The sequence below is a fragment of the Melospiza melodia genome, chromosome 2 (genome assembly GCF_035770615.1).
Source record: "Melospiza melodia melodia isolate bMelMel2 chromosome 2, bMelMel2.pri, whole genome shotgun sequence".
Taxonomy (NCBI): Eukaryota; Metazoa; Chordata; class Aves; order Passeriformes; family Passerellidae; genus Melospiza; species Melospiza melodia.
In genome coordinates, this window is record NC_086195.1 from 50768002 (window position 1) to 50840090 (window position 72089).

A 72089-nucleotide genomic window follows, 5' to 3' on the forward strand; every position below is an offset into this window, starting at 1 on the left:
CGCACTTGGTAGTATCAAACCAGCCCGACTTGGCACTGGTGCCACCTTCGGTCTGGGAACCATCCTGCGTATCGTGGGTTCAAAGGAGCCAGCCGGCCACTCCCAGCCACAGGCCCCCAAATACAAACAACGGCGCTTTTCCCTGGAAAACAAAACTCGCCTGACAACTTTTTGATGGCAGATTGCAGGAGCCACTTGGTACTATCAAACCAGCCCAACTTGGCACTGGTGCCACCATGGGTCTGGTCACCATCCTGCCTATCGTAGCTTTTCAGGAGCCAGCCAGCCACCCCCAGCCAGAGGCCCCTAGACAAATATTTCGGCCCGTTTCCCTGGCAAACAAAAGTAAGCTACCCGGCTTCTGGATGGCAGATTGCAGGAGCCACTTTGCACCATCAAACTAGCCCGACTTGGCACTGGTGCCACTTCAGCTCTGGGAACCATCCTGCGTATCGTTCATTGTAAGGAGCCAGCCGGCCACTCCAGCCACAGGCCCCCAGACACAAACAACGGCGCTTTTCCCTGGAAAACAAAACTCGCCTGCCAACTTTTTGATGGCAGATTGCAGGAGCCACTTGCTACTATCAAATCAGCCCAACTTGGGACTGGTGCCACCATGGGTCTGGTCACCATCCTGCCTATCGTAGCTTTTCAGGAGCCAGCCGGTCACTCGCAGCCATAGGCCCCCAGACACAAAACTCGGCCCGTTTCCCTGGCAAACAAAAGTAAGCTACCCCGCTTCTGGATGGCAGATTGCAGGAGCCACTTTGCACCATCAAACTAGCCCGACTTGGCACTGGTGCCACCTCTGGTCTGGGAACCATCCTGCGTATCGTGGATTCTAAGGAGCCAGCCGGCCACTCCCACCCACAGGCCCCCAAACACAAACAACGGCGCTTTTCCCTGGAAAACAAAACTCGCCTGCCAACATTTTGATGGCAGATTGCAGGAGCCACTTGGTACTATCAAATCAGCCCAACTTGGCACTGGTGCCACCATGCGTTTGGTCACCATCCTGCCTATCGTAGCTTTTCAGGAGCCAGCCGGTCACTCCCAGCTATAGGCCCCCAGACAAAAACCTCGGCCCGTTTCCCTGGCATACAAAAGTAAGCTGCCCCGCTTCTGGATGGCAGATTGCAGGAACCACTTGGTACTATAAAACCAGCCCGACTTGGCACTGGTGCCACCTCTGGTCTGGGAACCATCCTGCGTATCGTGGTTCTAAGGAGCCATCCGTCCACTCCCAGCCACAGGCCCCCAAACACAAACAACGGCGCTTTTCCCTGGATAACAAAACTCGCCTGCCAACTTTTTGATGGCAGATTGCAGGAGCCACTTGGTACTATCAAACCAGCCCTACTTGGCACTGGTGCCACCATGGGTCTGGTCACCATCCTGCCTATCGTAGCTTTTCAGGAGCCAGCCGGTCACTCGCAGCCATAGGCCCCCAGAAACAATACTCGGCCCGTTTCCCTGGCAAACAAAAGTAAGCTGCCCCGCTTCTGGATGGCAGATTGCAGGAGCCACTTTGCACCATCAAACTAGCCCGACTTGGCACTGGTGCCACCTCTGGTCTGGGAACCATGCTGTGTATCGTGGATTCTAAGGAGCCAGCCGGCCACTCCCACCCACAGGCCCCCAAACATAAACAACGGCGCTTTTCCCTGGAAAACAAAACTCGCCTGCCAATTTTTTGATGGCAGATTGCAGGAGCCACTTGGTACTATCAAACCAGCCCAACTTGGCACTGGTGCCACCATGGGTCTGGTCACCATCCTGCCTATCGTAGCTTTTCAGGAGCCAGCCGGTCACTCGCAGCCATAGGCCCCCAGACACAAACCTCGGCCCGTTTCCCTGGCAAACAAAAGTAAGCTACCCCGCTTCTGGATGGCAGATTGCAGGACGCACTTGGTAGTATCAAACCAGCCCGACTTGGCACTGGTGCCACCTCAGGTCTGGGAACCATGCTGCGTATCGTGGATTCTAATTAGCCATCTGGCCACTCCCACCCACAGGCCCCCAAACAAAAACAACGGCGCTTTTCCCTGGAAAACAAACCTCGCCTGCCAAATTTTGATGGCAGATTGCCGGAGCCACTTGGTACTATCAAACCAGCCCAACTTGACACTGGTGCCACCATGGGTCTGGTCACCATCCTGCCTATCGTAGCTTTTCAGGAGCCAGCCGGTCACTCCCAGCCATAGGCCCCCAGACAAAAACCTTGGCCCGTTTCCCTGGCAAACAAAAGTAAGTTATCCCGCTTCTGGATGGCAGATTGCAGGAGCCACTTTTCACCATCAAACCAGCCCGACTTGGCCCTGGTGCCACCTCAGGTCTGGGAACCATCCTGCGTATCGTGGATTCTAAGGAGCCAGCCGGCCACTCCCAGCCACAGGCCCCCAAACACAAACAACGGCGCTTTTCCCTGGAAAACAAAACTCGCCTGCCAACATTTGATGGCAGATTGCAGGAGCCACTTGGTACTATCAAACCAGCCCAACTTGGCACTGGTGCCACCATGGATCTGGTCACCATCCTGCCTATCGTAGCTTTTCAGGACCTAGCCGGTCACTCCAAGCCATAGGCCCCCAGAGAAAAACCTCGGCCCGTTTCCCTGGCAAACAAAAGTAAGCTGCCCCGCTTCTGGATGGCAGATTGCAGGAACCACTTGGTAGTATCAAACCAGCCCAACTTGGCACTGGTGCCACCTTGGGTCTGGGAACCATCCTGCGTATCGTGGATTCTTAGGAGCCAGCCGGTCACTCCCAGCCACAGGCCACCAAACACAAACAACGGCGCTTTTCCCTGGAAAACAAAACTCGCCTGCCAACATTTAGATGGCAGATTGCAGGAGCCACTTGCTACTATCAAATCAGCCCAACTTGGCACTGGTGCCACCATGGGTCTGGTCACCATCCTGCCTATCGTAGCTTTTCAGGAGCCAGCCGGTCACTCCCTGCCATAGGCCCCCAGAGAAAAACCTCGGCCCGTTTCCCTGGCAAACAAAAGTAAGCTACCCCGCTTCTGGATGGCAGATTGCAGGAGCCACTTTGCACCATCAAACTAGCCCGACTTGGCACTGGTGCCACCTCAGTTCTGGGAACCATCCTGCGTATCGTTCATTGTAAGGAGCCAGCCGGCCACTCCCAGCCACAGGCCCCCAGACACAAACAACGGCGCTTTTCCCTGGAAAACAAAACTCGCCTGCCAACATTTTGATGGCAGATTGCAGGAGCCACTTGCTACTATCAAATCAGCCCAACTTCGCACTGGTGCCACCATGGGTCTGGTCATCATCCTGCCTATCGTAGCTTTTCAGGAGCCAGCCGGTCACTCCCAGCCATAGGCCCCCAGACACAAACCTCGGCCCGTTTCCCTGGCATACAAAAGTAAGCTGCCCCGCTTCTGGATGGCAGATTGCAGGAACCACTTTGCACCATCAAACTAGCCCGACTTGGCACTGGTGCCACCTCTGGTCTGGGAACCATGCTGTGTATCGTGGATTCTAAGGAGCCATCCGTCCACTCCCAGCCACAGGCCCCCAAACACAAACAACGGCGCTTTTCCCTGGAAAACAAAACTCGCCTGCCAACATTTTGATGGCAGATTGCAGGAGCCACTTGGTACTATCAAACCAGCCCAACTTGGCACTGGTGCCACCATGGGTCTGGTCACCATCCTGCCTATCGTAGCTTTTCAGGAGCCAGCCGGTCACTCCCAGCCATAGGCCCCCAGACACAAACCTCGGCCCGTTTCCCTGGCAAACAAAAGTAAGCTGCCCCGCTTCTGGATGGCAGATTGCAGGACGCACTTGGTAGTATCAAACCAGCCCGACTTGGCACTGGTGCCACCTCTGGTCTGGGAACCATCCTGCGTATCGTGGATTCTAAGCAGCCAGCCGGCCACTCCCAGCCACAGGCCCCCAAACACAAACAACGGCGCTTTTCCCTGGAAAACAAAACTCGCCTGCCAACATTTTGATGGCAGATTGAAGGAGCCACTTGGTACTATCAAATCAGCCCAACTTGGCACTGGTGCCACCATGCGTTTGGTCACCATCCTGCCTATCGTAGCTTTTCAGGAGCCAGCCGGTCACTCCCAGCTATAGGCCCCCAGACAAAAACCTCGGCCCGTTTCCCTGGCATACAAAAGTAAGCTGCCCCGCTTCTGGATGGCAGATTGCAGGAACCACTTGGTTTATCAAATCAGCCCAACTTGGCACTGGTGCCACCATGGGTCTGGTCACCATCCTGCCTATCGTAGCTTTTCAGGAGCCAGCCGGTCACTCGCAGCCGTAGGCCCCCAGAAACAATACTCGGCCCGTTTCCCTGGCAAACAAAAGTAAGCTGCCCCGCTTCTGGATGGCAGATTGCAGGAGCCACTTTGCACCATCAAACTAGCCCGACTTGGCACTGGTGCCACCTCTGGTCTGGGAACCATCCTGCGTATCGTGGATTCTAAGGAGCCAGCCGGCCACTCCCAGCCACTGGCCCCCAAACACAAACAACGGCGCTTTTCCCTGGATAACAAACTCGCCTGCCAACATTTTGATGGCAGATTGCAGGAGCCACTTGGTACTATCAAACCAGCCCAACTTGGCACTGGTGCCACCATGGGTCTGGTCACCATCCTGCCTATCGTAGCTTTTCAGGAGCCAGCCGGTCACTCCCAGCCATAGGCCCCCAGACAAAAAGCTCGGCCCGTTTCCCTGGCAAACAAAAGTAAGTTATCCCGCTTCTGGATGGCAGATTGCAGGAGCCACTTTTCACCATCAAACCAGCCCGACTTGGCACTGGTGCCACCTCTGGTCTGGGAACCATCCTGCGTATCGTGGATTCTAAGGAGCCAGCCGGCCACTCCCAGCCACAGGCCCCCAAACACAAACAACGGCGCTTTTCCCTGGAAAACAAAACTCGCCTGCCAACTTTTTGATGGCTGATTGCAGGAGCCGCTTGGTACTATCAAATCAGCCCAACTTGGCACTGGTGCCACCATGGGTCTGGTCACCATCCTGCCTATCGTAGCTTTTCAGGCGCCAGGCGGTCACTCCCAGCCATAGGCCCCCAGACACAAACCTCGGCCCGTTTCCCTGGCAAACAAAAGTAAGCTGCCCCGCTTCTGGATGGCAGATTGCAGGAACCACTTGGTATTATCAAACCAGCCCGACTTGGCACTGGTGCCACCTCTGGTCTGGGAACCATCCTGCGTATCGTGGTTCTAAGGAGCCATCCGTCCACTCCCAGCCACAGGCCCCCAAACACAAACAACGGCGCTTTTCCCATGAAAACAAAACTCGCCTGCCAACTTTTTGATGGCAGATTGCAGGAGCCACTTGGTACTATCAAATCAGCCCAACTTGGCACTGGTGCCACCATGGGTCTGGTCACCATCCTGCCTATCGTAGCTTTTCAGGAGCCAGCCGGTCACTCGCAGCCATAGGCCCCCAGAAACAATACTCGGCCCGTTTCCCTGGCAAACAAAAGTAAGCTGCCCCGCTTCTGGATGGCAGATTGCAGGAGCCACTTTGCACCATCAAACTAGCCCGACTTGGCACTGGTGCCACCTCTGGTCTGGGAACCATCCTGCGTATCGTGGATTCTAAGGAGCCAGCCGGCCACTCCCACCCACAGGCCCCCAAACACAAACAACGGCGCTTTTCCCTGGAAAACAAAACTCGCCTGCCAATTTTTTGATGGCAGATTGCAGGAGCCACTTGGTACTATCAAACCAGCCCAACTTGGCACTGGTGCCACCATGGGTCTGGTCACCATCCTGCCTATCGTAGCTTTTCAGGAGCCACCTGGTCACTCCCAGCCATAGGCCCCCAGACACAAACCTCGGCCCGTTTCCCTGGCAAACAAAAGTAAGCTACCCCGCTTCTGGATGGCAGATTGCAGGACGCACTTGATAGTATCAAACCAGCCCGACTTGGCACTGGTGCCACCTCAGGTCTGGGAACCATGCTGCGTATCGTGGATTCTAATTAGCCATCTGGCCACTCCCACCCACAGGCCCCCAAACAAAAACAACGGCGCTTTTCCCTGGAAAACAAACCTCGCCTGCCAAATTTTGATGGCAGATTGCAGGAGCCACTTTTCACCATCAAACCAGCCCGACTTGGCACTGGTGCCACCTCTGTTCTGGGAACCATCCTGCGTATCGTGGATTCTAAGGAGCCAGCCGGTCACTCCCAGCCACAGGCCACCAAACACAAACAACGGCGCTTTTCCCTGGAAAACAAAACTCGCCTGCCAACATTTAGATGGCAGATTGCAGGAGCCACTTGGTACTATCAAATCAGCCCAACTTGGCACTGGTGCCACCATGGGTCTGGTCACCATCCTGCCTATCGTAGCTTTTCAGGAGCCAGCCGGTCCCTCCCTGCCATAGGCCCCCAGAGAAAAACCTCGGCCCGTTTCCCTGGCAAACAAAAGTAAGCTACCCCGCTTCTGGATGGCAGATTGCAGGAGCCACTTTGCACCATCAAACTAGCCCGACTTGGCACTGGTGCCACCTCTGGTCTGGGAACCATCCTGCGTATCGTTCATTGTAAGGAGCCAGCCGGCCACTCCCAGCCACAGGCCCCCAGACACAAACAACGGCGCTTTTCTCTGGAAAACAAAACTCGCCTGCCAACATTTTGATGGCAGATTGCAGGAGCCACTTGGTACTATCAAATCAGCCCAACTTGGCACTGGTACCACCATGGGTCTGGTCACCATCCTGCCTATCGTAGCTTTTCAGGAGCCAGCCGGTCACTCGCAGCCATAGGCCCCCAGACACAAAACTCGGCCCGTTTCCCTGGCAAACAAAAGTAAGCTACCCCGCTTCTGGATGGCAGATTGCAGGAGCCACTTTGCACCATCAAACTGGCCCGACTTGGCACTGGTGCGACCTCTGGTCTGGGAACCATCCTGCGTATCGTGGATTCTAAGGAGCCAGCCGGTCACTCCCACCCACAGGCCCCCAAACACAAACAACGGCACTTTTCCCTGGAAAACAAAACTCGCCTGCCAACATTTAGATGGCAGATTGCAGGAGCCACTTGGTACTATCAAACCAGCCCAACTTGGCACTGGTGCCACCATGGGTCTGGTCACCATCCTGCCTATCGTAGCTTTTCAGGAGCCAGCCGGTCACTCCCAGCCATAGGCCCCCAGACAAAAACCTCGGCCCGTTTCCCTGGCAAACAAAAGTAAGTTATCCCGCTTCTGGATGGCAGATTGCAGGAGCCACTTTTCACCATCAAACTAGCCCGACTTGGCACTGGTGCCACCTCTGGTCTGGGAACCATCCTGCGTATCGTGGATTCTAAGGAGCCAGCCGGCCACTCCCAGCCACAGGCCCCCAAACACAAACAACGGCGCTTTTCCCTGGATAACAAACTCGCCTGCCAACTTTTTGATGGCAGATTGCAGGAGCCACTTGGTACTATCAAACCAGCCCAACTTGGCACTGGTGCCACCATGGGTCTGGTCACCATCCTGCCTATCGTAGCTTTTCAGGAGCCAGCCGGTCACTCCCAGCCATAGGCCCTGAGACACAAACCTCGGCCCGTTTCCCTGGCAAACAAAAGTAAGCTGCCCCGCTTCTGGATGGCAGATTGCAGGACGCACTTGGTACTATCAAACCAGCCCAACTTGGCACTGGTGCCACCTCTGGTCTGGGAACCATGCCGCGTATCGTGGATTCTAAGGAGCCAGCCGGCCACTCCCAGCCACAGGCCCCCAAACACAAACAACGGCGCTTTTCCCTGGAAAACAAAACTCGCCTGCCAACTTTTTGATGGCAGATTGCAGGAGCCACTTGGTACTATCAAATCAGCCCAACTTGGCACTGGTGCCACCATGGGTCTGGTCACCATCCTGCCTATCGTAGCTTTTCAGGAGCCAGCCGGTCACTCCCAGCCATAGGCCCCCAGACACAAACCTCGGCCCGTTTCCCTGGCAAACAAAAGTAAGCTGCCCCGCTTCTGGATGGCAGATTGCAGGAGCCACTTGGTACTATCAAACCAGCCCAACTTGGCACTGGTGCCACCTCTGGTCTGGGAACCATGCTGCGTAACACAGATTCTAAGGCGCCAGTCGGCCACTCCCAGCCACAAGCCCCCAAACACAAACAACGGCGCTATTCTCTGGCAAACAAAACTCCACTGCCCCTCTTCTGGATGGCAAATTGCAGGACGCACTTGGTACTATAAAAACAGCCCGACTTGGCACTGGTGCCACCTTGGGTCTGGGAACCATCCTGCGTATCGATCTTTTTAATGAGACAGCCGGCCACTCCCAGCCATATGCCCCCAAACACAACCCACGGCCCTTTTCTCTGGCAAACAAAACTCAACTGCACCGCTTCTGGATGGCAGATTGCAGGAGCCACTTGGTACTATCAAACCAGCCCGACTTGGCACTGGTGCCACCTTGGGTCTGGGAACCATCCTGCGTATGGTGGATTCTAAGGAGCCAGCCGGCCACTCCCAGCCACAGGCCCCCAACAAAAACCACGGCCCTTTTTTCTGGCAAACAAAACTTAGCTGCCTCACTTCTGGATGGCAGATTGCAGGAGCCACTTGGTGTAATCAAACCAGCCCGACTTGGCACTGGTGCCACCTTGGGTCTGGGAACCATCCTGCGTATCGTGGATTCTAAGGAGCCAGCCGGCCACTCCCAGCCACAGGCCCCCAAACAAAATCAACGGCGCTGTTCCCTGGAAAACAAAACACGCCTGCCAACTTTTTGATGGAGTTTGCAGGAGCCACTTGGTACTATCAAACCAGCCCGACTTGGCACTGGTGCCACCTTGGGTCTGGGAAACATCCTGCGTATCGTGGATTCTTAGGAGCCAGCAGGCCACTCCTAGCCACAGGCCCCCAGACAAAAACCTAGGCCTATTTCTCTGGCAAACAAAAGTAAGCTGCCCCGCTTCTGGATGGCAGATTGCAGGAGACACTTGGTACTATCAAACCAGCCCAACTTGGCACTGGTGCCACCTTGGATCTGGGAACCATGCTGTGTATCGTGGATATTCAGGGGCCAGCCGGCCACTCTCAGCCATATGTCCCCAAACAGAAACCTCGGCCCGTTTCTCTGGCAAACAAAACTCAACTGCCCCTCTTCTGGATGGCAAATTGCAGGATGAACTTGATACTAAAACCGCAGGCCGACTTGGTAGTGGTGACACCTTGGACCTGGGAACCATCATGCGTATCGAGCATTTTAAGGAGCCAGCCGGCCACTCCCAGCAATATGCCCCCAAAAACAATCCACGGAATTTTTCTCTGGCAAACAAAAATCAGCTGCCCCGCTTCTGGATGGCAGATTGCAGGAGCCACTTTGCACCATCAAACCAGCCCGACTTGGCACTGGTGCCACCTTGCATCTGGGAACCATGCTGCCTAGCGTGGATTTTCAGGAGCCAGCCGGCCACTCTCAGCCATAGGCCCCCAAACAAAACCCACGGCCCGTTTCCCTGGCAAACAAAATTAAGCTGCCCCGCTTCTGGATGGCAGATTGCAGGACGCACTTGGTACTATCAAACCAGCCCGACTTGGCACTGGTGCCACCTTCGGTCTGGGAACCATCCTGCGTATCGTGGGTTCAAAGGAGCCAGCCGGCCACTCCCAGCCACAGGCCCCCAAATACAAACAACGGCGCTTTTCCCTGGAAAACAAAACTCGCCTGACAACTTTTTGATGGCAGATTGCAGGAGCCACTTGGTACTATCAAACCAGCCCAACTTGGCACTGGTGCCACCATGGGTCTGGTCACCATCCTGCCTATCGTAGCTTTTCAGGAGCCAGCCAGCCACCCCCAGCCAGAGGCCCCTAGACAAATATTTCGGCCCGTTTCCCTGGCAAACAAAAGTAAGCTACCCCGCTTCTGGATGGCAGATTGCAGGAGCCACTTTGCACCATCAAACTAGCCCGACTTGGCACTGGTGCCACTTCAGCTCTGGGAACCATCCTGCGTATCGTTCATTGTAAGGAGCCAGCCGGCCACTCCAGCCACAGGCCCCCACACACAAACAACGGCGCTTTTCCCTGGAAAACAAAACTCGCCTGCCAACTTTTTGATGGCAGATTGCAGGAGCCACTTGCTACTATCAAATCAGCCCAACTTGGGACTGGTGCCACCATGGGTCTGGTCACCATCCTGCCTATCGTAGCTTTTCAGGAGCCAGCCGGTCACTCGCAGCCATAGGCCCCCAGACACAAAACTCGGCCCGTTTCCCTGGCAAACAAAAGTAAGCTACCCCGCTTCTGGATGGCAGATTGCAGGAGCCACTTTGCACCATCAAACTAGCCCGACTTGGCACTGGTGCCACCTCTGGTCTGGGAACCATCCTGCGTATCGTGGATTCTAAGCAGCCAGCCGGCCACTCCCAGCCACAGGCCCCCAAACACAAACAACGGCGCTTTTCCCTGGAAAACAAAACTCGCCTGCCAACATTTTGATGGCAGATTGCAGGAGCCACTTGGTACTATCAAATCAGCCCAACTTGGCACTGGTGCCACCATGCGTTTGGTCACCATCCTGCCTATCGTAGCTTTTCAGGAGCCAGCCGGTCACTCCCAGCTATAGGCCCCCAGACAAAAACCTCGGCCCGTTTCCCTGGCATACAAAAGTAAGCTGCCCCGCTTCTGGATGGCAGATTGCAGGAACCACTTGGTACTATCAAACCAGCCCGACTTGGCACTGGTGCCACCTCTGGTCTGGGAACCATCCTGCGTATCGTGGTTCTAAGGAGCCATCCGTCCACTCCCAGCCACAGGCCCCCAAACACAAACAACGGCGCTTTTCCCTGGATAACAAAACTCGCCTGCCAACTTTTTGATGGCAGATTGCAGGAGCCACTTGGTACTATCAAACCAGCCCTACTTGGCACTGGTGCCACCATGGGTCTGGTCACCATCCTGCCTATCGTAGCTTTTCAGGAGCCAGCCGGTCACTCGCAGCCATAGGCCCCCAGAAACAATACTCGGCCCGTTTCCCTGGCAAACAAAAGTAAGCTGCCCCGCTTCTGGATGGCAGATTGCAGGAGCCACTTTGCACCATCAAACTAGCCCGACTTGGCACTGGTGCCACCTCTGGTCTGGGAACCATGCTGTGTATCGTGGATTCTAAGGAGCCAGCCGGCCACTCCCACCCACAGGCCCCCAAACATAAACAACGGCGCTTTTCCCTGGAAAACAAAACTCGCCTGCCAATTTTTTGATGGCAGATTGCAGGAGCCACTTGGTACTATCAAACCAGCCCAACTTGGCACTGGTGCCACCATGGGTCTGGTCACCATCCTGCCTATCGTAGCTTTTCAGGAGCCAGCCGGTCACTCGCAGCCATAGGCCCCCAGACACAAACCTCGGCCCGTTTCCCTGGCAAACAAAAGTAAGCTACCCCGCTTCTGGATGGCAGATTGCAGGACGCACTTGGTAGTATCAAACCAGCCCGACTTGGCACTGGTGCCACCTCAGGTCTGGGAACCATGCTGCGTATCGTGGATTCTAATTAGCCATCTGGCCACTCCCACCCACAGGCCCCCAAACAAAAACAACGGCGCTTTTCCCTGGAAAACAAACCTCGCCTGCCAAATTTTGATGGCAGATTGCCGGAGCCACTTGGTACTATCAAACCAGCCCAACTTGACACTGGTGCCACCATGGGTCTGGTCACCATCCTGCCTATCGTAGCTTTTCAGGAGCCAGCCGGTCACTCCCAGCCATAGGCCCCCAGACAAAAACCTTGGCCCGTTTCCCTGGCAAACAAAAGTAAGTTATCCCGCTTCTGGATGGCAGAGTGCAGGAGCCACTTTTCACCATCAAACCAGCCCGACTTGGCACTGGTGCCACCTCAGGTCTGGGAACCATCCTGCGTATCGTGGATTCTAAGGAGCCAGCCGGCCACTCCCAGCCACAGGCCCCCAAACACAAACAACGGCGCTTTTCCCTGGAAAACAAAACTCGCCTGCCAACATTTTGATGGCAGATTGCAGGAGCCACTTGGTACTATCAAACCAGCCCAACTTGGCACTGGTGCCACCATGGGTCTGGTCACCATCCTGCCTATCGTAGCTTTTCAGGACCTAGCCGGTCACTCCAAGCCATAGGCCCCCAGAGAAAAACCTCGGCCCGTTTCCCTGGCAAACAAAAGTAAGCTGCCCCGCTTCTGGATGGCAGATTGCAGGAACCACTTGGTAGTATCAAACCAGCCCAACTTGGCACTGGTGCCACCTTGGGTCTGGGAACCATCCTGCGTATCGTGGATTCTTAGGAGCCAGCCGGTCACTCCCAGCCACAGGCCACCAAACACAAACAACGGCGCTTTTCCCTGGAAAACAAAACTCGCCTGCCAACATTTAGATGGCAGATTGCAGGAGCCACTTGCTACTATCAAATCAGCCCAACTTGGCACTGGTGCCACCATGGGTCTGGTCACCATCCTGCCTATCGTAGCTTTTCAGGAGCCAGCCGGTCACTCCCTGCCATAGGCCCCCAGAGAAAAACCTCGGCCCGTTTCCCTGGCAAACAAAAGTAAGCTACCCCGCTTCTGGATGGCAGATTGCAGGAGCCACTTTGCACCATCAAACTAGCCCGACTTGGCACTGGTGCCACCTCAGTTCTGGGAACCATCCTGCGTATCGTTCATTGTAAGGAGCCAGCCGGCCACTCCCAGCCACAGGCCCCCAGACACAAACAACGGCGCTTTTCCCTGGAAAACAAAACTCGCCTGCCAACATTTTGATGGCAGATTGCAGGAGCCACTTGGTACTATCAAATCAGCCCAACTTGGCACTGGTGCCACCATGGGTCTGGTCACCATCCTGCCTATCGTAGCTTTTCAGGAGCCAGCCGGTCACTCCCAGCCATAGGCCCCCAGACACAAACCTCGGCCCGTTTCCCTGGCAAACAAAAGTAAGCTGCCCCGCATCTGGATGGCAGATTGCAGGACGCACTTGGTACTATCAAACCAGCCCAACTTGGCACTGGTGCCACCTCTGGTCTGGGAACCATCCTGCGTATCGTGGATTCTAAGGAGCCAGCCGTCCACTCCCAGCCAGAGGCCCCCAAACACAAACAACGGCGCTTTTCCCTGGAAAACAAAACTCGCCTGACAACTTTTTGATGGCAGATTGCAGGAGCCACTTGGTACTATCAAATCAGCCCAACTTCGCACTGGTGCCACCATGGGTCTGGTCACCATCCTGCCTATCGTAGCTTTTCAGGAGCCAGCCGGTCACTCCCAGCCATAGGCCCCCAGACACAAACCTCGGCCCGTTTCCCTGGCATACAAAAGTAAGCTGCCCCGCTTCTGGATGGCAGATTGCAGGAACCACTTTGCACCATCAAACTAGCCCGACTTGGCACTGGTGCCACCTCTGGTCTGGGAACCATGCTGTGTATCGTGGATTCTAAGGAGCCAGCCGTCCACTCCCAGCCACAGGCCCCCAAACACAAACAACGGCGCTTTTCCCTGGAAAACAAAACTCGCCTGCCAACATTTTGATGGCAGATTGCAGGAGCCACTTGGTACTATCAAACCAGCCCAACTTGGCACTGGTGCCACCATGGGTCTGGTCACCATCCTGCCTATCGTAGCTTTTCAGGAGCCAGCCGGTCACTCCCAGCCATAGGCCCCCAGACACAAACCTCGGCCCGTTTCCCTGGCAAACAAAAGTAAGCTGCCCCGCTTCTGGATGGCAGATTGCAGGACGCACTTGGTAGTATCAAACCAGCCCGACTTGGCACTGGTGCCACCTCTGGTCTGGGAACCATCCTGCGTATCGTGGATTCTAAGCAGCCAGCCGGCCACTCCCAGCCACAGGCCCCCAAACACAAACAACGGCGCTTTTCCCTGGAAAACAAAACTCGCCTGCCAATATTTTGATGGCAGATTGAAGGAGCCACTTGGTACTATCAAATCAGCCCAACTTGGCACTGGTGCCACCATGCGTTTGGTCACCATCCTGCCTATCGTAGCTTTTCAGGAGCCAGCCGGTCACTCCCAGCTATAGGCCCCCAGACAAAAACCTCGGCCCGTTTCCCTGGCATACAAAAGTAAGCTGCCCCGCTTCTGGATGGCAGATTGCAGGAACCACTTGGTACTATCAAACCAGCCCGACTTGGCACTGGTGCCACCTCTGGTCTGGGAACCATCCTGCGTATCGTGGTTCTAAGGAGCCATCCGTCCACTCCCAGCCACAGGCCCCCAAACACAAACAACGGCGCTTTTCCCTGGAAAACAAAACTCGCCTGCCAACTTTTTGATGGCAGATTGCAGGAGCCACTTGGTACTATCAAATCAGCCCAACTTGGCACTGGTGCCACCATGGGTCTGGTCACCATCCTGCCTATCGTAGCTTTTCAGGAGCCAGCCGGTCACTCGCAGCCGTAGGCCCCCAGAAACAATACTCGGCCCGTTTCCCTGGCAAACAAAAGTAAGCTGCCCCGCTTCTGGATGGCAGATTGCAGGAGCCACTTTGCACCATCAAACTAGCCCGACTTGGCACTGGTGCCACCTCTGGTCTGGGAACCATCCTGCGTATCGTGGATTCTAAGGAGCCAGCCGGCCACTCCCAGCCACAGGCCCCCAAACAAAAACAACGGCGCTTTTCCCTGGAAAACAAACCTCGCCTGCCAAATTTTGATGGCAGATTGCCGGAGCCACTTGGTACTATCAAACCAGCCCAACTTGACACTGGTGCCACCATGGGTCTGGTCACCATCCTGCCTATCGTAGCTTTTCAGGAGCCAGCCGGTCACTCCCTGCCATAGGCCCCCAGACAAAAACCTTGGCCCGTTTCCCTGGCAAACAAAAGTAAGCTACCCCGCTTCTGGATGGCAGATTGCAGGAACCACTTGATAGTATCAAACCAGCCCGACTTGGCACTGGTGCCACCTCTGGTCTGGGAACCATCCTGCGTATCGTGGATTCTAAGGAGCCAGCCGGCCACTCCCAGCCACAGGCCCCCAAACACAAACCACAGCGCTTTTCCCTGGAAAACAAAACTCGCCTGCCAACATTTTGATGGCAGATTGCAGGAGCCACTTGGTACTATCAAACCAGCCCAACTTGGCACTGGTGCCACCATGGATCTGGTCACCATCCTGCCTATCGTAGCTTTTCAGGACCTAGCCGGTCACTCCAAGCCATAGGCCCCCAGAGAAAAACCTCGTCCCGTTTCCCTGGCAAACAAAAGTAAGCTGCCCCGCTTCTGGATGGCAGATTGCAGGAACCACTTGGTACTATCAAACCAGCCCAACTTGGCACTGGTGCCACCTTGGGTCTGGGAACCATCCTGCGTATCGTGGATTCTAAGGAGCCAGCCGGCCACTCCCAGCCACAGGCCACCAAACACAAACAACGGCGCTTTTCCCTGGAAAACAAAACTCGCCTGCCAACATTTTGATGGCAGATTGCAGGAGCCACTTGCTACTATCAAATCAGCCCAACTTGGCACTGGTGCCACCATGGGTCTGGTCACCATCCTGCCTATCGTAGCTTTTCAGGAGCCAGCCGGTCACTCCCAGCCATAGGCCCCCAGACAAAAAGCTCGGCCCGTTTCCCTGGCAAACAAAAGTAAGTTATCCCGCTTCTGGATGGCAGATTGCAGGAGCCACTTTTCACCATCAAACCAGCCCGACTTGGCACTGGTGCCACCTCTGGTCTGGGAACCATCCTGCGTATCGTGGATTCTAAGGAGCCAGCCGGCCACTCCCAGCCACAGGCCCCCAAACAAAAACAACGGCGCTTTTCCCTGGAAAACAAACCTCGCCTGCCAAATTTTGATGGCAGATTGCCGGAGCCACTTGGTACTATCAAACCAGCCCAACTTGACACTGGTGCCACCATGGGTCTGGTCACCATCCTGCCTATCGTAGCTTTTCAGGAGCCAGCCGGTCACTCCCAGCCATAGGCCCCCAGACAAAAACCTTGGCCCGTTTCCCTGGCAAACAAAAGTAAGTTATCCCGCTTCTGGATGGCAGATTGCAGGAGCCACTTTTCACCATCAAACCAGCCCGACTTGGCACTGGTGCCACCTCTGGTCTGGGAACCATCCTGCGTATCGTTCATTCTAAGGAGCCAGCCGGCCACTCCAGCCACAGGCCCCCAGACACAAACAACGGCGCTTTTCCCTGGAAAACAAAACTCGCCTGACAACTTTTAGATGGCAGATTGCAGGAGCCACTTGGTACTGTCAAATCAGCCCAACTTGGCACTGGTGCCACCATGGGTCTGGTCACCATCCTGCCTATCGTAGCTTTTCAGGACCTAGCAGGTCACTCCCAGCCATAGGCGCCCAGACACAAAGCTCGGCCCGTTTCCCTGGCAAACAAAAGTAAGCTGCCCCGCTTCTGGATGGCAGATTTCCGGAGCCACTTGGTACTATCAAACCAGCCCGACTTGGCACTGGTGCCACCTCTGGTCTGGGAACCATGCTGCGTATCGTGGATTCTAAGGAGCCATCCGTCCACTCCCAGCCACAGGCCCCCAAACACAAACAACGGCGCTTTTCCCTGGAAAACAAAACTCGCCTGCCAACATTTTGATGGCAGATTGCAGGAGCCACTTGCTACTATCAAATCAGCCCATCTTGGCACTGGTGCCACCATGGGTCTGGTCACCATCCTGCCTATCGTAGGTGTTCAGGCGCCAGCCGGTCACTCCCAGCCATAGGCCCCCAGAGAAAAACCTCGGCCCGTTTCCCTGGCAAACAAAAGTAAGCTGCCCCGCTTCTGGATGGCAGATTGCAGGAGCCACTTTGCACCATCAAACCAGCCCAACTTGGCACTGGTGCCACCTCTGGTCTGGGAACCATGCTGTGTATCGTGGATTCCAATTAGCAAGCCGGCCACTCCCAGCCACAGGCCTCCAAACACAAACAACGGCGCTTTTCCCTGGAAAACAAAACTCGCCTGCCAACTTTTTGATGGCAGATTGCAGGAGCCACTTGGTACTATCAAACCAGCCCAACTTGGCACTGGTGCCACCATGGGTCTGGTCACCATCCTGCCTATCGTAGCTTTTCAGGACCTAGACGGTCACTCCCAGCCATAGGCCCCGTGACACAAAGCGCGGCCCGTTTCCCTGGCAAACAAAAGTAAGCTGTCCCGCTTCTGGATGGCAGATTGCAGGATCCACTAGGTATTATCAAACCAGCCCGACTTGGCACTGGTGCCACCTCTGGTCTGGGAACCATCCTGCGTATCGTGGATTCTAAGCAGCCAGCCGGCCACTCCCAGCCACAGGCCCCCAAACACAAACAACGGCGCTTTTCCCTGGAAAACAAAACTCGCCTGCCAACATTTTGATGGCAGATTGCAGGAGCCACTTGGTACTATCAAACCAGCCCAACTTGGCACTGGTGCCACCATGGGTCTGGTCACCATCCTGCCTATCGTAGCTTTTCAGGAGCCAGCCGGTCACTCCAAGCCATAGGCCCCCAGACAAAAACCTCGGCCCGTTTCCCTGGCAAAGAAAAATAAGCTACCCCGCTTCTGGATGGCACATTGCAGGAGCCACTTTGCACCATCAAACCAGCCCGACTTGGCACTGGTGCCACCTCTGGTCTGGGAACCATCCTGCGTATCGTGGATTCTAATTAGCCATCCGTCCACTCCCAGCCACAGGCCCCCAAACAAAAACAACGGCGCTTTTCCCTGGAAAACAAAACTCGCCTGCCAAATTTTGATGGCACATTGCCGGAGCCACTGGGTACTATCAAACCAGCCCAACTTGACACTGGTGCCACCATGGGTCTGGTCACCATCCTGCCTATCGTAGCTTTTCAGGAGCCAGCCGGTCACTCCCAGCCATAGGCCCCCAGACAAAAAGCTCGGACCGTTTCCCTGGCAAACAAAAGTAAGTTATTCCGCTACTGGATGGCAGATTGCAGGAGCCACTTTTCACCATCAAACCAGCCTGACTTGGCACTGGTGCCACCTCTGGTCTGGGAACCATGCTGCGTATCGTGGATTCTAAGGAGCCAGCCGGCCACTCCCAGCCACAGGCCCTCAAACAAAAACAACGGCGCATTTCCCTGGATAACAAACTCGCCTGCCAACTTTTTGATGGCAGATTGCAGGAGCCACTTGGTACTATCAAACCAGCCCAACTTGGCACTGGTGCCACCATGGGTCTGGTCACCATCCTGCCTATCGTAGCTTTTCAGGAGCCAGCCGGTCACTCGCAGCCATAGGCCCCCAGACACAAACCTCGGCCCGTTTCCCTGGCAAACAAAAGTAAGCTACCCCGCTTCTGGATGGCAGATTGCAGGACGCACTTGGTAGTATCAAACCAGCCCAACTTGGCACTGGTGCCACCTCTGGTCTGGGAACCATGCTGCCTATCGTGGATTCTAATTAGCCATCTGGCCACTCCCACCCACAGGCCCCCAAACAAAAACAACGGCGCTTTTCCCTGGAAAACAAACCTCGCCTGCCAAATTTTGATGGCAGATTGCCGGAGCCACTTGGTACTATCAAACCAGCCCAACTTGACACTGGTGCCACCATGGGTCTGGTCACCATCCTGCCTATCGTAGCTTTTCAGGAGCCAGCCGGTCACTCCCAGCCATAGGCCCCCAGGCAAAAACCTTGGCCCGTTTCCCTGCCAAACAAAAGTAAGTTATCCCGCTTCTGGATGGCAGATTGCAGGAGCCACTTTTCACCATCAAACCAGCCCGACTTGGCACTGGTGCCACCTCTGGTCTGGGAACCATCCTGCGTATCGTGGATTCTAAGGAGCCAGCCGGCCACTCCCAGCCACAGGCCCCCAAACACAAACCACAGCACTTTTCCCTGGAAAACAAAACTCGCCTGCCAACTTTGTGATGGCAGATTGCAGGAGCCACTTGGTACTATCAAACCAGCCCAACTTGGCACTGGTGCCACCATGGATCTGGTCACCATCCTGCCTATCGTAGCTTTTCAGGACCTAGCCGGTCACTCCAAGCCATAGGCCCCCAGAGAAAAACCTCGGCCCGTATCCCTGGCAAACAAAAGTAAGCTGCCCCGCTTCTGGATGGCAGATTGCAGGAACCACTTGGTACTATCAAACCAGCAAAACTTGGCACTGGTGCCACCTTGGGTCTGGGAACCATCCTGCGTATCGTGGATTCTAAGGAGCCAGCTGGTCACTCCCAGCCACAGGCCCCCAAACACAAACAACGGCGCTTTTCCCTGGAAAACAAAACTCGCCTGCCAACATTTTGATGGCAGATTGCAGGAGCCACTTGCTACTATCAAATCAGCCCAACTTGGCACTGGTGCCACCATGGGTCTGGTCACCATCCTGCCTATCGTAGCTTTTCAGGAGCCAGCCGGTCCCTCCCTGCCATAGGCCCCCAGAGAAAAACCTCGGCCCGTTTCCCTGGCAAACAAAAGTAAGCTACCCCGCTTCTGGATGGCAGATTGCAGGAGCCACTTTGCACCATCAAACTAGCCCGACTTGGCACTGGTGCCACCTCTGGTCTGGGAACCATCCTGCGTATCGTTCATTGTAAGGAGCCAGCCGGCCACTCCCAGCCACAGGCCCCCAGACACAAACAACGGCGCTTTTCCCTGGAAAACAAAACTCGCCTGCCAACTTTTTGATGGCAGATTGCAAGAGCCACTTGGTACTATCAAATCAGACCAACTTGGCACTGGTGCCACCATGGGTCTGGTCACCATCCTGCCTATCGTAGCTTTTCAGGAGCCAGCCGGTCACTCGCAGCCATAGGCCCCCAGACACAAAACTCGGCCCGTTTCCCTGGCAAACAAAAGTAAGCTACCCCGCTTCTGGATGGCAGATTGCAGGACGCACTTGATAGTATCAAACCAGCCCGACTTGGCACTGGTGCCACCTCAGGTCTGGGAACCATGCTGCCTATCGTGGATTCTAATTAGCCATCTGGCCACTCCCAGCCATAGGCCCCCAGACAAAAACCTCGGCCCGTTTCACTGGCAAACAAAAGTAAGTTATCCCGCTTCTGGATGGCAGATTGCAGGAGCCACTTTTCACCATCAAACCAGCCCGACTTGGCACTGGTGCCACCTCTGGTCTGGGAACCATCCTGCGTATCGTGGATTCTAAGGAGCCAGCCGGCCACTCCCTGCCACAGGCCCCCAAACACAAACAACGGCGCTTTTCCCTGGATAACAAACTCGCCTGCCAACTTTTTGATGGCAGATTGCAGGAGCCACTTGGTACTATCAAACCAGCCCAACTTGGCACTGGTGCCACCATGGGTCTGGTCACCATCCTGCCTATCGTAGCTTTTCAGGAGCCAGGCGGTCACTCCCAGCCATAGGCCCTGAGACACAAACCTCGGCCCGTATCCCTGGCAAACAAAAGTAAGCTGCCCCGCTTCTGGATGGCAGATTGCAGGACGCACTTGGTACTATCAAACCAGCCCAACTTGGCACTGGTGCCACCTCTGGTCTGGGAACCATGCCGCGTATCGTGGATTCTAAGGAGCCAGCCGGCCACTCCCAGCCACAGGCCCCCAAACAGAAACAACGGCGCTTTTCCCTGGAAAACAAAACTCGCCTGCCAACTTTTTCATGGCTGATTGCAGGAGCCACTTGGTACTATCAAATCAGCCCAACTTGGCACTGGTGCCACCATGGGTCTGGTCACCATCCTGCCTATCGTAGCTTTTCAGGAGCCAGCCGGTCACTCCCAGCCATAGGCCCCCAGACACAAACCTCGGCCCGTTTCCCTGGCAAACAAAAGTAAGCTACCCCGCTTCTGGATGGCAGATTGCAGGAACCACTTTGCACCATCAAACTAGCCCGACTTGGCACTGGTGCCACCTCTGGTCTGGGAACCATGCTGCGTATCGTGGATTCTAAGGAGCCAGCCGGCCACTCCCAGACACAGGCCCCCAAACACAAACAACGGCGCTTTTCCCTGGAAAACAAAACTCGCCTGCCAACTTTTTGATGGCAGATTGCAGGAGCCACTTGGTACTATCAAACCAGCCCAACTTGGCACTGGTGCCACCATGGGTCTGGTCACCATCCTGCCTATCGTAGCTTTTCAGGAGCAAGCCGGTCACTCCCAGCCATAGGCGCCCAGACACAAAGCTCGGCCCGTTTCCCTGGCAAACAAAAGTAAGCTGCCCCGCTTCTGGATGGCAGATTGCAGGACGCACTTGGTAGTATCAAACCAGACCGACTTGGCACTGGTGCCACCTCTGGTCTGGGAACCATCCTGCGTATCGTGGATTCTAAGCAGCCAGCCGGCCACTCCCAGCCACAGGCCCCCAAACACAAACAACGGCGCTTTTCCCTGGAAAACAAAACTCGCCTTCCAACATTTTGATGGCAGATTGCAGGAGCCACTTGGTACTATCAAATCAGCCCAACTTGGCACTGGTGCCACCATGCGTTTGGTCACCATCCTGCCTATCGTAGCTTTTCAGGAGCCAGACGGTCACTCCCAGCTATAGGCCCCCAGAGAAAAATCTCGGCCCGTTTCCCTGGCATACAAAAGTAAGCTGCCCCGCTTCTGGATGGCAGATTGCAGGAACCACTTGGTACTATCAAACCAGCCCGACTTGGCACTGGTGCCACCTCTGGTCTGGGAACCATCCTGCGTATCGTGGATTCTAAGGAGCCAGCCGGCCATTCCCAGCCACAGGCCCCCAAACACAAACAACGGCGCTTTTCCCTGGAAAACAAAACTCGCCTGCCAACATTTTGATGGCAGATTGCAGGAGCCACTTGGTACTATCAAACCAGCCCAACTTGGCACTGGTGCCACCATGGGTCTGGTCACCATCCTGCCTATCGTAGCTTTTCAGGACCTAGACGGTCACTCCCAGCCATAGGCCCCGTGACACAAAGCTCGGCCCGTTTCCCTGGCAAACAAAAGTAAGCTGTCCCGCTTCTGGATGGCAGATTGCAGGATCCACTAGGTATTATCAAACCAGCCCGACTTGGCACTGGTGCCACCTCTGGTCTGGGAACCATCCTGCGTATCGTGGATTCTAAGCAGCCAGCCGGCCACTCCCAGCCACAGGCCCCCAAACACAAACAACGGCGCTTTTCCCTGGAAAACAAAACTCGCCTGGCAACATTTTGATGGCAGATTGCAGGAGCCACTTGGTACTATCAAACCAGCCCAACTTGGCACTGGTGCCACCATGGGTCTGGTCACCATCCTGCCTATCGTAGCTTTTCAGGAGCCAGCCGGTCACTCCAAGCCATAGGCCCCCAGACAAAAACCTCGGCCCGTTTCCCTGGCAAAGAAAAATAAGCTACCCCGCTTCTGGATGGCACATTGCAGGAGCCACTTTGCACCATCAAACCAGCCCGACTTGGCACTGGTGCCACCTCTGGTCTGGGAACCATCCTGCGTATCGTGGATTCTAATTAGCCATCCGTCCACTCCCAGCCACAGGCCCCCAAACAAAAACAACGGCGCTTTTCCCTGGAAAACAAAACTCGCCTGCCAAATTTTGATGGCAGATTGCCGGAGCCACTGGGTACTATCAAACCAGCCCAACTTGACACTGGTGCCACCATGGGTCTGGTCACCATCCTGCCTATCGTAGCTTTTCAGGAGCCAGCCGGTCACTCCCAGCCATAGGCCCCCAGACAAAAAGCTCGGACCGTTTCCCTGGCAAACAAAAGTAAGTTATTCCGCTACTGGATGGCAGATTGCAGGAGCCACTTTTCACCATCAAACCAGCCCGACTTGGCACTGGTGCCACCTCTGGTCTGGGAACCATGCTGCGTATCGTGGATTCTAAGGAGCCAGCCGGCCACTCCCAGCCACAGGCCCCCAAACACAAACAACGGCGCATTTCCCTGGATAACAAACTCGCCTGCCAACTTTTTTTATGGCAGATTGCAGGAGCCACTTGGTACTATCAAACCAGCCCAACTTGGCACTGGTGCCACCATGGGTCTGGTCACCATCCTGCCTATCGTAGCTTTTCAGGAGCCAGCCGGTCACTCCCAGCCATAGGCCCCGAGACACAAACCTCGGCCCGTTTCCCTGGCAAACAAAAGTAAGCTACCCCGCTTCTGGATGGCAGATTGCAGGACGCACTTGGTACTATCAAACCAGCCCAACTTGGCACTGGTGCCACCTTGGGTCTGGGAACCATCCTGCGTATCGTGGATTCTAAGGAGCCAGCCGGTCACTCCCAGCCACAGGCCCCCAAACACAAACAACGGCGCTTTTCCCTGGAAAACAAAACTCGCCTGCCAATATTTTGATGGCAGATTGCAGGAGCCACTTGCTACTATCAAATCAGCCCAACTTGGCACTGGTGCCACCATGGGTCTGGTCACCATCCTGCCTATCGTAGCTTTTCAGGACCTAGCAGGTCACTCCCAGCCATAGGCGCCCAGACACAAAGCTCGGCCCGTTTCCCTGGCAAACAAAAGTAAGCTGCCCCGCTTCTGGATGGCAGATTTCCGGAGCCACTTGGTACTATCAAACCAGCCCGACTTGGCACTGGTGCCACCTCTGGTCTGGGAACCATGCTGCGTATCGTGGATTCTAAGGAGCCATCCGTCCACTCCCAGCCACAGGCCCCCAAACACAAACAACGGCGCTTTTCCCTGGAAAACAAAACTCGCCTGCCAACATTTTGATGGCAGATTGCAGGAGCCACTTGCTACTATCAAATCAGCCCATCTTGGCACTGGTGCCACCATGGGTCTGGTCACCATCCTGCCTATCGTAGGTGTTAAGGCGCCAGCCGGTCACTCCCAGCCATAGGCCCCCAGAGAAAAACCTCGGCCCGTTTCCCTGGCAAACAAAAGTAAGCTGCCCCGCTTCTGGATGGCAGATTGCAGGAGCCACTTTGCACCATCAAACCAGCCCAACTTGGCACTGGTGCCACCTCTGGTCTGGGAACCATGCTGTGTATCGTGGATTCCAATTAGCAAGCCGGCCACTCCCAGCCACAGGCCTCCAAACACAAACAACGGCGCTTTCCCCTGGAAAACAAAACTCGCCTGCCAACTTTTTGATGGCAGATTGCAGGAGCCACTTGGTATAATCAAACCAGCCCAACTTGGCACTGGTGCCACCATGGGTCTGGTCACCATCCTGCCTATCGTAGCTTTTCAGGACCTAGACGGTCACTCCCAGCCATAGGCCCCGTGACACAAAGCGCGGCCCGTTTCCCTGGCAAACAAAAGTAAGCTGTCCCGCTTCTGGATGGCAGATTGCAGGATCCACTAGGTATTATCAGACCAGCCCGACTTGGCACTGGTGCCACCTCTGGTCTGGGAACCATCCTGCGTATCGTGGATTCGAAGCAGCCAGCCGGCCACTCCCAGCCACAGGCCCCCAAACACAAACAACGGCGCTTTTCCCTGGAAAACAAAACTCGCCTGCCAACATTTTGATGGCAGATTGCAGGAGCCACTTGGTACTATCAAACCAGCCCAACTTGGCACTGGTGCCACCATGGGTCTGGTCACCATCCTGCCTATCGTAGCTTTTCAGGAGCCAGCCGGTCACTCCAAGCCATAGGCCCCCAGAGAAAAACCTCGGCCCGTTTCCCTGGCAAAGAAAAATAAGCTACCCCGCTTCTGGATGGCACATTGCAGGAGCCACTTTGCACCATCAAACCAGCCCGACTTGGCACTGGTGCCACCTCTGGTCTGGGAACCATCCTGCGTATCGTGGATTCTAATTAGCCATCCGTCCACTCCCAGCCACAGGCCCCCAAACAAAATCAACGGCGCTTTTCCCTGGAAAACAAAACTCGCCTGCCAAATTTTGATGGCAGATTGCCGGAGCCACTGGGTACTATCAAACCAGCCCAACTTGACACTGGTGCCACCATGGGTCTGGTCACCATCCTGCCTATCGTAGCTTTTCAGGAGCCAGCCGGTCACTCCCAGCCATAGGCCCCCAGACAAAAAGCTCGGACCGTTTCCCTGGCAAACAAAAGTAAGTTATTCCGCTACTGGATGGCAGATTGCAGGAGCCACTTTTCACCATCAAACCAGCCCGACTTGGCACTGGTGCCACCTCTGGTCTGGGAACCATGCTGCGTATCGTGGATTCTAAGGAGCCAGCCGGCCACTCCCAGCCACAGGCCCCCAAACACAAACAACGGCGCATTTCCCTGGATAACAAACTCGCCTGCCAACTTTTTTTATGGCAGATTGCAGGAGCCACTTGGTACTATCAAACCAGCCCAACTTGGCACTGGTGCCACCATGGGTCTGGTCACCATCCTGCCTATCGTAGCTTTTCAGGAGCCAGCCGGTCACTCCCAGCCATAGGCCCCGAGACACAAACCTCGGCCCGTTTCCCTGGCAAACAAAAGTAAGCTACCCCGCTTCTGGATGGCAGATTGCAGGACGCACTTGGTGCTATCAAACCAGCCCAACTTGGCACTGGTGCCACCTCTGGTCTGGGAACCATGCTGCGTATCGTGGATTCTAAGGAGCCAGCCGGCCACTCCCAGCCACAGGCCCCCAAACAAAAACAACGGCGCTATTCCCTGGAAAACAAAACTCGCCTGCCAACATTTTGATGGCAGATTGCAGGAGCCACTTGGTACTATCAAATCAGCCCAACTTGGCACTGGTGCCACCATGGGTCTGGTCACCATCCTGCCTATCGTAGCTTTTCAGGAGCCAGCCGGTCACTCCCAGCCATAGGCCCCCAGACACAAACCTCGGCCCGTTTCCCTGGCAAACAAAAGTAAGCTGCCCCGCTTCTGGATGGCAGATTGCAGGAGCCACTTGGTACTATCAAACCAGCCCAACTTGGCACTGGTGCCACCTTGGGTCTGGGAACCATCCTGCGTATCGTGGATTCTAAGGAGCCAGCCGGTCACTCCCAGCCACAGGCCCCCAAACACAAACCACAGCGCTTTTCCCTGGAAAACAAAACCCGCCTGCCGACATTTTGATGGCAGATTGCAGGAGCCACTTGCTACTATCAAATCAGCCCAACTTGGCACTGGTGCCACCATGGGTCTGGTCACCATCCTGCCTATCATAGCTTTTCAGGAGCCAGCCGGTCACTCCCAGCCATAGGCCCCCAGACACAAACCTCGGCCCGTTTCCCTGGCAAACAAAAGTAAGCTGCCCCGCTTCTGGATGGCAGATTGTAGGACGCACTTGGTACTATCAAACCAGCCCGACTTGGCACTGGTGCCACCTCTGGTCTGGGAACCATGGTGCGTATCGTGAACTCTAAGGAGCCAGCCGGCCACTCCCAGCCATAGGCACCCAAACACAAACAACGGCGCTTTTCCCTGGAAAACAAAACTCGCCTGCCAACTTTTTGATGGCAGATTGCAGGAGCCACTTGCTGCTATCAAATCAGCCCAACTTGGCACTGGTGCCACCATGGGTCTGGTCACCATCCTGCCTATCGTAGCTCTTCAGGAGCCAGCCGGTCACTCCCAGTCATAGGCCCCCAGACACAAAACTCGGCCCGTTTCCCTGGCAAACAAAAGTAAGCTGCCCCGCTTCTGCATGGCAGATTGCAGGAGCTATTTAGTACTATCAAACCAGCCCGACTTGGCACTGGTGCCACCTCAGGTCTGGGAACCATCCTGCCTATCGTGGATTCTAAGGAGCCAGCCGGCCACTCCCAGCCACAGGCGCCCAAACACAAACAACGGCGCTTTTCCCTGGAAAACAAAACTCGCCTGCCAAATTTTGACGGCAGATTGCAGGAGCCACTTGGTACTATCAAATCAGCCCAACTTGGGACTGGTGCCACCATGGGTCTGGTCACCATCCTGCCTATCGTAGCTTTTCAGGAGCCAGCCGGTCACTCCCAGCCATAGGCCCCCAGACAAAAACCTCGGCCCGTTTCCCTGGCATACAAAAGTAAGCTGCCCTGCTTCTGGATGGCAGATTGCAGGAACCACTTGGTACTATCAAACCAGCAAAACTTGGCACTGGTGCCACCTTGGGTCTGGATACCATGCTGCGTATCGTGGATTCTAAGGAGCCAGCCGGCCACTCCCATCCACAGGCCCCCAAACAAAAACAACGGCGCTTTTCCCTGGAAAACAAAATTCGCCTGCCAACTTTTTGATGGCAGATTGCAGGAGCCACTTGGTACTATCAAATCATCCCAACTTGGCACTGGTGCCACTATGGGTCTGGGAACCATCCTGCCTATTGTAGCATTTCAGGAGCCAGCCGGTCACTCCCAGCCATAGGCCCCCAGACACAAACCTCGGACCGTTTCCCTGGCAAACAAAATTAAGCTGCCCCGATTCTGGATGGCAGAGTGCAGGAGCCACTTGGTAGTGTCAAAACAGCCCGACTTGGCACTGGTGCCACCTTGGGTCTGGGAACCATCCTGCGTATCGTGGATTCTAAGCAGCCACCCGGCCACTCCGTGCCACAGGCCCCCAAACACAAACAACGGCGCTTTTCCCTGGAAAACAAAACTCGCCTGCCAACATTTTGATGGCAGATTGCAGGAGCCACTTGGTACTATCAAACAAGCCCAACTTGGCACTGGTGCCGCCATGGGTCTGGTCACCATCCTGCCTATCGTAGCTTTTCAGGAGCCAGCCGGTCACTCCCAGCCATAGGCCCCCAGACACAAACCTCGGCCCGTTTCCCTGGAAAACAAAAGCAAGCTGCCCCGATCCTGGATGGCAGATTGCAGGAGCCACTTGGTACTATGAAATCAGCCCAACTTGGCACTGGTGCCACCATGGGTCTGGTAAACATCCTGCCTATCGTAGCTTTTCAGGAGCCAGCCGGTCACTCCCTGCCATAGGCCCCCAGACACAAACCTCGGCCCGTTTCCCTGGCAAACAAAAGTAAGCTGCCCCGCTTTTGGATGGCTGATTGCAGGATGCACTTAGTACTATCAAACCAGCCCGACTTGGCCCTGGTGCCACCTTGGCTCTGGGAACCATCCTGCGTAACGTAGATTCTACGAGGACAGGCGGCCACTCCCTGCCACAGGCCTCTAAACAAAAACAACGGCGCTTTTCCCTGGAAAACAAAACTCGCCTGCCAACATTTTGATGGCAGATTGCAGGAGCCACTTGGTACTATCAAACCAGCCCAACTTGGCACTGGTGCCACCATGGGTCTGGTCACCATCCTGCCTATCGTAGCTTTTCAGGAGCCAGCCGGTCACTCCCAGCCATAGGCCCCCTGACAAATACCTCGTCCCGTTTCCCTGGCAAACCAAAGTAAGCAGCCCCGCTTCTGGATGGCAGATTGCAGGAGCCACATGGTACTATCAAACCAGGCCAACATGGCACTCGTGCCACCTTGGTTCTGGGAACCATCCTGCCTATCGTGGATTTTCAGGGGCCAGCCGGCCACTCTCAGCCATATGCCCCCAAACACATACCACGGCCCTTTGCTCTGGCAAACAAAACTCAACTGCCCCTCTTCTGGATGGCAAATTGCAGGACGCACTTGGTACTACGAAAAGAGCCCGACTTGGCACTGATGCCACCTTGGGTCAGGGAACAATCCTGCGTATCGTGCTTTTAAAGAAGCCAGCCGGCCACGTCCAGCCATATACCCCCAGAAAAAAACCACGGAACGTTTCTCCAGCAAACAAAAATCCGCTGCCCCGCGTCTGGATGGCAGATTGCAGGAGCTATTTAGTATTATCAAACCAGCCCGACTTGGCACTGGTGCCACCATGAGTCTGGTAACCATCCTGCCTATCGTAGCTTTTCAGTAGCCAGCCAGTCACTCCCAGCCATAGGCCCCCAGACAAATACCTCGGCCCGTTTCCCTGGGAAATAAAAGTAAGCTGTCCCGCTTCTGGATGGCAGATTGCAGGAGCCACTTGGTACTATCAAACCAGCCCAACTTGGCACTGGTGCCACCTTGGCTCTGGGAACCATGCTGCGTATCCTGGGTTCAAAGGAGGCAGCCAGCCACTCCCAGCCACAGGCCTCCACACACAAACAACGGCGCTTTTCCCAGGAAAACAAAACTCGCCTGCCAACTTTTTGATGGCAGATTGCAGGAGCCACTTGGTACTATCAAACCAGCCCAACTTGGCACTGGTGCCACCATGGATCTGGTCACCATCCTGCCTATCGTAGCTTTTCAGGAGCCAGCCGGTCACTCCCAGCCATAGGCCCCCAGTCACAAACCTCGGCCCGTTTCCCTGGCAAACAAAAGTAAGCTACCCCGCTTCTGGATGGCAGATTGCAGGAGCCACTTTGCACCATCAAACCAGCCCAACTTGGCACTGGTGCCACCTCTGGTCTGGGAACCATCCTGCGTATCGTGGATTCTAAGGAGCCAGCTGGCCACTCCCAGCCACAGGCCCCCAAACACAAACAACGGCGCTTTTTCCTGGAAAACAAAACTCGCCTGCCAACTTTTTGATGGCAGATTGCAGGAGCCACTTGGTACTATCAAACCAGCCCAACTTGGCACTGGTGCCACCATGGGTCAGGCAAACATCCTGCCTATCGTAGCTTTTCAGGAGCCAGCCGGTCACTCCCTGCCATAGGCCCCCAGACACAAACCTCGGCCCATTTCCCTGGCAAACAAAAGTAAGCTGCCCCGCTTTTGGATGGCAGATTGCAGGATGCAGTTGGTACTATCAAACCAGCCCGACTTGGCCCTGGTGCCACCTTGGCTCTGGGAACCATGCTGCGTAACGTAGATTCTACGAGGTCATGCGGCCACTCCCAGCCACAGGCCTCTAAACAAAATCATCGGCGCTTTTCCCTGGAAAACAAAACTCGCCTGACAACTTTTTGATGGCAGATTGCAGGAGCCACTTGGTACTATCAAACAAGCCCAACTTGGCACTGGTGCCACCATGAGTCTTGTAACCATCCTGCCTATCGTAGCTTTTCAGTAGCCAGCCAGTCACTCCCAGCCATAGGCCCCCAGACAAATACCTCGGCCCGTTTCCCTGGGAAACAAAAGTAAGCTGACCCGCTTCTGGATGGCAGATTGCAGGACGCACTTGGTACTATCAAACCAGCCCAACTTGGCACTGGTGCCACCTTGGGTCTGGGAAACATCCTGCGTATCCTGGGTTCAAAGGAGGCAGCCGGCCACTCCCAGCCACAGGCCTCCAAACACAAACAACGGCGCTTTTTCCTGGAAAACAAAACTCGCCTGCCAACTTTTTGATGGCCGATTGCAGGAGCCACTTGGTACTATCAAACCAGCCCAACTTGGCACTGGTGCCACCATGGGTCTGGTCACCATCCTGCCTATCGTAGCTTTTCAGGAGCCAGCCGGTCACTCCCAGCCATAGGCCCCCAGACACAAACCTCGGCCCGTTTCCCTGGCAAACAAAAGTAAGTTATCCCGCTTCTGGATGGCAGATTGGAGGAGCCACTTTTCACCATCAAACCAGCCCGACTTGGCACTGGTGCCACCTCTGGTCTGGGAACCATCCTGCGTATCGTGGATTCTAAGGAGCCAGCCGGCCACTCCCAGCCACAGGCCCCCAAACACAAACAACGGCGCTTTTCCCTGGATAACAAACTCGCCTGCCAACTTTTTGATGGCAGATTGCAGGAGCCACTTGGTACTATCAAACCAGCCCAACTTGGCACTGGTGCCACCATGGGTCTGGTCACCATCCTGCCTATCGTAGCTTTTCAGGAGCCAGCCGGTCACTCCCAGCCATAGGCCCCCAGACACAAACCTCGGCCCGTTTCCCTGGCAAACAAAAGTAAGCTGCCCCGCTTCTGGATGGCAGATTGCAGGAACCACTTGGTAGTATCAAAGCAGCCCGACTTGGCACTGGTGCCACCTCTGGTCTGGGAACCATCTTGCGTATCGTGGTTCTAAGGAGCCATCCCTCCACTCCCAGCCACAGGCCCCCAAACACAAACAACGGCGCTTTTCCCTGGAAAACAAAACTCGCCTGCCAACTTTTTGATGGCAGATTGCAGGAGCCACTTGGTACTATCAAATCAGCCCAACTTGGCACTGGTGCCACCATGGGTCTGGTCACCATCCTGCCTATCGTAGCTTTTCAGGAGCCAGCCGGTCACTCGCAGCCATAGGCCCCCAGAAACAATACTCGGCCCGTTTCCCTGTCAAACAAAAGTAAGCTGCCCCGCTTCTGGATGGCAGATTGCAGGAGCCACTTTGCACCATCAAACTAGCCCGACTTGGCACTGGTGCCACCTCTGGTCTGGGAACCATCCTGCGTATCGTGGATTCTAAGGAGCCAGCCGGCCACTCCCACCCACAGGCCCCCAAACAAAAACAACGGCGCTTTTCCCTGGAAAACAAAACTCGCCTGCCAATTTTTGATGGCAGATTGCAGGAGCCACTTGGTACTATCAAACCAGCCCAACTTGGCACTGGTGCCACCATGGGTCTGGTCACCATCCTGCCTATCGTAGCTTTTCAGGAGCCAGCCGGTCACTCCCAGCCATAGGTCCCCAGACACAAACCTCGGCCCGTTTCCCTGGCAAACAAAAGTAAGCTACCCCGCTTCTGGATGGCAGATTGCAGGACGCACTTGATAGTATCAAACCAGCCCGACTTGGCACTGGTGCCACCTCAGGTCTGGGAACCATGCTGCGTATCGTGGATTCTAATTAGCCATCTGGCCACTCCCACCCACAGGCCCCCAAACAAAAACAACGGCGCTTTTCCCTGGAAAACAAACCTCGCCTGCCAAAATTTGATGGCAGATTGCCGGAGCCACTTGGTACTATCAAACCAGCCCAACTTGACACTGGTGCCACCATGGGTCTGGTCACCATCCTGCCTATCGTAGCTTTTCAGGAGCCAGCCGGTCACTCCCAGCCATAGGCCCCCAGACAAAAACCTTGGCCCGTTTCCCTGGCAAACAAAAGTAAGCTGTCCCGCTTCTGGATGGCAGATTGCAGGAGCCACTTTTCACCATCAAACCAGCCCGACTTGGCACTGGTGCCACCTCTGGTCTGGGAACCATCCTGCGTATCGTGGATTCTAAGGAGCCAGCCGGCCACTCCCAGCCACAGGCCCCCAAACACAAACCACAGCGCTTCTCCCTGGAAAACAAAACTCGCCTGCCAACTTTTTGATGGCAGATTGCAGGAGCCACTTGGTACTATCAAACCAGCCCAACTTGGCACTGGTGCCACCATGGGTCTGGTCACCATCCTGCCTATCGTGGCTTTTCAGGACCTAGCCGGTCACTCCAAGCCATAGGCCCCCAGAGAAAAACCTCGGCCCGTTTCCCTGGCAAACAAAAGTAAGCTGCCCCGCTTCTGGATGGCAGATTGCAGGAACCACTTGGTACTATCAAACCAGCCCAACTTGGCACTGGTGCCACCTTGGGTCTGGGAACCATCCTGCGTATCGTGGATTCTAAGGAGCCAGCCGGTCACTCCCAGCCACAGGCCACCAAACACAAACAACGGCGCTTTTCCCTGGAAAACAAAACTCGCCTGCCAACTTTTTGATGGCAGATTGCAGGAGCCACTTGCTACTATCAAATCAGCCCAACTTGGCACTGGTGCCACCATGGGTCTGGTCACCATCCTGCCTATCGTAGCTTTTCAGGAGCCAGCCGGTCCCTCCCTGCCATAGGCCCCCAGAGAAAAACCTCGGCCCGTTTCCCTGGCAAACAAAAGTAAGCTACCCCGCTTCTGGATGGCAGATTGCAGGAGCCACTTTGCACCATCAAACTAGCCCGACTTGGCACTGGTGCCACCTCAGGTCTGGGAACCATCCTGCGTATTGTTCATTGTAAGGAGCCAGCCGGCCACTCCCAGCCACAGGCCCCCAGACACAAACAACGGCGCTTTTCCCTGGAAAACAAAACTCGCCTGCCAACTTTTTGATGGCAGATTGCAGGAGCCACTTGGTACTATCAAATCAGCCCAACTTGGCACTGGTGCCACCATGGGTCTGGTCACCATCCTGCCTATCGTAGCTTTTCAGGAGCCAGCCGGTCACTCGCAGCCATAGGCCCCCAGACACAAAGCTCGGCCCGTTTCCCTGGCAAACAAAAGTAAGCTACCCCGCTTCTGGATGGCAGATTGCAGGAGCCACTTTGCACCATCAAACTAGCCCGACTTGGCACTGGTGCGACCTCTGGTCTGGGAACCATCCTGCGTATCGTGGATTCTAAGGAGCCAGCCGGCCACTCCCTGCCACAGGCCCCCAAACACAAACAACGGCGCTTTTCCCTGGATAACAAACTCGCCTGCCAACTTTTTGATGGCAGATTGCAGGAGTTACTTGGTACTATCAAACCAGCCCTACTTGGCACTGGTGCCACCATGGGTCTGGTCACCATCCTGCCTATCGTAGCTTTTCAGGAGCCAGGCGGTCACTCCCAGCCATAGGCCCTGAGACACAAACCTCGGCCCGTTTCCCCTGCAAACAAAAGTAAGCTGCCCCGCTTCTGGATGGCAGATTGCAGGACGCACTTTGTACTATCAAACCAGCCCAACTTGGCACTGGTGCCACCTCTGGTCTGGGAACCATGCCGCGTATCGTGGATTCTAAGGAGCCAGCCGGCCACTCCCAGCCACAGGCCCCCAAACAGAAACAACGGCGCTTTTCCCTGGAAAACAAAACTCGCCTGCCAAATTTTTCATGGCAGATTGCAGGAGCCACTTGGTACTATCAAATCAGCCCAACTTGGCACTGGTGCCACCATGGGTCTGGTCACCATCCTGCCTATCGTAGCTTTTCAGGAGCCAGGCGGTCACTCCCAGCCATAGGCCCCCAGACACAAACCTCGGCCCGTTTCCCTGGCAAACAAAAGTAAGCTACCCCGCTTCTGGATGGCAGATTGCAGGAGCCACTTTGCACCATCAAACTAGCCCGACTTGGCACTGGTGCCACCTCTGGTCTGGGAACCATGCTGCGTATCGTGGATTCTAAGGAGCCATCCGTCCACTCCCAGACACAGGCCCCCAAACACAAACAACGGCGCTTTTCCCTGGAAAACAAAACTCGCCTGCCAACTTTTTGATGGCAGATTGCAGGAGCCACTTGGTACTATCAAACCAGCCCAACTTGGCACTGGTGCCACCATGGGTCTGGTCACCATCCTGCCTATCGTAGCTTTTCAGGAGCCAGCCGGTCACTCGCAGCCATAGGCCCCCAGACACAAACCTCGGCCCGTTTCCCTGGCAAACAAAAGTAAGCTGCCCCGCTTCTGGATGGCCGATTGCAGGACGCACTTGGTAGTATCAAACCAGCCCGACTTGGCACTGGTGCCACCTCTGGTCTGGGAACCATCCTGCGTATCGTGGATTCTAAGGAGCCAGCCGGCCACTCCCAGCCACAGGCCCCCAAACACAAACAACGGCGCTTTTCCCTGGAAAACAAAACTCGCCTGCCAACATTTTGATGGCAGATTGCAGGACGCACTTGGTACTATTAAACCAGCCCGACTTGGCACTGGTGCCACCTCAGGTCTGGGAACCATCCGGCGTATCTTGGATTCTAATGAGCCAGCCGGCCACTCCCAGCCATAGGCCCCCAAACAAAAACAACGGCGCTTTTCCCTGGAAAACAAAACTTGCCTGCCAACTTTTTGATGGCAGATTGCAGGAGCCACTTGGTACTATGAAACCAGCCCTACTTGGCACTGGTGCCACCATGGGTCTGGTCACCATCCTGCCTATCGTAGCTTTTCAGGAGCCAGCCGGTCACTCCCAGCCATAGGCCCCCAGACACAAAGCTCGACCCGTTTCCCTGGCAAAAAAAAGTAAGCTGCCCCGCTTCTGGATGGCAGATTGCAGGAGCCACTTGGTACTATCAAACCAGCCCAACTTGGCACTGGTGCCACCTTGGGTCTGGGAACCATCCTGCGTATCGTGGATTCTAAGGAGCCAGCCGGTCACTCCCAGCCACAGGCCCCCAAACACAAACCACAGCGCTTTTCCCTGGAAAACAAAACTCGCCTGCCAACATTTTGATGGCAGATTGCAGGAGCCACTTGCTACTATCAAATCAGCCCAACTTGGCACTGGTGCCACCATGGGTCTGGTCACCATCCTGCCTATCGTAGCTTTTCAGGAGCCAGCCGGTCCCTCCCTGCCATAGGCCCCCAGACACAAACCTCGGCCCGTTTCCCTGGCAAACAAAAGTAAGCTGCCCCGCTTCTGGATGGCAGATTGCAGGAGCCACTTGGTACTATCAAACCAGCCCGACTTGGCACTGGTGCCAACTCTGGTCTGGGAACCATCCTGCGTATCGTGGATTTTAAGGAGCCAGCCGGTCAGTCCCAGCCATAGGCCCCCAGACAAAAACCTCGGCCCGTTTCCCAGGCAAACAAAAGTAAGCTGCCCCGCTTCTGGATGGCAGATTGCAGGAACCACTTGGTAGTATCAAACCAGCCCAACTTGGCACTGGTGGCACCTCTTGTCTGGGAACCATGCTGCGTATCGTGGTTTCTAAGGAGCCAGCCGGCCACTCCCAACCATAGACCCCCAGACACAAACCTCGGCCCGTTTCCCTGGAAAACAAAAGTAAGCTACCCCGATTCTGGATGGCAGATTGCAGGAGCCACTTGGTACTATCAAATCAGCCCAACTTGGCACTGGTGCCACCATGGGTCTGGTAAACATCCTGCCTATCGTAGCTTTTCAGGAGCCAGCCGGCCACTCTCAGCCATATGCCCCCAAAAACAAACCACGGCCCTTTTCTCTGGCAAACATAACTCAACTGCCCCTCTTCTGGATGGCAAATTTTAGGACGCACTTTGTACTACGAAAACCGCCCGACGTGGCACTGGTGCCACCTTGTGTCAGGGAACCATCCTGCATATCGAGCTTTTTAAGGAGCCAGCCGGCCACGCCCAGCCATAAACCCCCAAAAACAAACCACGGATCATTTCTCTTGGAAACAAAAATCCGCTGCCCCGCGTCTGGATGGCAGATTGCAGGAGCCACTTTGCACCATCAAACCAGCCCGACTTGGCACTGGTGCCACCTTGGGTCTGGGAACAATCCTGCATATCGTGGATTCTAAGGAGCCAGCCGGCCACTCCCAGCCACAGGCCCCCAAACACAAACAACGGCGCTTTTCCCTGGAAAACAAAATTCGCCTGCCAACTTTTTGATGGCAGATTGCAGGAGCCACTTGGTACTATCAAATCATCCCAACTTGGCACTGGTGCCACTATGGGTCTGGGAACCATCCTGCCTATTGTAGCATTTCAGGAGCCAGCCGGTCACTCCCAGTCATAGGCCCCCAGACACAAACCTCGGACCGTTTCCCTGGCAAACAAAATTAAGCTGCCCCGATTCTGGATGGCAGAGTGCAGGAGCCACTTGGTAGTGTCAAAACAGCCCGACTTGGCACTGGTGCCACCTTGGGTCTGGGAACCATCCTGCGTATCGTGGATTCTAAGCAGCCACCCGGCCACTCCGTGCCACAGGCCCCCAAACACAAACAACGGCGCTTTTCCCTGGAAAACAAAACTCGCCTGCCAACATTTTGATGGCAGATTGCAGGAGCCACTTGGTACTATCAAACAAGCCCAACTTGGCACTGGTGCCGCCATGGGTCTGGTCACCATCCTGCCTATCGTAGCTTTTCAGGAGCCAGCCGGTCACTCCCAGCCATAGGCCCCCAGACACAAACCTCGGCCCGTTTCCCTGGAAAACAAAAGCAAGCTGCCCCGATCCTGGATGGCAGATTGCAGGAGCCACTTGGTACTATGAAATCAGCCCAACTTGGCACTGGTGCCACCATGGGTCTGGTAAACATCCTGCCTATCGTAGCTTTTCAGGAGCCAGCCGGTCACTCCCTGCCATAGGCCCCCAGACACAAACCTCGGCCCGTTTCCCTGGCAAACAAAAGTAAGCTGCCCCGCTTTTGGATGGCAGATTGCAGGAGCCACATGGTACTATCAAACCAGGCCAACATGGCACTCGTGCCACCTTGGTTCTGGGAACCATCCTGCCTATCGTGGATTTTCAGGGGCCAGCCGGCCACTCTCAGCCATATGCCCCCAAACACATACCACGGCCCTTTGCTCTGGCAAACAAAACTCAACTGCCCCTCTTCTGGATGGCAAATTGCAGGACGCACTTGGTACTACGAAAAGAGCCCGACTTGGCACTGATGCCACCTTGGGTCAGGGAACAATCCTGCGTATCGAGCTTTTAAAGGAGCCAGCCGGCCACGTCCAGCCATATACCCCCAGAAAAAAACCACGGAACGTTTCTCCAGCAAACAAAAATCCGCTGCCCCGCGTCTGGATGGCAGATTGCAGGAGCTATTTAGTATTATCAAACCAGCCCGACTTGGCACTGGTGCCACCATGAGTCTGGTAACCATCCTGCCTATCGTAGCTTTTCAGTAGCCAGCCAGTCACTCCCAGCCATAGGCCCCCAGACAAATACCTCGGCCCGTTTCCCTGGGAAATAAAAGTAAGCTGTCCCGCTTCTGGATGGCAGATTGCAGGAGCCACTTGGTACTATCAAACCAGCCCAACTTGGCACTGGTGCCACCTTGGCTCTGGGAACCATGCTGCGTATCCTGGGTTCAAAGGAGGCAGCCAGCCACTCCCAGCCACAGGCCTCCAAACACAAACAACGGCGCTTTTCCCAGGAAAACAAAACTCGCCTGCCAACTTTTTGATGGCAGATTGCAGGAGCCACTTGGTACTATCAAACCAGCCCAACTTGGCACTGGTGCCACCATGGATCTGGTCACCATCCTGCCTATCGTAGCTTTTCAGGAGCCAGCCGGTCACTCCCAGCCATAGGCCCCCAGTCACAAACCTCGGCCCGTTTCCCTGGCAAACAAAAGTAAGCTACCCCGCTTCTGGATGGCAGATTGCAGGAGCCACTTTGCACCATCAAACCAGCCCAACTTGGCACTGGTGCCACCTCTGGACTGGGAACCATCCTGGGTATCGTGGATTCTAAGGAGCCAGCTGGCCACTCCCAGCCACAGGCCCCCAAACACAAACAACGGCGCTTTTTCCTGGAAAACAAAACTCGCCTGCCAACTTTTTGATGGCAGATTGCAGGAGCCACTTGGTACTATCAAACCAGCCCAACTTGGCACTGGTGCCACCATGGGTCTGGTCACCATCCTGCCTATCGTAGCTTTTCAGGAGCCAGCCGGTCACTCCCAGCCATAGGCCTCCAGACACAAACCTCGGCCCGTTTCCCTGGAAAACAAAAGTAAGCACCCCCGATTCTGGATGGCAGATTGCAGGAGCCACTTGGTACTATCAAACCAGCCCAACTTGGCACTGGTGCCACCATGGGTCAGGCAAACATCCTGCCTATCGTAGCTTTTCAGGAGCCAGCCGGTCACTCCCTGCCATAGGCCCCCAGACACAAACCTCGGCCCGTTTCCCTGGCAAACAAAAGTAAGCTGCCCCGCTTTTGGATGGCAGATTGCAGGATGCAGTTGGTACTATCAAACCAGCCCGACTTGGCCCTGGTGCCACCTTGGCTCTGGGAACCATGCTGCGTAACGTAGATTCTACGAGGTCATGCGGCCACTCCCAGCCACAGGCCTCTAAACAAAATCATCGGCGCTTTTCCCTGGAAAACAAAACTCGCCTGACAACTTTTTGATGGCAGATTGCAGGAGCCACTTGGTACTATCAAACAAGCCCAACTTGGCACTGGTGCCACCATGAGTCTTGTAACCATCCTGCCTATCGTAGCTTTTCAGTAGCCAGCCAGTCACTCCCAGCCATAGGCCCCCAGAAAAATACCTCGGCCCGTTTCCCTGGGAAACAAAAGTAAGCTGACCCGCTTCTGGATGGCAGATTGCAGGACGCACTTGGTACTATCAAACCAGCCCAACTTGGCACTGGTGCCACCTTGGGTCTGGGAAACATCCTGCGTATCCTGGGTTCAAAGGAGCCAGCCGGCCACTCCCAGCCACAGGCCTCCAAACACAAACAACGGCGCTTTTTCCTGGAAAACAAAACTCGCCTGCCAACATTTTGATGGCCGATTGCAGGAGCCACTTGGTACTATCAAACCAGCCCAACTTGGCACTGGTGCCACCATGGGTCTGGTCACCATCCTGCCTATCGTAGCTTTACAGGACCTAGCCAGCCACCCCCAGCCATAGGCCCCCAGACACAAACCTCGGCCCGTTTCCGTGGCAAACAAAAGTAAGCTGCCCCGCTTCTGGATGGCAGATTGCAGGAGCCACATGGTACCATCAAACCAGCCCGACTTGGCACTGGTGCCACCTCTGGTCTGGGAACCATCCTGCGTATCGTGGATTCTAAGGAGACAGCAGGCCAATCCCAGCCACAGGCCCCCAAACACAAACAACGGAGCTTTTCCCTGGAAAACAAAACTCGCCTGCCAACTTTTTGATGGCAGATTGCAGGAGCCACTTGGTACTATCAAACCAGCCCAACTTGGCACTGGTGCCACCATGGGTCTGGTCACCATCCTGCCTATCGTAGCTTTTCAGGAGCCAGCCGGTCACTCCCAGCCATAGGTCCCCAGACACAAACCTCGGCCCGTTTCCCTGGCAAACAAAAGTAAGCTACCCCGCTTCTGGATGGCAGATTGCAGGACGCACTTGATAGTATCAAACCAGCCCGACTTGGCACTGGTGCCACCTCAGGTCTGGGAACCATGCTGCGTATCGTGGATTCTAATTAGCCATCTGGCCACTCCCACCCACAGGCCCCCAAACAAAAACAACGGCGCTTTTCCCTGGAAAACAAACCTCGCCTGCCAAATTTTGATGGCAGATTGCCGGAGCCACTTGGTACTATCAAACCAGCCCATCTTGACACTGGTGCCACCATGGGTCTGGTCACCATCCTGCCTATCGTAGCTTTTCAGGAGCCAGCCGGTCACTCCCAGCCATAGGCCCCCAGACAAAAACCTTGGCCCGTTTCCCTGGCAAACAAAAGTAAGTTATCCCGCTTCTGGATGGCAGATTGCAGGAGCCACTTTTCACCATCAAACCAGCCCGACTTGGCACTGGTGCCACCTCTGGTCTGGGAACCATCCTGCGTATCGTGGATTCTAAGGAGCCAGCCGGCCACTCCCAGCCACAGGCCCCCAAACACAAACCACAGCGCTTTTCCCTGGAAAACAAAACTCGCCTGCCAACTTTTTGATGGCAGATTGCAGGAGCCACTTGGTACTATCAAACCAGCCCAACTTGGCACTGGTGCCACCATGGATCTGGTCACCATCCTGCCTATCGTAGCTTTTCAGGACCTAGCCGGTCACTCCAAGCCATAGGCCCCCAGAGAAAAACCTCGGCCCGTTTCCCTGGCAAACAAAAGTAAGCTGCCCCGCTTCTGGATGGCAGATTGCAGGAACCACTTGGTACTATCAAACCAGCCCAACTTGGCACTGGTGCCACCTTGGGTCTGGGAACCATCCTGCGTATCGTGGATTCTAAGGAGCCAGCCGGTCACTCCCAGCCACAGGCCACCAAACACAAACAACGGCGCTTTTCCCTGGAAAACAAAACTCGCCTGCCAACATTTTGATGGCAGATTGCAGGAGCCACTTGCTACTATCAAATCAGCCCAACTTGGCACTGGTGCCACCATGGGTCTGGTCACCATCCTGCCTATCGTAGCTTTTCAGGAGCCAGCCGGTCCCTCCCTGCCATAGGCCCCCAGAGAAAAACCTCGGCCCGTTTCCCTGGCAAACAAAAGTAAGCTACCCCGCTTCTGGATGGCAGATTGCAGGAGCCACTTTGCACCATCAAACTAGCCCGACTTGGCACTGGTGCCACCTCAGGTCTGGGAACCATCCTGCGTATCGTTCATTGTAAGGAGCCAGCCGGCCACTCCCAGCCACAGGCCCCCAGACACAAACAACGGCGCTTTTCCCTGGAAAACAAAACTCGCCTGCCAACTTTTTGATGGCAGATTGCAGGAGCCACTTGGTACTATCAAATCAGCCCAACTTGGCACTGGTGCCACCATGGGTCTGGTCACCATCCTGCCTATCGTAGCTTTTCAGGAGCCAGCCGGTCACTCGCAGCCATAGGCCCCCAGACACAAAACTCGGCCCGTTTCCCTGGCAAACAAAAGTAAGCTACCCCGCTTCTGGATGGCAGATTGCAGGAGCCACTTTGCACCATCAAACTGGCCCGACTTGGCACTGGTGCGACCTCTGGTCTGGGAACCATCCTGCGTATCGTGGATTCTAAGGAGCCAGCCGGCCACTCCCTGCCACAGGCCCCCAAACACAAACAACGGCGCTTTTCCCTGGATAACAAACTCGCCTGCCAACTTTTTGATGGCAGATTGCAGGAGCCACTTGGTACTATCAAACCAGCCCAACTTGGCACTGGTGCCACCATGGGTCTGGTCACCATCCTGCCTATCGTAGCTTTTCAGGAGCCTGGCGGTCACTCCCAGCCATAGGCCCTGAGACACAAACCTCGGCCCGTTTCCCCTGCAAACAAAAGTAAGCTGCCCCGCTTCTGGATGGCAGATTGCAGGAACCACTTGGTACTATCAAACAAGCAAAACTTGGCACTGGTGCCACCTCAGGTCTGGGAACCATGCCGCGTATCGTGGATTCTAAGGAGCCAGCCGGCCACTCCCAGCCACAGGCCCCCAAACAGAAACAACGGCGCTTATCCCTGGAAAACAAAACTCGCCTGCCAACTATTTCATGGCAGATTGCAGGAGCCACTTGGTACTATCAAATCAGCCCAACTTGGCACTGGTGCCACCATGGGTCTGGTCACCATCCTGCCTATCGTAGCTTTTCAGGAGCCAGCCGGTCACTCGCAGCCATAGGCCCCCAGACACAAACCTCGGCCCGTTTCCCTGGCAAACAAAAGTAAGCTACCCCGCTTCTGGATGGCAGATTGCAGGAGCCACTTTGCACCATCAAACTAGCCCGACTTGGCACTGGTGCCACCTCTGGTCTGGGAACCATGCTGCGTATCGTGGATTCTAAGGAGCCATCCGTCCACTCCCAGCCACAGGCCCCCAAACACAAACAACGGCGCTTTTCCCTGGAAAACAAAACTCGCCTGCCAACTTTTTGATGGCAGATTGCAGGAGACACTTGGTACTATCAAACCAGCCCAACTTGGCACTGGTGCCACCATGGGTCTGGTCACCATCCTGCCTATCGTAGCTTTTCAGGAGCCAGCCGGTCACTCGCAGCCATAGGCCCCCAGACACAAACCTCGGCCCGTTTCCCTGGAAAACAAAAGTAAGCTGCCCCGCTTCTGGATGGCCGATTGCAGGACGCACTTGGTAGTATCAAACCAGCCCGACTTGGCACTGGTGCCACCTCTGGTCTGGGAACCATCCTGCGTATCGTGGATTCTAAGCAGCCAGCCGGCCACTCCCAGCCACAGGCCCCCAAACACAAACAACGGCGCTTTTCCCTGGAAAACAAAACTCGCCTGCCAACATTTTGATGGCAGATTGCAGGACGCACTTGGTACTATTAAACCAGCCCGACTTGGCACTGGTGCCACCTCAGGTCTGGGAACCATCCGGCGTATCTTGGATTCTAATGAGCCAGCCGGCCACTCCCAGCCATAGGCCCCCAAACAAAAACAACGGCGCTTTTCCCTGGAAAACAAAACTTGCCTGCCAACTTTTTGATGGCAGATTGCAGGAGCCACTTGGTACTATCAAACCAGCCCTACTTGGCACTGGTGCCACCATGGGTCTGGTCACCATCCTGCCTATCGTAGCTTTTCAGGAGCCAGCCGGTCACTCCCAGCCATAGGCCCCCAGACACAAAGCTCGACCCGTTTCCCTGGCAAAAAAAAGTAAGCTGCCCCGCTTCTGGATGGCAGATTGCAGGAGCCACTTGGTACTATCAAACCAGCCCAACTTGGCACTGGTGCCACCTTGGGTCTGGGAACCATCCTGCGTATCGTGGATTCTAAGGAGCCAGCCGGTCACTCCCAGCCACAGGCCCCCAAACACAAACCACAGCGCTTTTCCCTGGAAAACAAAACTCGCCTGCCAACATTTTGATGGCAGATTGCAGGAGCCCCTTGCTACTATCAAATCAGCCCAACTTGGCACTGGTGCCACCATGGGTCTGGTCACCATCCTGCCTATCGTAGCTTTTCAGGAGCCAGCCGGTCCCTCCCTGCCATAGGCCCCCAGACACAAACCTCGGCCCGTTTCCCTGGCAAACAAAAGTAAGCTGCCCCGCTTCTGGATGGCAGATTGCAGGAGCCACTTGGTACTATCAAACCAGCCCGACTTGGCACTGGTGCCACCTCAGGTCTGGGAACCATCCTGCGTATCGTTCATTGTAAGGAGCCAGCCGGCCACTCCCAGCCACAGGCCCCCAGACACAAACAACGGCGCTTTTCCATGGAAAACAAAACTCGCCTGCCAACTTTTTGATGGCAGATTGCAGGAGCCACTTGGTACTATCAAACCAGCCCGACTTGGCACTGGTGCCAACTCTGGTCTGGGAACCATCCTGCGTATCGTGGATTTTAAGGAGCCAGCCGGTCAGTCCCAGCCATAGGCCCCCAGACAAAAACCTCGGCCCGTTTCCCAGGCAAACAAAAGTAAGCTGCCCCGCTTCTGGATGGCAGATTGCAGGAGCCACTTTGCACCATCACACTGGCCCGACTTGGCACTGGTGCGACCTCTGGTCTGGGAACCATCCTGCGTATCGTGGATTCTAAGGAGCCAGCCGGCCACTCCCTGCCACAGGCCCCCAAACACAAACAACGGCGCTTTTCCCTGGATAACAAACTCGCCTGCCAACTTTTTGATGGCAGATTGCAGGAGCCACTTGGTACTATCAAACCAGCCCAACTTGGCACTGGTGCCACCATGGGTCTGGTCACCATCCTGCCTATCGTAGCTTTTCAGGAGCCAGCCGGTCACTCCCAGCCATAGGCCCCCAGACACAAACCTCGGCCCGTTTCCCCTGCAAACAAAAGTAAGCTGCCCCGCTTCTGGATGGCAGATTGCCGGACGCACTTGGTACTATCAAACAAGCCCAACTTGGCACTGGTGCCACCTCAGGTCTGGGAACCATGCCGCGTATCGTGGATTCTAAGGAGCCAGCCGGCCACTCCCAGCCACAGGCCCCCAAACACAAACAACGGCGCTTTTCCCTGGAAAACAAAACTCGCCTGCCAAAAATTTCATGGCAGATTGCAGGAGCCACTTGGTACTATCAAACCAGCCCTACTTGGCACTGGTGCCACCATGGGTCTGGTCACCATCCTGCCTATCGTAGCTTTTCAGGAGCCAGCCGGTCACTCCCAGCCATAGGCCCCCAGACACAAAGCTCGACCCGTTTCCCTGGCAAACAAAAGTAAGCTACCCCGCTTCTGGATGGCAGATTGCAGGAGCCACTTTGCACCATCAAACTAGCCCGACTTGGCACTGGTGCCACCTCTGGTCTGGGAACCATGCTGCGTATCGTGGATTCTAAGGAGCCATCCGTCCACTCCCAGACACAGGCCCCCAAACACAAACAACGGCGCTTTTCCCTGGAAAACAAAACTCGCCTGCCAACTTTTTGATGGCAGATTGCAGGAGCCACTTGGTACTATCAAACCAGCCCAACTTGGCACTGGTGCCACCATGGGTCTGGTCACCATCCTGCCTATCGTAGCTTTTCAGGAGCCAGCCGGTCACTCGCAGCCATAGGCCCCCAGACACAAACCTCGGCCCGTTTCCCTGGCAAACAAAAGTAAGCTGCCCCGCTTCTGGATGGCCGATTGCAGGACGCACTTGGTAGTATCAAACCAGCCCGACTTGGCACTGGTGCCACCTCTGGTCTGGGAACCATCCTGCGTATCGTGGATTCTAAGCAGCCAGCCGGCCACTCCCAGCCACAGGCCCCCAAACACAAACAACGGCGCTTTTCCCTGGAAAACAAAACTCGCCTGCCAACATTTTGATGGCAGATTGCAGGACGCACTTGGTACTATTAAACCAGCCCGACTTGGCACTGGTGCCACCTCAGGTCTGGGAACCATCCGGCGTATCTTGGATTCTAATGAGCCAGCCGGCCACTCCCAGCCATAGGCCCCCAAACAAAAACAACGGCGCTTTTCCCTGGAAAACAAAACTTGCCTGCCAACTTTTTGATGGCAGATTGCAGGAGCCACTTGGTACTATCAAACCAGCCCTACTTGGCACTGGTGCCACCATGGGTCTGGTCACCATCCTGCCTATCGTAGCTTTGCAGGAGCCAGCCGGTCACTCCCAGCCATAGGCCCCCAGACACAAAGCTCGACCCGTTTCCCTGGCAAAAAAAAGTAAGCTGCCCCGCTTCTGGATGGCAGATTGCAGGAGCCACTTGGTACTATCAAACCAGCCCAACTTGACACTGGTGCCACCTTGGGTCTGGGAACCATCCTGCGTATCGTGGATTCTAAGGAGCCAGCCGGTCACTCCCAGCCACAGGCCCCCAAACACAAACAACGGCGCTTTTCCCTGGAAAACAAAACTCGCCTGCCAACATTTTGATGGCAGATTGCAGGAGCCACTTGCTACTATCAAATCAGCCCAACTTGGCACTGGTGCCACCATGGGTCTGGTCACCATCCTGCCTATCGTAGCTTTTCAGGAGCCAGCCGGTCCCTCCCTGCCATAGGCCCCCAGACACAAACCTCGGCCTGTTTCCCTGGCAAACAAAAGTAAGCTGCCCCGCTTCTGGATGGCAGATTGCAGGAGCCACTTGGTACTATCAAAGCAGCCCGACTTGGCACTGGTGCCAACTCTGGTCTGGGAACAATCCTGCGTATCGTGGATTTTAAGGAGCCAGCCGGTCAGTCCCAGCCATAGGCCCCCAGACAAAAACCTCGGCCCGTTTCCCAGGCAAACAAAAGTAAGCTGCCCCGCTTCTGGATGGCAGATTGCAGGAACCACTTGGTAGTATCAAACCAGCCCAACTTGGCACTGGTGGCACCTCTTGTCTGGGAACCATGCTGCATATCGTGGTTTCTAAGGAGCCAGCCGGCCACTCCCAACCATAGACCCCCAGACAAAAACCTCGGCCCGTTTCCCTGGAAAACAAAAGTAAGCTACCCCGATTCTGGATGGCAGATTGCAGGAGCCACTTGGTACTATCAAATCAGCCCAACTTGGCACTGGTGCCACCATGGGTCTGGTAAACATCCTGCCTATCGTAACTTTTCAGGAGCCAGCCGGCCACTCTCAGCCATGTGCCCCCAAAAACAAACCACGGCCCTTTTCTCTGGCAAACATAACTCAACTGCCCCTCTTCTGGATGGCAAATTTTAGGACGCACTTTGTACTACGAAAACCGCCCGACGTGGCACTGGTGCCACCTTGTGTCAGGGAACCATCCTGCATATCGAGCTTTTTAAGGAGCCAGCCGGCCACGCCCAGCCATAAACCCCCAAAAACAAACCACGGATCATTTCTCTTGGAAACAAAAATCCGCTGCCCCGCGTCTGGATGGCAGATTGCAGGAGCCACTTTGCACCATCAAACCAGCCCGACTTGGCACTGGTGCCACCTTGGGTCTGGGAACAATCCTGCATATCGTGGATTCTAAGGAGCCAGCCGGCCACTCCCAGCCACAGGCCCCCAAACACAAACAACGGCGCTTTTCCCTGGAAAACAAAATTCGCCTGCCAACTTTTTGATGGCAGATTGCAGGAGCCACTTGGTACTATCAAATCATCCCAACTTGGCACTGGTGCCACTATGGGTCTGGGAACCATCCTGCCTATTGTAGCATTTCAGGAGCCAGCCGGTCACTCCCAGCCATAGGCCCCCAGACACAAACCTCGGACCGTTTCCCTGGCAAAAAAAATTAAGCTGCCCCGATTCTGGATGGCAGAGTGCAGGAGCCACTTGGTAGTGTCAAAACAGCCCGACTTGGCACTGGTGCCACCTTGGGTCTGGGAACCATCCTGCGTATCGTGGATTCTAAGCAGCCACCCGGCCACTCCGTGCCACAGGCCCCCAAACACAAACAACGGCGCTTTTCCCTGGAAAACAAAACTCGCCTGCCAACATTTTGATGGCAGATTGCAGGAGCCACTTGGTACTATCAAACAAGCCCAACTTGGCACTGGTGCCGCCATGGGTCTGGTCACCATCCTGCCTATCGTAGCTTTTCAGGAGCCAGCCGGTCACTCCCAGCCATAGGCCCCCAGACACAAACCTCGGCCCGTTTCCCTGGAAAACAAAAGTAAGCTGCCCCGATTCTGGATGGCAGATTGCAGGAGCCACTTGGTACTATGAAATCAGCCCAACTTGGCACTGGTGCCACCATGGGTCTGGTAAACATCCTGCCTATCGTAGCTTTTCAGGAGCCAGCCGGTCACTCCCTGCCATAGGCCCCCAGACACAAACCTCGGCCCGTTTCCCTGGCAAACAAAAGTAAGCTGCCCGGCTTTTAGATGGCTGATTGCAGGATGCACTTAGTACTATCAAACCAGCCCGACTTGGCCCTGGTGCCACCATGGCTCTGGGAACCATGCTGCGTAACGTAGATTCTACGAGGACAGGCGGCCACTCCCTGCCCCAGGCCTCTAAACAAAACAACGGCGCTTTTCCCTGGAAAACAAAACTCGCCTGACAATATTTTGATGGCAGATTGCAGGAGCCACTTGGTACTATCAAACCAGCCCAACTTGGCACTGGTGCCACCATGGGTCTGGTCACCATCCTGCCTATCGTAGCTTTTCAGGAGCCAGCCGGTCACTCCCAGCCATAGGCCCCCAGACACAAAGCTCGGCCCGTTTCCCTGGCAAACAAAAGTAAGCTGCCCCGCTTCTGGATGGCAGATTGCAGGAGCCACTTTGCACCATCAAACTAGCCCTACTTGGCACTGGTGCCACCTCAGGTCTGGGAACCATCCTGCGTATCGTGGATTCTAAGGAACCAGCCGGCCACTCCCACCCACAGGCCCCCAAACACAAACAACGGCGCTTTTCCCTGGAAAACAAAACTCGCCTGCCAACTTTTTGATGGCAGATTGCAGGAGCCACTTGCTACTATCAAACCAGCCCAACTTGGCACTGGTGCCACCATGGGTCTGGTCACCATCCTGCCTATCGTAGCTTTTCAGGAGCCAGCCGGTCACTCCCAGCCATAGGCCCCGAGACAAAAACCTCGGTCCGTTTCCCTGGCAAACAAAAGTAAGCTACCCCGCTTCTGGATGGCAGATTGCAGGACGCACTTGGTACTATCAAACCAGCCCGACTTGGCACTGGTGCCACCTCAGGTCTGGGAACCATCCGGCGTATCTTGGATTCTAATGAGCCAGCCGGCCACTCCCAGCCATAGGCCCCCAAACACAAACCACAGCGCTTTTCCCTGGAAAACAAAACTCGCCTGCCAAAATTTTGATGGCACATTGCAGGAGCCACTTGCTACTATCAAACCAGCCCAACTTGGCACTGGTGCCACCATGGGTCTGGTCACCATCCTGCCTATCGTAGCTTTTCAGGAGCCAGCCGGTCCCTCCCTGCCATAGGCCCCCAGTCATAAACCTCGGCCTGTTTCCCTGGCAAACAAAAGTAAGCTGCCCCGCTTCTGGATGGCAGATTGCAGGAGCCACTTGGTACTATCAAACCAGCCCGACTTGGCACTGGTGCCACCTTGGGTCTGGGAGCCATGTTGCGTATCGTGCATTTTAAGGAGCCAGCTGGCCACACCCAGCCATATGCCCCCAAACACAAACCAAGGCCCTTTTCTCTGGCAAACAAAACTCAGCTGCCCTGCTTCTGGATGGCAGATAGCAGGAACCACTTCGTACTATCAAACCAGCCCAACTTGGCACTGGTGCCACCATGGGTCTGGTCACCATCCTGCCTATTGTAGCTTTTCAGGAGCCAGCCGGTCACTCTCAGCCATAGGCCCCCAAACACAAACCTCGGCCCGTTTCCCTGGCAAACAAAAGTAAGCTGCCCCGCTTCTGGATGACAGATTGCAGGAGCTACTTAGTACTATCAAATCAGCCCGACTTGGCACTGGTGCCACCTTGGATCTGGGAACCATCCTGCCTATCGTGGATTTTCAGGGGCCAGCCAGCCACTCTCAGCCATATGCCCCCAAAAACAAACCACGGACCTTTTCTCTGGCAAACAAAACTCAACTGCCCCTCTTCTGGATGGCAAATTTTAGGACGCACTTTGTACTACGAAAACCGCCCGACGTGGCACTGGTGCCACCTTGTGTCAGGGAACCATCCTGCATATCGAGCTTTTTAAGGAGCCAGCCGGCCAGGCCCAGCCATATACCCCCAAAAACAAACCACGGACCATCTCTCATGGAAACAAAAATCCGCTGCCCCGCGTCTGGATGGCAGATTGCAGGAGCCACTTTGCACCATCAAACCAGCCTGACTTGGCACTGGTGCCACCTTGGGTCTGGGAACAATCCTGCGTATCGTACATATTCAGGAACCAGCCGAACACTCCCAGCCACAGGCCCCCAAACACAAACAAAGGCCCATTTCCCTGGCAAACAAAACTCAGCTGCCCCGCTTCTGGATGGCAGATTGCAGGAGCCACTTTGCACCATCAAACCAGCCCGACTTGGCACTGGTGCCACCTTGCATCTGGGAACCATGCTGCCTAGCGTGGATTTTCAGGAGCCAGCCGGCCACTCTCAGCCATAGGCCCCCAAACAAAACCCACGGCCCGTTTCCCTGGCAAACAAAATTAAGCTGCCCCGCTTCTGGATGGCAGATTGCAGGACGCACTTGGTAGTATCAAACCAGCCCGACTTGGCACTGGTGCCACCTTGGGTCTGGGAACCATCCTGCGTATTGTGGGTTCAAAGGAGCCAGCCGGCCACTCCCAGCCACAGGCCCCCAAATACAAACAACGGCGCTTTTCCCTGGAAAACAAAACTCGCCTGACAACTTTTTGATGGCAGATTGCAGGAGCCACTTGGTACTATCAAACCAGCCCAACTTGGCACTGGTGCCACCATGGGTCTGGTCACCATCCTGCCTATCGTAGCTTTTCAGGAGCCAGCCGGTCACTCCCAGCCATAGGTCCCCAGTCACAAACCTCGGCCCGTTTCCCTGGCAAACAAAAGTAAGCTGCCCCGCTTCTGGATGGCAGATTGCAGGAGCCACTTGGTACTATCAAACCAGCCCAACTTGGCACTGGTGCCACCTTGGGTCTGGGAACCATGCTGCGTAACACAGATTCTAAGGCGCCAGTCGGCCACTCCCAGCCACAAGCCCCCAAACACAAACCACGGCGCTATTCTCTGGCAAACAAAACTCCACTGCCCCTCTTCTGGATGGCAAATTGCAGGACGCACTTGGTACTATAAAAACAGCCCGACTTGGCACTGGTGCCACCTTGGGTCTGGGAACCATCCTGCGTATCGATCTTTTTAATGAGACAGCCGGCCACTCCCAGCCATATGCCCCCAAACACAACCCACGGCCCTTTTCTCTGGCAAACAAAACTCAACTGCACCGCTTCTGGATGGCAGATTGCAGGAGCCACTTGGTACTATCAAACCAGCCCGACTTGGCACTGGTGCCACCTTGGGTCTGGGAACCATCCTGCGTATGGTGGATTCTAAGGAGCCAGCCGGCCACTCCCAGCCACAGGCCCCCAACAAAAACCACGGCCCTTTTTTCTGGCAAACAAAACTTAGCTGCCTCACTTCTGGATGGCAGATTGCAGGAGCCACTTGGTGTAATCAAACCAGCCCGACTTGGCACTGGTGTCACCTTGGGTCTGGGAACCATCCTGCGTATCGTGGATTCTAAGGAGCCAGCCGGCCACTCCCAGCCACAGGCCCCCAAACAAAATCAACGGCGCTGTTCCCTGGAAAACAAAACACGCCTGCCAACTTTTTGATGGAGTTTGCAGGAGCCACTTGGTACTATCAAACCAGCCCGACTTGGCACTGGTGCCACCTTGGGTCTGGGAAACATCCTGCGTATCGTGGATTCTTAGGAGCCAGCCGGCCACTCCTAGCCACAGGCCCCCAGACAAAAACCTAGGCATATTTCTCTGGCAAACAAAAGTAAGCTGCCCCGCTTCTGGATGGCAGATTGCAGGAGACACTTGGTACTATCAAACCAGCCCAACTTGGCACTGGTGCCACCTTGGATCTGGGAACCATGCTGTGTATCGTGGATATTCAGGGGCCAGCCGGCCACTCTCAGCCATATGTCCCTAAACAGAAACCTCGGCCCGTTTCTCTGGCAAACAAAACTCAACTGCCCCTCTTCTGGATGGCAAATTGCAGGATGAACTTGATACTAAAATCGCAGGCCGACTTGGTAGTGGTGACACCTTGGACCTTGGAACCATCATGCGTATCGAGCATTTTAAGGAGCCAGCCGGCCACTCCCAGCAATATGCCCCCAAAAACAATCCACGGAATTTTTCTCTGGCAAACAAAAATCAGCTGCCCCGCTTCTGGATGGCAGATTGCAGGAGCCACTTTGCACCATCAAACCAGCCCGACTTGGCACTGGTGCCACCATGCATCTGGGAACCATGCTGCCTAGCGTGGATTTTCAGGAGCCAGCCGGCCACTCTCAGCCATAGGCCCCCAAACAAAACCCACGGCCCGTTTCCCTGGCAAACAAAATTAAGCTGCCCCGCTTCTGGATGGCAGATTGCAGGACGCACTTGGTAGTATCAAACAAGCCCGACTTGGCACTGGTGCCACCTTGGGTCTGGGAACCATCCTGCGTATCGTGGGTTCAAAGGAGCCAGCCGGCCACTCCCAGCCACAGGCCCCCAAATAAAAACAACGGCGCTTTTCCCTGGAAAACAAAACTCGCCTGACAACTTTTTGATGGCAGATTGCAGGAGCCACTTGGTACTATCAAACCAGCCCAACTTGGCACTGGTGCCACCATGGGTCTGGTCACCATCCTGCCTATCGTAGCTTTTCAGGAGCCAGCCGGTCCCTCCTTGCCATAGGCCCCTAGACAAATATTTCGGCCCGTTTCCCTGGCAAACAAAAGTAAGCTACCCCGCTTCTGGATGGCAGATTGCAGGAGCCACTTTGCACCATCAAACTAGCCCGACTTGGCACTGGTGCCACCTCAGCTCTGGGAACCATCCTGCGTATCGTTCATTGTAAGGAGCCAGCCGGCCATTCCAGCCACAGGCCCCCAGACACAAACAACGGCGCTTTTCCCTGGAAAACAAAACTCGCCTGCCAACTTTTTGATGGCAGATTGCAGGAGCCACTTGCTACTATCAAATCAGCCCAACTTGGCACTGGTGCCACCATGGGTCTGGTCACCATCCTGCCTATCGTAGCTTTTCAGGAGCCAGCCGGTCACTCGCAGCCATAGGCCCCCAGACACAAACCTCGGCCCGTTTCCCTGGCAAACAAAAGTAAGCTACCCCGCTTCTGGATGGCAGATTGCAGGAGCCACTTTGCACCATCAAACTAGCCCGACTTGGCACTGGTGCCACCTCTGGTCTGGGAACCATCCTGCGTATCGTGGATTCTAAGGAGCCAGCCGGTCACTCCCACCCACAGGCCCCCAAACACAAACAACGGCACTTTTCCCTGGAAAACAAAACTCGCCTGCCAACATTTTGATGGCAGATTGCAGGAGCCACTTGGTACTATCAAACCAGCCCAACTTGGCACTGGTGCCACCATGGGTCTGGTCACCATCCTGCCTATCGTAGCTTTTCAGGAGCCAGCCGGTCACTCCCAGCCATAGGCCCCCAGACAAAAACCTCGGCCCGTTTCCCTGGCAAACAAAAGTAAGTTATCCCGCTTCTGGATGGCAGATTGCAGGAGCCACTTTTCACCATCAAACCAGCCCGACTTGGCACTGGTGCCACCTCTGGTCTGGGAACCATCCTGCGTATCGTGGATTCTAAGGAGCCAGCCGGCCACTCCCAGCCAGAGGCCCCCAAACACAAACAACGGCGCTTTTCCCTGGATAACAAACTCGCCTGCCAACTTTTTGATGGCAGATTGCAGGAGCCACTTGGTACTATCAAACCAGCCCAACTTGGCACTGGTGCCACCATGGGTCTGGTCACCATCCTGCCTATCGTAGCTTTTCAGGAGCCAGCCGGTCACTCCCAGCCATAGGCCCTGAGACACAAACCTCGGCCCGTTTCCCTGGCAAACAAAAGTAAGCTGCCCCGCTTCTGGATGGTAGATTGCAGGACGCACTTGGTACTATCAAACCAGCCCAACTTGGCACTGGTGCCACCTCTGGTCTGGGAACCATCCTGCGTATCGTGGATTCTAAGGAGCCAGCCGGCCACTCCCAGCCACAGGCCCCCAAACACAAACAACGGTGCTTTTCCCTGGAAAACAAAACTCGCCTGCCAACTTTTTGATGGCAGATTGCAGGAGCCACTTGGTACTATCAAATCAGCCCAACTTGGCACTGGTGCCACCATGGGTCTGGTCACCATCCTGCCTATCGTAGCTTTTCAGGAGCCAGCCGGTCACTCCCAGCCATAGGCCCCCAGACACAAACCTCGGCCCGTTTCCCTGGCAAACAAAAGTAAGCTGCCCCGCTTCTGGATGGCAGATTGCAGGAACCACTTTGCACCATCAAACTAGCCCGACTTGGCACTGGTGCCACCTCTGGTCTGGGAACCATCCTGCGTATCGTGGATTCTAAGGAGCCATCCGTCCACTCCCAGCCACAGGCCCCCAAACACAAACAACGGCGCTTTTCCCTGGAAAACAAAACTCGCCTGCCAACTTTTTGATGGCAGATTGCAGGAGCCACTTGGTACTATCAAACCAGCCCAACTTGGCACTGGTGCCACCATGGGTCTGGTCACCATCCTGCCTATCGTAGCTTTTCAGGAGCCAGCCGGTCACTCCCAGCCATAGGCCCCCAGACACAAACCTCGGCCCGTTTCCCTGGCAAACAAAAGTAAGCTGCCCCGCTTCTGGATGGCAGATTGCAGGACGCACTTGGTAGTATCAAACCAGCCCGACTTGGCACTGGTGCCACCTCTGGTCTGGGAACCATCCTGCGTATCGTGGATTCTAAGCAGCCAGCCGGCCACTCCCAGCCACAGGCCCCCAAACACAAACAACGGCGCTTTTCCCTGGAAAACAAAACTCGCCTGCCAACTTTTTGATGGCAGATTGCAGGAGCCACTTGGTACTATCAAATCAGCCCAACTTGGCACTGGTGCCACCATGCGTTTGGTCACCATCCTGCCTATCGTAGCTTTTCAGGAGCCAGACGGTCACTCCCAGCTATAGGCCCCCAGAGAAAAACCTCGGCCCGTTTCCCTGGCATACAAAAGTAAGCTGCCCCGCTTCTGGATGGCAGATTGCAGGAACCACTTGGTACTATGAAACCAGCCCGACTTGGCACTGGTGCCACCTCTGGTCTGGGAACCATCCTGCGTATCGTGGTTCTAAGGAGCCATCCGTCCACTCCCAGCCACAGGCCCCCAAACAAAAACAACGGCGCTTTTCCCTGGAAAACAAAACTCGCCTGCCAACTTTTTGATGGCAGATTGCAGGAGCCACTTGGTACTATCAAATCAGCCCAACTTGGCACTGGTGCCACCATGGGTCTGGTCACCATCCTGCCTATCGTAGCTTTTCAGGAGCCAGCCGGTCACTCCCAGCCATAGGCCCCCAGAAACAATACTCGGCCCGTTTCCCTGGCAAACAAAAGTAAGCTGCCCCGCTTCTGGATGGCAGATTGCAGGAGCCACTTTGCACCATCAAACTAGCCCGACTTGGCACTGGTGCCACCTCTGGTCTGGGAACCATCCTGCGTATCGTGGATTCTAAGGAGCCAGCCGGCCACTCCCACCCACAGGCCCCCAAACACAAACAACGGCGCTTTTCCCTGGAAAACAAAACTCGCCTGCCAATTTTTTGATGGCAGATTGCAGGAGCCACTTGGTACTATCAAACCAGCCCAACTTGGCACTGGTGCCACCATGGGTCTGGTCACCATCCTGCCTATCGTAGCTTTTCAGGAGCCAGCCGGTCACTCCCAGCCATAGGCCCCCAGACACAAACCTCGGCCCGTTTCCCTGGCAAACAAAAGTAAGCTGCCCCGCTTCTGGATGGCAGATTGCAGGACGCACTTGATAGTATCAAACCAGCCCGACTTGGCACTGGTGCCACCTCAGGTCTGGGAACCATGCTGCGTATCGTGGATTCTAATTAGCCATCTGGCCACTCCCACCCACAGGCCCCCAAACAAAAACAACGGCGCTTTTCCCTGGAAAACAAACCTCGCCTGCCAAATTTTGATGGCAGATTGCAGGAGCCACTTGGTACTATCAAACCAGCCCACCTTGACACTGGTGCCACCATGGGTCTGGTCACCATCCTGCCTATCGTAGCTTTTCAGGAGCCAGCCGGTCACTCCCAGCCATAGGCCCCCAGACAAAAACCTTGGCCCGTTTCCCTGGCAAACAAAAGTAAGTTATCCCGCTTCTGGATGGCAGATTGCAGGAGCCACTTTTCACCATCAAACCAGCCCGACTTGGCACTGGTGCCACCTCTGGTCTGGGAACCATCCTGCGTATCGTGGATTCTAAGGTGCCACCCGGCCACTCCCAGCCTCAGGCCCCCAAACACAAACCACAGCGCTTTTCCCTGGAAAACAAAACTCGCCTGCCAACTTTTTGATGGCAGATTGCAGGAGCCACTTGGTACTATCAAACCAGCCCAACTTGGCACTGGTGCCACCATGGGTCTGGTCACCATCCTGCCTATCGTAGCTTTTCAGGAGCCAGCCGGTCCCTTCCTGCCATAGGCCCCCAGAGAAAAACCTCGGCCCGTTTCCCTGGCAAACAAAAGTAAGCTACCCCGCTTCTGGATGGCAGATTGCAGGAGCCACTTTGCACCATCAAACTAGCCCGACTTGGCACTGGTGCCACCTCAGCTCTGGGAACCATCCTGCGTATCGTTCATTGTAAGGAGCCAGCCGGCCACTCCAGCCACAGGCCCCCAGACACAAACAACGGCGCTTTTCCCTGGAAAACAAAACTCGCCTGCCAACTTTTTGATGGCAGATTGCAGGAGCCACTTGGTACTATCAAACCAGCCCAACTTGGCACTGGTGCCACCATGGGTCTGGTCACCATCCTGCCTATCGTAGCTTTTCAGGAGCCAGCCGGTCACTCCCAGCCATAGGCCCCCAGACAAAAACCTCGGCCCGTTTCCCTGGCAAACAAAAGTAAGTTATCCCGCTTCTGGATGGCAGATTGCAGGAGCCACTTTTCACCATCAAACCAGCCCGACTTGGCACTGGTGCCACCTCTGGTCTGGGAACCATCCTGCGTATCATGGATTCTAAGGAGCCAGCCGGCCACTCCCAGCCAGAGGCCCCCAAACACAAACAACGGCGCTTTTCCCTGGATAACAAACTCGCCTGCCAACATTTTGATGGCAGATTGCAGGAGCCACTTGGTACTATCAAACCAGCCCAACTTGGCACTGGTGCCACCATGGGTCTGGTCACCATCCTGCCTATCGTAGCTTTTCAGGAGCCAGCCGGTCACTCCCAGCCATAGGCCCTGAGACACAAACCTCGGCCCGTTTCCCTGGCAAACAAAAGTAAGCTGCCCCGCTTCTGGATGGTAGATTGCAGGACGCACTTGGTACTATCAAACCAGCCCAACTTGGCACTGGTGCCACCTCTGGTCTGGGAACCATCCTGCGTATCGTGGATTCTAAGGAGCCAGCCGGCCACTCCCAGCCACAGGCCCCCAAACACAAACAACGGCGCTTTTCCCTGGAAAACAAAACTCGCCTGCCAACTTTTTGATGGCAGATTGCAGGAGCCACTTGGTACTATCAAATCAGCCCAACTTGGCACTGGTGCCACCATGGGTCTTGTCACCATCCTGCCTATCGTAGCTTTTCAGGAGCCAGCCGGTCACTCCCAGCCATAGGTCCCCAGTCACAAACCTCGGCCCGTTTCCCTGGCAAACAAAAGTAAGCTGCCCCGCTTCTGGATGGCAGATTGCAGGAGCCACTTGGTACTATCAAACCAGCCCAACTTGGCACTGGTGCCACCTTGGGTCTGGGAACCATGCTGCGTAACACAGATTCTAAGGCGCCAGTCGGCCACTCCCAGCCACAAGCCCCCAAACACAAACCACGGCGCTATTCTCTGGCAAACAAAACTCCACTGCCCCTCTTCTGGATGGCAAATTGCAGGACGCACTTGGTACTATAAAAACAGCCCGACTTGGCACTGGTGCCACCTTGGGTCTGGGAACCATCCTGCGTATCGATCTTTTTAATGAGACAGCCGGCCACTCCCAGCCATATGCCCCCAAACACAACCCACGGCCCTTTTCTCTGGCAAACAAAACTCAACTGCACCGCTTCTGGATGGCAGATTGCAGGAGCCACTTGGTACTATCAAACCAGCCCGACTTGGCACTGGTGCCACCTTGGGTCTGGGAACCATCCTGCGTATGGTGGATTCTAAGGAGCCAGCCGGCCACTCCCAGCCACAGGCCCCCAACAAAAACCACGGCCCTTTTTTCTGGCAAACAAAACTTAGCTGCCTCACTTCTGGATGGCAGATTGCAGGAGCCACTTGGTGTAATCAAACCAGCCCGACTTGGCACTGGTGTCACCTTGGGTCTGGGAACCATCCTGCGTATCGTGGATTCTAAGGAGCCAGCCGGCCACTCCCAGCCACAGGCCCCCAAACAAAATCAACGGCGCTGTTCCCTGGAAAACAAAACACGCCTGCCAACTTTTTGATGGAGTTTGCAGGAGCCACTTGGTACTATCAAACCAGCCCGACTTGGCACTGGTGCCACCTTGGGTCTGGGAAACATCCTGCGTATCGTGGATTCTTAGGAGCCAGCCGGCCACTCCTAGCCACAGGCCCCCAGACAAAAACCTAGGCATATTTCTCTGGCAAACAAAAGTAAGCTGCCCCGCTTCTGGATGGCAGATTGCAGGAGACACTTGGTACTATCAAACCAGCCCAACTTGGCACTGGTGCCACCTTGGATCTGGGAACCATGCTGTGTATCGTGGATATTCAGGGGCCAGCCGGCCACTCTCAGCCATATGTCCCCAAACAGAAACCTCGGCCCGTTTCTCTGGCAAACAAAACTCAACTGCCCCTCTTCTGGATGGCAAATTGCAGGATGAACTTGATACTAAAATCGCAGGCCGACTTGGTAGTGGTGACACCTTGGACCTTGGAACCATCATGCGTATCGAGCATTTTAAGGAGCCAGCCGGCCACTCCCAGCAATATGCCCCCAAAAACAATCCACGGAATTTTTCTCTGGCAAACAAAAATCAGCTGCCCCGCTTCTGGATGGCAGATTGCAGGAGCCACTTTGCACCATCAAACCAGCCCGACTTGGCACTGGTGCCACCATGCATCTGGGAACCATGCTGCCTAGCGTGGATTTTCAGGAGCCAGCCGGCCACTCTCAGCCATAGGCCCCCAAACAAAACCCACGGCCCGTTTCCCTGGCAAACAAAATTAAGCTGCCCCGCTTCTGGATGGCAGATTGCAGGACGCACTTGGTAGTATCAAACAAGCCCGACTTGGCACTGGTGCCACCTTGGGTCTGGGAACCATCCTGCGTATCGTGGGTTCAAAGGAGCCAGCCGGCCACTCCCAGCCACAGGCCCCCAAATAAAAACAACGGCGCTTTTCCCTGGAAAACAAAACTCGCCTGACAACTTTTTGATGGCAGATTGCAGGAGCCACTTGGTACTATCAAACCAGCCCAACTTGGCACTGGTGCCACCATGGGTCTGGTCACCATCCTGCCTATCGTAGCTTTTCAGGAGCCAGCCGGTCCCTCCTTGCCATAGGCCCCTAGACAAATATTTCGGCCCGTTTCCCTGGCAAACAAAAGTAAGCTACCCCGCTTCTGGATGGCAGATTGCAGGAGCCACTTTGCACCATCAAACTAGCCCGACTTGGCACTGGTGCCACCTCAGCTCTGGGAACCATCCTGCGTATCGTTCATTGTAAGGAGCCAGCCGGCCATTCCAGCCACAGGCCCCCAGACACAAACAACGGCGCTTTTCCCTGGAAAACAAAACTCGCCTGCCAACTTTTTGATGGCAGATTGCAGGAGCCACTTGCTACTATCAAATCAGCCCAACTTGGCACTGGTGCCACCATGGGTCTGGTCACCATCCTGCCTATCGTAGCTTTTCAGGAGCCAGCCGGTCACTCGCAGCCATAGGCCCCCAGACACAAACCTCGGCCCGTTTCCCTGGCAAACAAAAGTAAGCTACCCCGCTTCTGGATGGCAGATTGCAGGAGCCACTTTGCACCATCAAACTAGCCCGACTTGGCACTGGTGCCACCTCTGGTCTGGGAACCATCCTGCGTATCGTGGATTCTAAGGAGCCAGCCGGTCACTCCCACCCACAGGCCCCCAAACACAAACAACGGCACTTTTCCCTGGAAAACAAAACTCGCCTGCCAACTTTTTGATGGCAGATTGCAGGAGCCACTTGGTACTATCAAACCAGCCCAACTTGGCACTGGTGCCACCATGGGTCTGGTCACCATCCTGCCTATCGTAGCTTTTCAGGAGCCAGCCGGTCCATCCCTGCCATAGGCCCCCAGACAAAAACCTCGGCCCGTTTCCCTGGCAAACAAAAGTAAGTTATCCCGCTTCTGGATGGCAGATTGCAGGAGCCACTTTTCACCATCAAACCAGCCCGACTTGGCACTGGTGCCACCTCTGGTCTGGGAACCATCCTGCGTATCGTGGATTCTAAGGAGCCAGCCGGCCACTCCCAGCCAGAGGCCCCCAAACACAAACAACGGCGCTTTTCCCTGGATAACAAACTCGCCTGCCAACTTTTTGATGGCAGATTGCAGGAGCCACTTGGTACTATCAAACCAGCCCAACTTGGCACTGGTGCCACCATGGGTCTGGTCACCATCCTGCCTATCGTAGCTTTTCAGGAGCCAGCCGGTCACTCCCAGCCATAGGCCCTGAGACACAAACCTCGGCCCGTTTCCCTGGCAAACAAAAGTAAGCTGCCCCGCTTCTGGATGGTAGATTGCAGGACGCACTTGGTACTATCAAACCAGCCCAACTTGGCACTGGTGCCACCTCTGGTCTGGGAACCATCCTGCGTATCGTGGATTCTAAGGAGCCAGCCGGCCACTCCCAGCCACAGGCCCCCAAACACAAACAACGGCGCTTTTCCCTGGAAAACAAAACTCGCCTGCCAACTTTTTGATGGCAGATTGCAGGAGCCACTTGGTACTATCAAATCAGCCCAACTTGGCACTGGTGCCACCATGGGTCTGGTCACCATCCTGCCTATCGTAGCTTTTCAGGAGCCAGCCGGTCACTCCCAGCCATAGGCCCCCAGACACAAACCTCGGCCCGTTTCCCTGGCAAACAAAAGTAAGCTGCCCCGCTTCTGGATGGCAGATTGCAGGAACCACTTTGCACCATCAAACTAGCCCGACTTGGCACTGGTGCCACCTCTGGTCTGGGAACCATCCTGCGTATCGTGGATTCTAAGGAGCCATCCGTCCACTCCCAGCCACAGGCCCCCAAACACAAACAACGGCGCTTTTCCCTGGAAAACAAAACTCGCCTGCCAACTTTTTGATGGCAGATTGCAGGAGCCACTTGGTACTATCAAACCAGCCCAACTTGGCACTGGTGCCACCATGGGTCTGGTCACCATCCTGCCTATCGTAGCTTTTCAGGAGCCAGCCGGTCACTCCCAGCCATAGGCCCCCAGAGAAAAACCTCGGCCCGTTTCCCTGGCATACAAAAGTAAGCTGCCCCGCTTCTGGATGGCAGATTGCAGGAACCACTTGGTACTATGAAACCAGCCCGACTTGGCACTGGTGCCACCTCTGGTCTGGGAACCATCCTGCGTATCGTGGTTCTAAGGAGCCATCCGTCCACTCCCAGCCACAGGCCCCCAAACAAAAACAACGGCGCTTTTCCCTGGAAAACAAAACTCGCCTGCCAACTTTTTGATGGCAGATTGCAGGAGCCACTTGGTACTATCAAATCAGCCCAACTTGGCACTGGTGCCACCATGGGTCTGGTCACCATCCTGCCTATCGTAGCTTTTCAGGAGCCAGCCGGTCACTCCCAGCCATAGGCCCCCAGAAACAATACTCGGCCCGTTTCCCTGGCAAACAAAAGTAAGCTGCCCCGCTTCTGGATGGCAGATTGCAGGAGCCACTTTGCACCATCAAACTAGCCCGACTTGGCACTGGTGCCACCTCTGGTCTGGGAACCATCCTGCGTATCGTGGATTCTAAGGAGCCAGCCGGCCACTCCCACCCACAGGCCCCCAAACACAAACAACGGCGCTTTTCCCTGGAAAACAAAACTCGCCTGCCAATTTTTTGATGGCAGATTGCAGGAGCCACTTGGTACTATCAAACCAGCCCAACTTGGCACTGGTGCCACCATGGGTCTGGTCACCATCCTGCCTATCGTAGCTTTTCAGGAGCCAGCCGGTCACTCCCAGCCATAGGCCCCCAGACACAAACCTCGGCCCGTTTCCCTGGCAAACAAAAGTAAGCTACCCCGCTTCTGGATGGCAGATTGCAGGACGCACTTGATAGTATCAAACCAGCCCGACTTGGCACTGGTGCCACCTCAGGTCTGGGAACCATGCTGCGTATCGTGGATTCTAATTAGCCATCTGGCCACTCCCACCCACAGGCCCCCAAACAAAAACAACGGCGCTTTTCCCTGGAAAACAAACCTCGCCTGCCAAATTTTGATGGCAGATTGCCGGAGCCACTTGGTACTATCAAACCAGCCCAACTTGACACTGGTGCCACCATGGGTCTGGTCACCATCCTGCCTATCGTAGCTTTTCAGGAGCCAGCCGGTCACTCCCAGCCATAGGCCCCCAGACAAAAACCTTGGCCCGTTTCCCTGGCAAACAAAAGTAAGTTATCCCGCTTCTGGATGGCAGATTGCAGGAGCCACTTTTCACCATCAAACCAGCCCGACTTGGCACTGGTGCGACCTCTGGTCTGGGAACCATCCTGCGTATCGTGGATTCTAAGGTGCCACCCGGCCACTCCCAGCCTCAGGCCCCCAAACACAAACCACAGCGCTTTTCCCTGGAAAACAAAACTCGCCTGCCAACTTTTTGATGGCAGATTGCAGGAGCCACTTGGTACTATCAAACCAGCCCAACTTGGCACTGGTGCCACCATGGGTCTGGTCACCATCCTGCCTATCGTAGCTTTTCAGGAGCCAGCCGGTCCCTTCCTGCCATAGGCCCCCAGAGAAAAACCTCGGCCCGTTTCCCTGGCAAACAAAAGTAAGCTACCCCGCTTCTGGATGGCAGATTGCAGGAGCCACTTTGCACCATCAAACTAGCCCGACTTGGCACTGGTGCCACCTCAGCTCTGGGAACCATCCTGCGTATCGTTCATTGTAAGGAGCCAGCCGGCCACTCCAGCCACAGGCCCCCAGACACAAACAACGGCGCTTTTCCCTGGAAAACAAAACTCGCCTGCCAACTTTTTGATGGCAGATTGCAGGAGCCACTTGGTACTATCAAACCAGCCCAACTTGGCACTGGTGCCACCATGGGTCTGGTCACCATCCTGCCTATCGTAGCTTTTCAGGAGCCAGCCGGTCACTCCCAGCCATAGGCCCCCAGACAAAAACCTCGGCCCGTTTCCCTGGCAAACAAAAGTAAGTTATCCCGCTTCTGGATGGCAGATTGCAGGAGCCACTTTTCACCATCAAACCAGCCCGACTTGGCACTGGTGCCACCTCTGGTCTGGGAACCATCCTGCGTATCATGGATTCTAAGGAGCCAGCCGGCCACTCCCAGCCAGAGGCCCCCAAACACAAACAACGGCGCTTTTCCCTGGATAACAAACTCGCCTGCCAACTTTTTGATGGCAGATTGCAGGAGCCACTTGGTACTATCAAACCAGCCCAACTTGGCACTGGTGCCACCATGGGTCTGGTCACCATCCTGCCTATCGTAGCTTTTCAGGAGCCAGCCGGTCACTCCCAGCCATAGGCCCTGAGACACAAACCTCGGCCCGTTTCCCTGGCAAACAAAAGTAAGCTGCCCCGCTTCTGGATGGTAGATTGCAGGACGCACTTGGTACTATCAAACCAGCCCAACTTGGCACTGGTGCCACCTCTGGTCTGGGAACCATCCTGCGTATCGTGGATTCTAAGGAGCCAGCCGGCCACTCCCAGCCACAGGCCCCCAAACACAAACAACGGCGCTTTTCCCTGGAAAACAAAACTCGCCTGCCAACTTTTTGATGGCAGATTGCAGGAGCCACTTGGTACTATCAAATCAGCCCAACTTGGCACTGGTGCCACCATGGGTCTTGTCACCATCCTGCCTATCGTAGCTTTTCAGGAGCCAGCCGGTCACTCCCAGCCATAGGCCCCCAGACACAAACCTCGGCCCGTTTCCCTGGCAAACAAAAGTAAGCTGCCCCGCTTCTGGATGGCAGATTGCAGGAACCACTTTGCACCATCAAACTAGCCCGACTTGGCACTGGTGCCACCTCTGGTCTGGGAACCATCCTGCGTATCGTGGATTCTAAGGAGCCATCCGTCCACTCCTAGCCACAGGCCCCCAAACACAAACAACGGCGCTTTTCCCTGGAAAACAAAACTCGCCTGCCAACTTTTTGATGGCAGATTGCAGGAGCCACTTGGTACTATCAAACCAGCCCAACTTGGCACTGGTGCCACCATGGGTCTGGTCACCATCCTGCCTATCGTAGCTTTTCAGGAGCCAGCCGGTCACTCCCAGCCATAGGCCCCCAGACACAAACCTCAGCCCGTTTCCCTGGCAAACAAAAGTAAGCTGCCCCGCTTCTGGATGGCAGATTGCAGGAACCACTTGGTACTATCAAACCAGCCCAACTTGGCACTGGTGCCACCTTGGGTCTGGGAACCATCCTGCGTATCGTGGATTCTAAGGAGCCAGCCGGTCACTCCCAGCCACAGGCCACCAAACACAAACAACGGCGCTTTTCCCTGGAAAACAAAACTCGCCTGCCAACATTTTGATGGCAGATTGCAGGAGCCACTTGCTACTATCAAATCAGCCCAACTTGGCACTGGTGCCACCATGGGTCTGGTCACCATCCTGCCTATCGTAGCTTTTCAGGAGCCAGCCAGCCACCCCCAGCCAGAGGCCCCTAGACAAATATTTCGGCCCGTTTCCCTGGCAAACAAAAGTAAGCTACCCCGCTTCTGGATGGCAGATTGCAGGAGCCACTTTGCACCATCAAACTAGCCCGACTTGGCACTGGTGCCACCTCAGCTCTGGGAACCATCCTGCGTATCGTTCATTGTAAGGAGCCAGCCGGCCACTCCAGCCACAGGCCCCCAGACACAAACAACCGCGCTTTTCCCTGGAAAACAAAACTCGCCTGCCAACTTTTTGATGGCAGATTGCAGGAGCCACTTGGTACTATCAAACCAGCCCAACTTGGCACTGGTGCCACCATGGGTCTGGTCACCATCCTGCCTATCGTAGCTTTTCAGGAGCCAGCCGGTCACTCCCAGCCATAGGCCCCCAGACAAAAACCTCGGCCCGTTTCCCTGGCAAACAAAAGTAAGTTATCCCGCTTCTGGATGGCAGATTGCAGGAGCCACTTTTCACCATCAAACCAGCCCGACTTGGCACTGGTGCCACCTCTGGTCTGGGAACCATCCTGCGTATCATGGATTCTAAGGAGCCAGCCGGCCACTCCCAGCCAGAGGCCCCCAAACACAAACAACGGCGCTTTTCCCTGGATAACAAACTCGCCTGCCAACTTTTTGATGGCAGATTGCAGGAGCCACTTGGTACTATCAAACCAGCCCAACTTGGCACTGGTGCCACCATGGGTCTGGTCACCATCCTGCCTATCGTAGCTTTTCAGGAGCCAGCCGGTCACTCCCAGCCATAGGCCCTGAGACACAAACCTCGGCCCGTTTCCCTGGCAAACAAAAGTAAGCTGCCCCGCTTCTGGAGGGTAGATTGCAGGAACCACTTTGCACCATCAAACTAGCCCGACTTGGCACTGGTGCCACCTCTGGTCTGGGAACCATCCTGCGTATCGTGGATTCTAAGGAGCCAGCCGGCCAATCCCAGCCACAGGCCCCCAAACACAAACAACGGCGCTTTTCCCTGGAAAACAAAACTCGCCTGCCAACTTTTTGATGGCAGATTGCAGGAGCCACTTGGTACTATCAAACCAGCCCAACTTGGCACTGGTGCCACCATGGGTCTGGTCACCATCCTGCCTATCGTAGCTTTTCAGGAGCCAGCCGGTCACTCCCAGCCATAGGCCCCCAGACACAAACCTCGGCCCGTTTCCCTGGCAAACAAAAGTAAGCTGCCCCGCTTCTGGATGGCAGATTGCAGGACGCACTTGGTAGTATCAAACCAGCCCGACTTGGCACTGGTGCCACCTCTGGTCTGGGAACCATCCTGCGTATCGTGGATTCTAAGCAGCCAGCCGGCCACTCCCAGCCACAGGCCCCCAAACACAAACAACGGCGCTTTTCCCTGGAAAACAAAACTCGCCTGCCAACTTTTTGATGGCAGATTGCAGGAGCCACTTGGTACTATCAAATCAGCCCAACTTGGCACTGGTGCCACCATGCGTTTGGTCACCATCCTGCCTATCGTAGCTTTTCAGGAGCCAGACGGTCACTCCCAGCTATAGGCCCCCAGACAAAAACCTCGGCCCGTTTGACTGGCATACAAAAGTAAGCTGCCCCGCTTCTGGATGGCATATTGCAGGAACCACTTGGTACTATGAAACCAGCCCGACTTGGCACTGGTGCCACCTCTGGTCTGGGAACCATCCTGCGTATCGTGGTTCTAAGGAGCCATCCGTCCACTCCCAGCCACAGGCCCCCAAACACAAACAACGGCGCTTTTCCCTGGAAAACAAAACTCGCCTGCCAACTTTTTGATGGCAGATTGCAGGAGCCACTTGGTACTATCAAATCAGCCCAACTTGGCACTGGTGCCACCATGGGTCTGGTCACCATCCTGCCTATCGTAGCTTTTCAGGAGCCAGCCGGTCACTCGCAGCCATAGGCCCCCAGAAACAATACTCGGCCCGTTTCCCTGGCAAACAAAAGTAAGCTGCCCCGCTTCTGGATGGCAGATTGCAGGAGCCACTTTGCACCATCAAACTAGCCCGACTTGGCACTGGTGCCACCTCTGGTCTGGGAACCATCCTGCGTATCGTGGATTCTAAGGAGCCATCCGTCCACTCCCAGCCACAGGCCCCCAAACACAAACAACGGCGCTTTTCCCTGGAAAACAAAACTCGCCTGCCAATTTTTTGATGGCAGATTGCAGGAGCCACTTGGTACTATCAAACCAGCCCAACTTGGCACTGGTGCCACCATGGGTCTGGTCACCATCCTGCCTATCGTAGCTTTTCAGGAGCCAGCCGGTCACTTCCAGCCATAGGCCCCCAGACACAAACCTCGGCCCGTTTCCCTGGCAAACAAAAGTAAGCTACCCCGCTTCTGGATGGCAGATTGCAGGACGCACTTGATAGTATCAAACCAGCCCGACTTGGCACTGGTGCCACCTCAGGTCTGGGAACCATGCTGCGTATCGTGGATTCTAATTAGCCATCTGGCCACTCCCACCCACAGGCCCCCAAACAAAAACAACGGCGCTTTTCCCTGGAAAACAAACCTCGCCTGCCAAATTTTGATGGCAGATTGCCGGAGCCACTTGGTACTATCAAACCAGCCCAACTTGACACTGGTGCCACCATGGGTCTGGTCACCATCCTGCCTATCGTAGCTTTTCAGGAGCCAGCCGGTCCCTCCCTGCCATAGGCCCCCAGAGAAAAACCTCGGCCCGTTTCCCTGGCAAACAAAAGTAAGCTACCCCGCTTCTGGATGGCAGATTGCAGGAGCCACTTTGCACCATCAAACTAGCCCGACTTGGCACTGGTGCCACCTCAGGTCTGGGAACCATCCTGCCTATCGTTCATTGTAAGGAGCCAGCCGGCCACTCCAGCCACAGGCCCCCAGACACAAACAACGGCGCTTTTCCCTGGAAAACAAAACTCGCCTGCCAACTTTTTGATGGCAGATTGCAGGAGCCACTTGGTACTATCAAACCAGCCCAACTTGGCACTGGTGCCACCATGGGTCTGGTCACCATCCTGCCTATCGTAGCTTTTCAGGAGCCAGCCGGTCACTCCCAGCCATAGGCCCCCAGACAAAAACCTCGGCCCGTTTCCCTGGCAAACAAAAGTAAGTTATCCCGCTTCTGGATGGCAGATTGCAGGAGCCACTTTTCACCATCAAACCAGCCCGACTTGGCACTGGTGCCACCTCTGGTCTGGGAACCATCCTGCGTATCATGGATTCTAAGGAGCCAGCCGGCCACTCCCAGCCAGAGGCCCCCAAACACAAACAACGGCGCTTTTCCCTGGATAACAAACTCGCCTGCCAACTTTTTGATGGCAGATTGCAGGAGCCACTTGGTACTATCAAACCAGCCCAACTTGGCACTGGTGCCACCATGGGTCTGGTCACCATCCTGCCTATCGTAGCTTTTCAGGAGCCAGCCGGTCACTCCCAGCCATAGGCCCTGAGACACAAACCTCGGCCCGTTTCCCTGGCAAACAAAAGTAAGCTGCCCCGCTTCTGGATGGTAGATTGCAGGACGCACTTGGTACTATCAAACCAGCCCAACTTGGCACTGGTGCCACCTCTGGTCTGGGAACCATCCTGCGTATCGTGGATTCTAAGGAGCCAGCCGGCCACTCCCAGCCACAGGCCCCCAAACACAAACAACGGCGCTTTTCCCTGGAAAACAAAACTCGCCTGCCAACTTTTTGATGGCAGATTGCAGGAGCCACTTGGTACTATCAAATCAGCCCAACTTGGCACTGGTGCCACCATGGGTCTGGTCACCATCCTGCCTATCGTAGCTTTTCAGGAGCCAGCCGGTCACTCCCAGCCATAGGCCCCCAGACACAAACCTCGGCCCGTTTCCCTGGCAAACAAAAGTAAGCTGCCCCGCTTCTGGATGGCAGATTGCAGGAACCACTTTGCACCATCAAACTAGCCCGACTTGGCACTGATGCCACCTCTGGTCTGGGAACCATCCTGCGTATCGTGGATTCTAAGGAGCCATCCGTCCACTCCCAGCCACAGGCCCCCAAACACAAACAACGGCGCTTTTCCCTGGAAAACAAAACTCGCCTGCCAACTTTTTGATGGCAGATTGCAGGAGCCACTTGGTACTATCAAACCAGCCCAACTTGGCACTGGTGCCACCATGGGTCTGGTCACCATCCTGCCTATCGTAGCTTTTCAGGAGCCAGCCGGTCACTCCCAGCCATAGGCCCCCAGACACAAACCTCGGCCCGTTTCCCTGGCAAACAAAAGTAAGCTGCCCCGCTTCTGGATGGCAGATTGCAGGACGCACTTGGTAGTATCAAACCAGCCCGACTTGGCACTGGTGCCACCTCTGGTCTGGGAACCATCCTGCGTATCGTGGATTCTAAGCAGCCAGCCGGCCACTCCCAGCCACAGGCCCCCAAACACAAACAACGGCGCTTTTCCCTGGAAAACAAAACTCGCCTGCCAACATTTTGATGGCAGATTGCAGGAGCCACTTGGTACTATCAAATCAGCCCAACTTGGCACTGGTGCCACCATGCGTTTGGTCACCATCCTGCCTATCGTAGCTTTTCAGGAGCCAGACGGTCACTCCCAGCTATAGGCCCCCAGAGAAAAACCTCGGCCCGTTTCCCTGGCATACAAAAGTAAGCTGCCCCGCTTCTGGATGGCAGATTGCAGGAACCACTTGGTACTATGAAACCAGCCCGACTTGGCACTGGTGCCACCTCTGGTCTGGGAACCATTCTGCGTATCGTGGTTCTAAGGAGCCATCCGTCCACTCCCAGCCACAGGCCCCCAAACAAAAACAACGGCGCTTTTCCCTGGAAAACAAAACTCGCCTGCCAACTTTTTGATGGCAGATTGCAGGAGCCACTTGGTACTATCAAATCAGCCCAACTTGGCACTGGTGCCACCATGGGTCTGGTCACAATCCTGCCTATCGTAGCTTTTCAGGAGCCAGCCGGTCACTCCCAGCCATAGGCCCCCAGAAACAATACTCGGCCCGTTTCCCTGGCAAACAAAAGTAAGCTGCCCCGCTTCTGGATGGCAGATTGCAGGAACCACTTTGCACCATCAAACTAGCCCGACTTGGCACTGGTGCCACCTCTGGTCTGGGAACCATCCTGCGTATCGTGGATTCTAAGGAGCCAGCCGGCCACTCCCACCCACAGGCCCCCAAACACAAACAACGGCGCTTTTCCCTGGAAAACAAAACTCGCCTGCCAATTTTTTGATGGCAGATTGCAGGAGCCACTTGGTACTATCAAACCAGCCCAACTTGGCACTGGTGCCACCATGGGTCTGGTCACCATCCTGCCTATCGTAGCTTTTCAGGAGCCAGCCGGTCACTCCCAGCCATAGGCCCCCAGACACAAACCTCGGCCCGTTTCCCTGGCAAACAAAAGTAAGCTACCCCGCTTCTGGATGGCAGATTGCAGGAGCCACTTTGCACCATCAAACTAGCCCGACTTGGCACTGGTGCCACCTCAGCTCTGGGAACCATCCTGCGTATCGTTCATTGTAAGGAGCCAGCCGGCCACTCCAGCCACAGGCCCCCAGACACAAACAACGGCGCTTTTCCCTGGAAAACAAAACTCGCCTGCCAACTTTTTGATGGCAGATTGCAGGAGCCACTTGGTACTATCAAACCAGCCCAACTTGGCACTGGTGCCACCATGGGTCTGGTCACCATCCTGCCTATCGTAGCTTTTCAGGAGCCAGCCGGTCACTCCCAGCCATAGGCCCCCAGACAAAAACCTCGGCCCGTTTCCCTGGCAAACAAAAGTAAGTTATCCCGCTTCTGGATGGCAGATTGCAGGAGCCACTTTTCACCATCAAACCAGCCCGACTTGGCACTGGTGCCACCTCTGGTCTGGGAACCATCCTGCGTATCATGGATTCTAAGGAGCCAGCCGGCCACTCCCAGCCAGAGGCCCCCAAACACAAACAACGGCGCTTTTCCCTGGATAACAAACTCGCCTGCCAACTTTTTGATGGCAGATTGCAGGAGCCACTTGGTACTATCAAACCAGCCCAACTTGGCACTGGTGCCACCATGGGTCTGGTCACCATCCTGCCTATCGTAGCTTTTCAGGAGCCAGCCGGTCACTCCCAGCCATAGGCCCTGAGACACAAACCTCGGCCCGTTTCCCTGGCAAACAAAAGTAAGCTGCCCCGCTTCTGGATGGTAGATTGCAGGACGCACTTGGTACTATCAAACCAGCCCAACTTGGCACTGGTGCCACCTCTGGTCTGGGAACCATCCTGCGTATCGTGGATTCTAAGGAGCCAGCCGGCCACTCCCAGCCACAGGCCCCCAAACACAAACAACGGCGCTTTTCCCTGGAAAACAAAACTCGCCTGCCAACTTTTTGATGGCAGATTGCAGGAGCCACTTGGTACTATCAAATCAGCCCAACTTGGCACTGGTGCCACCATGGGTCTTGTCACCATCCTGCCTATCGTAGCTTTTCAGGAGCCAGCCGGTCACTCCCAGCCATAGGCCCCCAGACACAAACCTCGGCCCGTTTCCCTGGCAAACAAAAGTAAGCTGCCCCGCTTCTGGATGGCAGATTGCAGGAACCACTTTGCACCATCAAACTAGCCCGACTTGGCACTGGTGCCACCTCTGGTCTGGGAACCATCCTGCGTATCGTGGATTCTAAGGAGCCATCCGTCCACTCCTAGCCACAGGCCCCCAAACACAAACAACGGCGCTTTTCCCTGGAAAACAAAACTCGCCTGCCAACTTTTTGATGGCAGATTGCAGGAGCCACTTGGTACTATCAAACCAGCCCAACTTGGCACTGGTGCCACCATGGGTCTGGTCACCATCCTGCCTATCGTAGCTTTTCAGGAGCCAGCCGGTCACTCCCAGCCATAGGCCCCCAGACACAAACCTCAGCCCGTTTCCCTGGCAAACAAAAGTAAGCTGCCCCGCTTCTGGATGGCAGATTGCAGGAACCACTTGGTACTATCAAACCAGCCCAACTTGGCACTGGTGCCACCTTGGGTCTGGGAACCATCCTGCGTATCGTGGATTCTAAGGAGCCAGCCGGTCACTCCCAGCCACAGGCCACCAAACACAAACAACGGCGCTTTTCCCTGGAAAACAAAACTCGCCTGCCAACATTTTGATGGCAGATTGCAGGAGCCACTTGCTACTATCAAATCAGCCCAACTTGGCACTGGTGCCACCATGGGTCTGGTCACCATCCTGCCTATCGTAGCTTTTCAGGAGCCAGCCAGCCACCCCCAGCCAGAGGCCCCTAGACAAATATTTCGGCCCGTTTCCCTGGCAAACAAAAGTAAGCTACCCCGCTTCTGGATGGCAGATTGCAGGAGCCACTTTGCACCATCAAACTAGCCCGACTTGGCACTGGTGCCACCTCAGCTCTGGGAACCATCCTGCGTATCGTTCATTGTAAGGAGCCAGCCGGCCACTCCAGCCACAGGCCCCCAGACACAAACAACCGCGCTTTTCCCTGGAAAACAAAACTCGCCTGCCAACTTTTTGATGGCAGATTGCAGGAGCCACTTGGTACTATCAAACCAGCCCAACTTGGCACTGGTGCCACCATGGGTCTGGTCACCATCCTGCCTATCGTAGCTTTTCAGGAGCCAGCCGGTCACTCCCAGCCATAGGCCCCCAGACAAAAACCTCGGCCCGTTTCCCTGGCAAACAAAAGTAAGTTATCCCGCTTCTGGATGGCAGATTGCAGGAGCCACTTTTCACCATCAAACCAGCCCGACTTGGCACTGGTGCCACCTCTGGTCTGGGAACCATCCTGCGTATCATGGATTCTAAGGAGCCAGCCGGCCACTCCCAGCCAGAGGCCCCCAAACACAAACAACGGCGCTTTTCCCTGGATAACAAACTCGCCTGCCAACTTTTTGATGGCAGATTGCAGGAGCCACTTGGTACTATCAAACCAGCCCAACTTGGCACTGGTGCCACCATGGGTCTGGTCACCATCCTGCCTATCGTAGCTTTTCAGGAGCCAGCCGGTCACTCCCAGCCATAGGCCCTGAGACACAAACCTCGGCCCGTTTCCCTGGCAAACAAAAGTAAGCTGCCCCGCTTCTGGAGGGTAGATTGCAGGAACCACTTTGCACCATCAAACTAGCCCGACTTGGCACTGGTGCCACCTCTGGTCTGGGAACCATCCTGCGTATCGTGGATTCTAAGGAGCCAGCCGGCCAATCCCAGCCACAGGCCCCCAAA